This window comes from Rhamphochromis longiceps, linkage group LG17, assembly GCF_057381845.1.
Source record: "Rhamphochromis longiceps isolate RC_006_pf linkage group LG17, R_longiceps_female_GT1.1, whole genome shotgun sequence".
In the NCBI taxonomy this organism is placed as follows: Eukaryota; Metazoa; Chordata; class Actinopteri; order Cichliformes; family Cichlidae; genus Rhamphochromis; species Rhamphochromis longiceps.
In genome coordinates, this window is record NC_140573.1 from 33,950,644 (window position 1) to 34,022,732 (window position 72,089).

Genomic DNA, 72,089 nt, shown 5'->3' on the forward strand with positions numbered 1-72,089 from the left:
CGCTTGCTGGGCGGGCAGACCATCCACGGTGACCCTGGCGGTCTCGCTATCTCCACCAGGATGTTGTGTGTTCGCTGATAGTCGCCAGAAACAGACAAACTATATTTAAAACCTAGGTCAATTAGGTTCTGGCGACTGTAAGAGATGGCGGCGTTGCAAACATTCAAAAATATCCACATTAAAAGTAAAAACGAGCACCAAACTGGAGAGCTAAGAGCCGCTGCACCCGTGCGCGCCGCCATCTTGAGTAAAAAACTGATGAACACCTTAGCGTTTGAGCGTATCTAGATTTTATGTGTTGCTAATAAAACATATCATATAATACAATATGTTTTATTAAATATGGGAATCCAAGAAAATATTAATCAATTTGATGTCAGTGTGGAGATCCAGACCAGAAGTAGCTATGGCAAGTCCTGGACATAAATAATGCAAAGCGGTAAGATGGTCCAAGTACAAACAAACACCGGATAATATGAATGAACAAGAATGATTAATCACTTATTTTTGAAAGTAAACAAAATATTTGCAGTTGCACACATTATAGTTATGGAAAATGTGGAGGGATGCACGAGGCATCAGAGATATGGTCAATTTGTCTTTATTATTGCCTGCTGTAATTCTGACACCTATCTGTCTGCCTCCATCTTTCCACTGATTCATTCTCTTTCTCTTGCTGTGAATGAAAGTTTAAATAAAAACTCACATACGCATCCTCGGGCCTAAGGAGCAGCAAACATTTGCATGCGATGTGAAAAAAGAACAAGAAGTTTTCAGAAGTCTCAAAAGAGCAGTGGTGATGTAGTGATTACAAGCATACTGTCAGCTCTGTCAGTTTTTCCACTGGTAATTTCAGCAATTAAGGAGTCCTCAGGGATTTTTTTCAGACCGATAAAATAAAAAGAGAGAGTTGGTGGGGACCTTTACAGGGTTCAGACATCTTTGGAGGTCAAACTTACAAAGAGCCACCTAATTATTTCAACAAAGGAGCAAGTTAACATTGATTGCAAACTCACTACAAATTACGACAAGTCTTAAGTGGTAATCTCTCAGACAGGCAGGATCGTCCTTATCTTTAAATTCGCTTTTATCTGCTCGCAAGGAGCTTACTTTTCCAAAGTAAAGTTCATCTCAAAGTTAAACTAATCAGACTGATGGCAGGCAGCGAATTAATTTGAGTTTAATTGAGATCCTTCAGATGTAAATACACACATGTCATGCCCACCACAGACCTACACCCAATATATTCTATGAGTCTCTAAATTTTTCCTTGTCATAACACAAGACGTCTTGTATTTGACAGATAGTTACTGAGTGTACAGATGGAGCAAGTCAAACTGTAAGGAAAGGGGGACGGCATGAAAGCGACGCTTATAATCTTCAATGCAGCTTTCATTTCTCCTTGTATTCTCCGAAACAGCACGTACATTCACGTACACACATGCGCGTACACTCCTGTCATTTGTTAAAGTGATTCATGTGGGGAACTGATGACTTGTAGCAGACTCGATGACATCCAAGGATCGTTCCGTTTCCCTGTTCACAGCTCCCCACTCGCACACGGCCTAACCATTCATATCCACATCCATGTCATCTATTTTCATTCGCAAGATTTATAACCTTCCCCATAGTTCTTGGCCTCTTCCTTTAAATCCATAAGTTGATTCACAGCTGATGTGACCCAATATTGCTGTTGTTGTTTTTTTCCTCCTCTTTTCTCTCTCTCATAATGATTGGTGGTTTACAGTTTTATTACTGGGGTTTGACATATTTTCCTCGGGGTCAGTTGGCTTATTACTGGATATACTGTAAATCCTCGCTATGATTGGCAGAGGTTCATGACAACACTCGCTAAGTGCAGAGGAGTGACCAAGCTGCTGCCTACTGTCACAGTAAAATAAATTGCTGTACTGATCTAGTGACTATAAACATACTGGGCTGACAGTTTTTATGTTGGAAGTAGAAGTATGGGTGTTAAATTATAATTTAATTGAAGAATTTGACATTTTGGGTGTATATTTTTGCACTAGGGTGGCACAACGATGTGGTCCTTAAGACTGTTGCCTCATGGCAAGAAGGGCCTGGGTGTGAGTCCACTGGTTAGCTGGGCTGTTTCTATTTTCAGCTCACATGTTCTCCCTGTGCCTTCGTGCATCATCTCCAGATACTCTAGCTTCCTCCCACAGTCTGAAGACTGGTTAGGTTAACAGCTGCTTCTAAATTGTCCATAAGTGTGTTTGCTCTGCAAAAGACTGGACATATGATCTACCTGTATTCTACATTTTGCCACATGACAGCCAGGACAGACTAAATCCCCAACATTACCCCGAATTGGATAAGCGGAAGAAAATAGATCAGTCTCTAAGTATAATGCAGCTAGTGCAGAGATATCTATGCAAAAAAAAAAAAACAGAAGTGTGAGATGGTAGAGAATTTACTCCAGTGTCCTGTTATATTTTAGGGAGCAAAGAGCAGACAGCTGAGTTTATTAAACTCCACTGAGACAATCTGCAAATTTCATTAAAAGTTTACTAAACTATCATCTTGTCTTTATTTTTAGTTAGCACATACCTTAAACACTTAAAGCTCTAAGCTAATGATAGTTATATAAGAGCAGATGCATGCTGGTGCAATAAGCTGTACGTTTTATGTCCAATGGATGCATGATCTGATTAGTCGACTAATCGAAGAAATAATCGGTGACTAGTCAACTATGAAAATAATCGTTTGTGGCAGCCCAACTTGTTACCCATACAGCAACTGCAGGCTAAGTATCACTTTTTATTTTTATGTGATAAAAAATGTCAGTGCTATATAAACGCATTTACGTTCCTCAAGTGCATAACAAGAAGAGAAGCCCAGGCATGTCTGAAAGCAAGAGTCATGTGTCAGCATCTAATGACAAGTTAACACCTTAAAAAAGAAAATACTTGAGCAACTTCAGGCAAAGCACTGCGCCTTACTAAATATGCAGGAAAACTGGGTGGTGGTGGTGGTGGAAACAGGACATGTGTTTTGCCACTTGAGGCAAAAGAACACCACTGAGTACGACCAAGCTACAATGGACAAGATACTAGCAGCTGGTGACTCAGCCAAGCATTACTGGATCACTCAGTAGTTGTGCTGCACATGACAGGAAGAGCAAATGGTGAATGGAAATTACTGATGTGTTTACATGGTGGTAAAGGTTGGCTTTCAACATCTGCTTAAAAAGCTCAACTCAAGATACAAGAGCCCATGTGGAAAATATCTTTCAGTTTTATTGTTAAACAAATGTTTTAAGCAGTTGTGTTATATTTTTACTAACAATTTCCAGGGAAAACACTACCTAGTCTACTTCCTTGCTTACATTTGACTATAATGCCACTGGTGGCACCTTGTTTCAATAGACACTTCAAATTAGGAAGTGAGTCATCAATGACAGTAGCCCATTAGGAAACAAGGCTAGAACATGCCCTTCATTTATAAATGCTGCTGCCTGCAAGCATCAGTAAAGTTTCAGTATTTTTTTCTACACTATACAGATACATCATTATCATAAATGTTGCTTGAAACATCATAATACAATTTTGAGCCATTTTCCCCACCTCTATTGTCAAGTGATGCCTTTTTGTCAGTTGCAGGGTTAATGCTGTGAATGGGCATTTTTGAACCCAAATCTTCATCTTATTCTCAACTACCAGCTGCCCGTCCATTGGATTGTAATGGCAATAAACCAGAAAGAACAAAAGCAATGAAGGAGGCTCTGATCTCTCTTTGACTTGCATATTCTCAAATATTTTTGATCTTGCTCTGGAGTCAGAGTAGGACGAAGCATGTGGCCAGTTAGCAAACTCATTTTGGTGTATTTCCAGACTGTCACAGTTAAAAGTGAGCTGAGCCTGAGGGCGAGGCTTTCAAATTACCTGTCACTCTGGTTTCAATCCTTAAAGTCAGTCTTGAGTGTTAGGTAGTGACCAAGAGAAGGAAACCTTGGATATGTCAGAATTATTTTTCTTCAGGGATATCTTGGCTCATCCTCAGGGAGAGTCTGGGCATCTTCCTTATGAGGGAAGAAGGGAGCAAGACTGTGGCTTCTTTGCATTAAAAGAAGCCAAATTGAGGTGGTACAGTAGCAGATTGGGATGGCTTAAACACCTCCCTCTGGAGATATTCTGGGCACGTTTAACTGGGAAGAGACCTTTTAGGCAGAACCGGAACATGCTGAAGGGATTACATATCCAATCTGGCCTAGGAATGCATTAGGATTTGCTTTTATCCACAGCAAAGAAATGCAATAACATGGTTTCAAACTACTGCCCCGACCACAGTATACATTGGCAGCATTTTTTTTTTTTTTATCACACTTGCAGTTTGTTATTCAATCTATGTCAGAGTAAAAACCAAATTTTATGTTTAAAGTTAATTTTCTACTGCTTTTATACTGTGCACCAATGAAAGTCTAAGCAGGATGTTACCTAATGGGCTCCAATTGGTTGAAGGCAACACATAAAAAAAAATGGAGGGAGAAGAATAGAGGTAATGAGTCAGGCAGCCCTGAGCTCCAGAAGGGGGGACCCATAAAGTCTGAGATTGATAGAGTTTTTTAATGTGTCCAGAGTCACATCTTGTTAAAGGGCCCTGTAATTCCTCCCAGTGCCTGTGGGATAGTATCACATCCTCAAATCAAACTTCAGGTTTATGACATTGGGAGACGGGTCAGGAAAGGACATTATAGCTTTACTGACTCAAAGGCATAGCTTAGGAAATGGCAGCTGTTCTAGAAAGCATTTAGAGTTTTCAACTCAGATTGTGGAATGGAAACGAGCGGCACCAAGTGAGAGAAATCTGTAGTGTTGGGGAATGCACAGAAGCATAAAACATATCCCATGGCGTTATTTTTTTGTTTTTCTAAAAGGGCACCGATTGGATATATGCTAATCTTATGAAATGAACCACAACAGGTGAAACTGGGGTCAACAGAGAACACGGCACTAAAAATAAATTGGACTAAAAACATGTGATGAACAGGCACTGATCTGAAACGGCCCAAGTTCTTGTATTTGCATGGGAGAAAATGCTATTTGCTCTTAATGTATGCATGTTTGTACCACACACACACCCATACACTCATACACATTCACAATAAAATGTCACTGGTAATGGTCTTTTTCAACTTCTTTGACTGTGACATTTAAAAATCTTTGAAAAGGCTAGGCCAGTTTGCTGCAGGGTGGCGCAGAGAACAGTGAAAGCAGGCTCACTATTGTTTGCGATTTTAATTGCTAATCTGATAGCGAGGGACAAGATTAGATTTGTGTTTTAGTTTTTCAAAGGAAATGAAAATCAGTTGTTGCTTGTGCTTCACAGCAAGGAATTCAGCTCTGCCAGTGGTTTCCTAAGCTGCATCGACTGTGGCACAAGAGTAAATGACTCAGCAGAACACACGACATCAAGGGAGTGAAGCAAAAAGGGAGCTGCTACCAAAAGAGGAGCTTCCATTTCAAACTTACATCTGTTTCTCCTATTTTGAATCAATATGAGCTGCAAAGGTCAAAAGAGATAGAGAGGAAAGTGAGTAAGAGAATGACAAAACAACTGGATATCTTGTTGGGAACAAATCCAGAAAAGATTCTGTAGATTCGACACAAACCTCTACTACATCAAAGTTTTCCAATAGACTCCAGTCTTCTTTGTTCTCCCAACAAAGCTCAGGACTTTTGTCTTTGTCTCCCTGTGAGTCAGCGCAGCCAACTAAGCACCAACTATTCACCAACTCGCCAGACTGCAGAGGAAGCATGAAAATGGGTTTTAACAAAATGTTTCCAAGCATCCAGTCATGTCTTCTTCAGCACATAAATCCAGCAGAGCATCAGTTTCAGAAATAATGAGCGCTAACAGGGGAGGATTGGCTATCTCCTGACAGGAGAGAAGAGTAAAAATGCCAAAAAAGAAAGAAAAAGATACAGTGTTAATACATTAATTGGTGTAGAATCACTTCAACAACTGAGAAATGCAAAAATCTGACATTTTAAAAAGGGGATTTTTCACTGATTAAGAAAAGAAATGTATTTTACACAATGTGATCTTTGAAATGTCATTGATTCATTCATTTACTTTTGATCTGCTGTGTTAACCCTTTACTGACAATTATAACTACACAACTAATACGCTGTTATTACAAAAACTGTGTAAAATACAATCTACTGATGAAGTACAACATACTTCAAAATACACAAGAAAAAAATGTGTTACTTGTTATATTTATGAGATGATGAGATAGCCTTTATTTGTCAGTTGCAGGTCTTTTGCCCACAACCGAGATGACAGACCTTGCCGACCGTACATACAATACAAACATCACATTGGGGAGACAGGTCAGGCCAGGTAGCGAGGAAAAAAACATTGAAATGTGCAACACAAAAGGATAATACAGGAATGCACAGATATCAACACACCATAGCACAATAAACACAGACAAGCAACATGGGAAAGAGTTCCAGTGTGTACATCTGATCTGGGACCGCTGCAATCTCCGACTGCGCCTCCAGCTGACCCGATGTCCACATCATGGGGAAGGTAAGCGTTGGAGGTGGCGTTGGATAGGGGGGGTGATGCGTCAGTGAGTGCTTATCAGTATCAGTATATGTATGTGTGTGCGTATCCATAGTTCAGCTGAGACAGTGTCCTTCGCCCCGCCAGGCTAAGTAAACAGTCTTCCAGCCAACCCAGGTGGCCTTGTAGGGAATGGGAAGGAACAGACTCAACACAGTCGTTATCAGGGAGTTTTTGTTCAGCTCCAGCCTTGAGCCCACAGCTGGCGCCGAAAGGGTAGCCGCATTATCCTCTGCCACCTGTCCATCGTCTATCCGGCAGGGAAAGTACCTCCAGGGCACTCGGGTTCTCCCGAGCCCAGACTTCTCGTTAAAGGGTGTCAATAGCATTCAGAGACCGGTTGATCAAATCCATAATTCTCTTTTAGGTTTTAGACACAGACTGTGAGAGAGTGTTCCAGGGACATTAGAACTAGCAGAGAAGATAAGGGAGAGGAGAAAAAGTGCGTCCGCCTCCTACGAGAGCCAAAGATGACAGTTGACAGTTTTAATAGACAGTTGACATAAAAGTGTGTAACCAGGACTTAATTGACTTGTATCTGTTTTACTTAACTGGAATACTTATTGTAAATATAATAGCAGGAGTTCCTCATATTTCCTCAAATGAGCTACAGATTAAGGGATTTTCAAATTTGGTATTGCGCGTTGTGGACAAGCTAACAGTGTTTTTGTTATATTACACTGATTGTTGAACCTTTGTTCATGTTTCATCCATCCATACAGAGCTGCTTATCCGAGGCTGCAGTGTGAGCAGCCTAAGCAGAGATTCCCAGACCTCCCTCTCTCCAGCCACTTCTTCTAGTTCCTCCATTGGAACACCGAAGGGGTTCCAGCTCAGAGATATCATTTCTGCAGCGTAAACTGGGTCTGCCCTAGAGCCCTCCTCTGCCTTAAAATCACTCATAGAAACATGTATTTTTTAATGCAATGATAACTTTAGTTCATCACTAATTAATAAATATCAGCTTTAGTGAAAATAACTAAATGCCTAGTTGTATACGTCAATAGACTGGTACTTAGCACTTTTCTGCTCTGTCTGAGTAGTTAAAGTGCATTTGTTACAGGCCACTTGCACTCATTCACACTTTTCCTTTAAGTCCTACCTAATACACACCCAGAGTCCCATGGTGTATCAGGGGCTTTTGGGGGTACCACAGCTTGCCCCGAAACACTGCAACAAGTATATTAAAGGAAGGAGCCTTAGATCAAACTGCCAGACTTCCCTTTCCGTTAATGACCCACTCTAACTTCTGACCCACAGACAGCAACAAAATAAATAAATCCATCCATCCATCCTATATCTTTTATCCAGGTTTGGGTCACGGGGTAAGCAGTCTGAGCAGAGAACCCCATATTTCCCTGACTCTCCCAGTAGGACATCCCCAAAATACCTCAGCTAGGACAATATTGTCAAAAATGTGCTAATAACAAATAAATTATCATCACTTGTTTTTGCATTAAAAGGTTATTCTATGAAATGTAAAATAAAAAAATATATATTTTAGCTCTCATCTAAAGGGACCTTTTCTGGAGTTCACCACATGAGGTTGGGGAAATGAAGCACAAGTTGACGCCACACATCATGATCAAAGACTGATTACTAGATAATGGAAATTGCTGTAATTGGGGAGGGGGGGGGGGGGGGGGGGTTCATAACAAACCGTAATGAGAGAGCCATTACAAAATCTCATCTCAAATATGAAATCAGAGCATCCTATCAGGAAAGACCAAACTGAATATTTCCCCACTATCTGCAATCCGTTGAAGTAATCTAATTTTGCGAGGAGAAGAAATTGGCAGTCAGATTAATATCTTAAAATTGTAACATTTGGTTGACAGATAAGCATCCGCGTTGTATGAAATATGAACGAATAAAGCTCACAGGGAGCAAAAATGAATACATTGTGGATATTAATTTAGCCTTAGTGACATTTACAAAATGATCATTACTGCTGAATTATTATTTGGTGTTGCACAACTTATAAATTCAGGATTTTGTCCACCTCAACCTCTGACAAATACCCAATTGATAGCATTTTAATTTGCACATCCGTCAGTGGGTTTTTTGTTTGTTTGTTTTTTCTGATGTACTTCATTCTGTCCTACATAATTCCTACTTTTAATGTCCTTTTCACTCTGGTCTCACCAGTTCTTGAGGGAACAACTGACCACTGCCAGGTAGGGAAGCTCTACAGCAGAATGGCTCCATTGTTAATTAGGGAGTAGTTAATGACTACGGTCGCCCAGGCATATCTTACAGAGCAGAACAAGAAAAGAACACAGTGACAGAGATAAGTTAAAAGTAACTTGGAAGTGGGGAAAAAAGTAAAATCCATTCTTTTGACTTGTACTGCTTTCATTAACCCTTGTGTGGTGTTCGTATTTTTGTTACTCAGCCAGTGTTCATGGGTCTGGTGGACCCGCTAGAGTTTTGGCTTTCCAAATTAACACTATCAAACAATTTTATGTTAAATTACTCAACAGATGTTTACTTCATCCCAATTACAAGACATATGAACAGCAAACATGGTTAATTTTTTCCCTTTACCTTTGTTAGATCACATTTATGAATTAATGTGCTTCTCGTTTTTCTTTTATATAAAATGTTATAAATAAATCAGTTATAATCAAGTGGAGTGAGTGGAAAGACACAACACATTTACACGTGAAAAAATAATTAATTGTTTAATTTTTCTTTTGAAAAAAACTGAACACGGGTCTCACAGACCCGAACACCATACAAGGGTTAAAGATGTCACCGTGGTGACTCTTGGGACGGGAGGGTAGAGGGTGAGAGGAGGGCAATTGCTCAGATAAGTTACAAAGTCGGATGTAAGTCGAAGACTGACTACGGTTCAACAGTTGCTTCTAAATTTGCATTAGACTAAATTATCTGGGTCCAGTGCTGATCTGGATCATTCAGCTGCATAGAAGAGAACACAGCCCATACTAGCAGAGCAGACATGGTGCTGCTGTTCAACATCCAGAACAACTGTCTCTGAAGCATTTTTCCTGGATCACTGGCACTTTATGAATAGCAAGCATGGAAGCAGAACTTGAATTATTATAAGAAACAAAAAGCGTCACGGTGTGAGGGAAGACACAGACGCGAGGTGGAAAGAGATTAAGATGGAAGAGTTCTCTAGCTCTGTGATGGAATTCTGGTGCAGTGTTGGGGATGTTTTTGTTCGGCAATGGATATTTATGTACATGGAAAACATTCTTTATGCAGGTTTCTTAACTGGTGTTGCAAAAATATGGCTGTATGTCTATGTACAGTAATATGCAAAAGGCTTGAGTCACACGTTTTTTAAATATTTCACTGGGGAAAAAGTTTGCAATCATGCCAGTATTTAGTATTCCCACCTTTACTCTCCAATACAGCCCAAACTAGGTAGGCTTTCTTGTATTTTCAGGAATAGTTCTCCAGGCTTCTAGAAGGACATTCAAAGCTCTTCTATGGATGTCGGCTGACTTTTGTTCTGTTCTCTGTCATGATGATCCCACACTGCTTCAATAATGTTGAGGTCTGGGCTCCGGGGGAGGAAGTTCATGACTGATAGTGTTCCACTGTGTGTTTTTCACAGGTGTGCTTTTATTTCATTGACAGTATGTTTGGGATCTGTGCTATATTGAAAAAATGAAGTTGTTGCCAATCAGACACTTTCCAGATGGTACTGGATGATGGATCAAACTACGACAGTACTTTCCTTTGTTTATAATTCAATCACTTCTGACAAGATTGTCAACACCACTGTATGAAATGCAGCCCGTCAGAGTCTGCACTGTGTTTTACAAATGGCTGTAGATACTCATTGTTGTACCGCTCTCCTAACCTCCTCCATATATACTAACAATAATATCATATTTGGATAAATCACTCCTTAGGAACTGTTGCCACTGCTTTTTCAGCCTTTTCTCCTTGACAGCCACCCTTCCATGGAGACTATTTCTGATGGATAAACTGAAGGGCCAAATGCATCTCTCAGGTCACGTGTCAAGTTGTTGCTGGAGTTTTTATCCTGTTTTCTGTTAATCTGCTATAGTTAGTTTCTTAGGCCTGCCCTGTTCTTTATGTCCTCCACCCCAGTTTCCTAAAATGCTTTAAGTACACACTGCACACCATACAGCGTACACTTTGCTAAGTTTTAAGCTAATATCACCTTGGTAATGTAAAAAATATTTTTCATGCCTGCCAAAATGTGTTATCTTTGACATTTTTCATACATTTAGGTAGAAAACGGGAACAAATTATATGTTTTTGCAACAGGCTGCTGGGGACACGGTGTCTAAAATTGGTTCTTTGCTAAGCTCTTTGTTAGGTGTAGACACAAGACTGGTCCATCCCTTAAGTTAGACTGTTTCTCTATGCTCATCGAGTGCCTGCCGCCGTTTTGGTGAAGTTTTCAATTTTTTAGCGTGGCACCACAGCCGCCGCAGCTGGACTGAAGGCACGATTATCTGTTCATGTCAGTCTTTGTCAAGATTTGAGTGATATTGCAAGCTCAGATATATACATGGCGAGCTGTTGCAACCGTTTGAAAACTTGAGACTTTGTGGAAAAACTGAAAAACTAAATACTAAAGTCTGTGCTTCAAGTTTTGACTTCTTTGCTTCCTATATCAGCGTTTGGTGGTTGTAGTGTCTGAGTAATCATTCAGGAAGCAGCTACTGTTCAAAGAAAAATTTTGAAAGAGATTTAGAAAGTCTGGAGAAATATTACCCAAGATTACTTTAAAAAATTACAAAGAGTGGTTCTTTGGAAGTGAGGCTTTTGCGCAGTACTGCACTTGACCAGTTACAACACTGAAGCCACCTCTTGATATCGTCTGAACAGCCAGAACAGCTCTAACACATTGTTCTGACCCTGGAGCTCTAAAAGTCTTCTGTGGATGTTCTCAAAGGATTTGTCTTGTTCTCCTTATTCTTCTTTTTCTTTCTGTTGTGGTTTTAATGTTATACATGTTATGTAAGAGAAATGCATTAATTATTAAACTAGACTTATTTACTTAATTGCTTGCTTAATTATTATCTCTGGCTGTCAATTTTCTAATAATGCAAGTGATTTAAATACTTAGGAAAAGCTCAACAATGAAAGGGATATTTGTTATTTTTTCATATTATTGAATTGATCTTTTGCATTTGTCTCTCAGAAAATCTAATTAGCTGTTTAGAGACCAAAGAAAAAAAATAGTTCAATGAAACTGAATTCAACTTTATTCATATAGCATAACAACAGTTGCCTCAAAGCACTTTAAATTGTAAGGCAGAGACCCTACAATAATAAAGAGAAACAATAAATTTATTCTCATTTTACACATTTTTAAAAACAAATTTATTGTGATTATAAACTATAAACTGTTGGCTTTTACTGAAACTGCTCATCATTTCTGAACCCTTTCCTTCACCATTCAGCCTAACTCCTGAACACATTTCAGGCACATAGATTTTGCCAGCTTTAAGCCCTGCAGGAGAAAGATGGAGATAAAGAAAGGACGAAAGTTGCACTTGTCAAAGAATTGAACTTGTTAAAAGTCAAGATGACAGAGATATAGAGCGATTCATTTTAAAAGAGGTTATCTAACCACTGGATGTGGATGGGGATTTAAAAGCTATGTAGGTGAAAATACCACTTTCATTGATATAGCATAATCTAGCCCCAGCCATAGATATGGAAGCAGCAAAACATTAGGCGTGTTCACATTTTGTCTGACTGGAAAAATATAATAGGTAAAATGAGCTATACGACGGAGCAGAGGGAAGCACAGCTGGGTAAGAAAAGAAGTGTAACTGAATAACACAAAGAAAAGAAAAACATCATCCATTTAGTGCTAATGCAAACACTTACTCCAATAACTCCTCTGCCATTGATTTCACAGCCAGAGAGAATTTGTGTTCAATACGCAAGTTATTCAGCACAACCATTCACTGTGACCGTCTCAGCTAGGGTAAATCAATTAAAGTTAAAAATCAAATCTCATTTAATTTTGCCGGTACAAACTCCCTTCAGTGGGATTTTATGTCAAAAAATAATAATATAGGTGTGAAAGACGAGGGAAGAAAGTCAGAAATCAACAAAAGCATTAAGGGAGCTGAGAAGAAATGCAAAAATTGAATAGTAAGAGAATGTGTTGTGGATAGAAACCAAATATCATATCTTCAAAAGGAAGCTTTTTCCTTGAACAACCTGACTATTTTAAGGCAAGACTGAAATGTGACAGGAGAATAATGGCCTGATTCTTATAATTCAAACTGCATGTATTAATGGCTTGTTGGAGGCGTGGATGCCATTGTAAATTTGTATTTGTATTTGGCTATGAATGCCATTTATGCCCTTGTGAATAGCAATTCATTTCTTTTTTGAAGTAAAATCAACACATGGGTTACACCAAGTTTTTTAAATTTGAGGCAACATTTTGCAATCATGTACTGTTCTTTAAAATTAGGCTTGAATACTTTAAATGATGATATCTTAGAGGAACAAAATATTAGCAGCTACCCATTGTACAGTTCTACAGCAGACTTTTCTTATTTACTGAAGTGAGGCTTGAGGCTGATTCCACTGCTTGAGCCCACTCATAACTCATCAGAAGGAATCATGTCACACAGAATTTGGTAGACAGTCCGCATAAAGTTGCATTGCAGTCACACAGAATACGGACAACTTAATATTGGCAAGTGCAAAGACCCAGAGGACTGCTTCGAGTTCAAATCTATAATTTAGTACTATGTAAATGAAAAATACTATAAAGTGCAATTTATCTATTTAAATTTTTAAGATTATGCCTGAATTATTTCAGTGTGCTTCCTCACATTTGGTTATATATCATTAATTACCATCCATTTCCACTTATCCTTATCAGGGTCGCAGGGGGCGCTGGAGCCTATCCCAGCTGCCATAGGGCGAGAGGTACCTCCTGGACAGGTCGCTAGTCTGTCGCATATACACAAAGAGACAGACAATCATTCGCACTCACATTCACTCCAGCATTCACACCTATGGGCAATTTAGATTTTTTAAATTAACCTATCCCCACTAACTGCATGCCTTTGGACGGTGGGAGGAAGCCGGAGGACCCTGGGACAACCCACGCAAACATGGGGAGAACATGCAAACTCCACACAGAAAGACCCCAGCCTGATGGTGGAATTGAACTTAGGACCTTCTTGCTGTGCGGCAACAGTGCTCACAGTGCCTAACCACCGTGCTGCCTTATAATTCCTTTATAATATAATTTATCGGAATAGAATATATATAATATAAAAAAAAATTTAATTAGTTGTTGATAGAATTCTAATGTATTTGTTTTCTTGTTTTCATGACAGGTGTTCTAATACATTTGTTAAGCCCATATATAGATAGTATTTTGTTTAGTTTTTGTAAACCAAACACCAAAAACCAAAACAAAACAGAAAAATCAGCATTTAATATGTCTATATAGACAGCAATCAGGATCATAAGTAAAGTGTTTTAAAATTTGACATAGAATACAGGAGTCCGAGAATTTAAATCCACTTTGAAATTTATTCCAATAATTTGGCATAAAGTTTAGGACCATGACTCCAGATGCACCCATCCAAGCTGTATAATTAAAGCCAATGACAGCCGAATTAAATAACATTCATCATTTCAACACAATGCAACGCTCTACTGGGAAATCTTGTGTACTGGCATTCATGTGGATGTTACTTGACATGTACCACCCACCTGACCAAATACATAATTCCATGTAATGGCACTCCAAAGATCAGCGGCCTTCCGCAGCCTGCCAGCCTGTGAAAACTGTCCAGAAATTGCTTGAGGAACATAACAAAGAACCTAAAAATTGTTGACCTTGCCTCCAAACTCCCCAAATCCCAATCCAATCAAACAGCCGTGGGATGCACCAGAACGAGCCAGAACACAACTGAGCCCCCACGTTGCAACCCACTCAAAGGGTTCACTGCCAACATCCAGCTGCCAGAATGAGGTTCATTCTCCATAACCCGATAGGTTAGAGCAGTTGTGGGGATGCGAAAGGGCCATACCCAAAAATTAAAAAAATAATATTACTTTTGCATCTCTTTTAGTGTCAGGTTGACATTTGGTAGTTTTGATTAATTTAAAAAAAAAAAAAAACTATCAAGTGGGACGGCATGAAATTTGCCTGACGCATTTATTTCTCTCCCAAAATGTACTCCCCTCAAAATAAATCTCTCACTCTATCACTGTCATGTTATCTAGCAGCACCAAATGTTCACAAGCTAACATGCCAAATTAAGAGAGAGAAACCTGTCAAACATTACATCTGCATCACTACTTATGGCTGTCAAGGTGACAATATCATTTACCTCAAAGGCCGGTTGTACCACTTCCCCTGCCAGTGGCAGACGCCCGCAGGCATCGGCGCGTTGGTGGTTCTTTGTGTCTGGGGATGGGCGTCCGGGTACCCACCGGCTCACTCCTTGGTGGCTGCTTGTCGGGGCCTGGAGCCTGGGGCTCGCTCGGGCCACTTCGGGGGTGGGGTGCCCTCGGCCTCCTGGCCTGGGGCTCGGTCACTCTGGCATAGCTGGCTGCCGGCGGAGCTCACGGGCACGTCGCTGCAACCCCCCCTGGCCTCTGCTCCGCGGATACTGAGTGACCCCTCATATGGGGCTCTCCTCAGCTCTTTCTGGGATGGTGGCGCGGCTGCCCCTCTGTTGGTCTTCCTTGGTCTCTTGTGTTCTGAGGGCCTCTGGATGTCTGGAATCTTGATCTCCTCCATACCTGCTTCATGCCCTGGAGGACGGGGCTGCGGCTCCCCACACCCTCTAGCAGATCATTACATAATAATAATAATAATGGATTGGATTTATATAGCGCTTTTCAAGGCACCCAAAGTGCTTTACAATGCCACTATTCATTCACTCTCGCATTCACACACTGGTGAATGCAAGTGTGTGAATGGTGAACATGAAGGAACCTTTTAAATACAAGCGCTCATGCTCACGGGTGTACACACGGGTGCTCACACACACAAACTACACTCTTTTTGGCTCCTACCTCAAATCACACTGTGCGCTGTCGATCTTACATGCTGCACAATAATGTTTAATATTTAGTATTTACTGTTACATTCCCATAGATCATCGTGATGTTGTTTATTATGTTGGTCTTTTTTTTCTTTCTTCTGCTTGTTTTCTCTTTTTTCTTTCTCAACAGGTGATCCAGGTGATTGATATATGTATTTTTTGTCTGCTTATTTTGTTGTTTTTTTGTTTTTTGCCCTTTATCCCCATGCCTCTTCCCTGCTGTTTTTCTTTCCCTCTTTCTTTCTCCCCTTTCTTTTCCCCAGGCAAGTCTGTCCCGTATTTAACAAGTAAAAATAAAATAAACAATAAAAGGTCAATCAAATGGAACAATACGGCAAGGCTGGGATGGTCCATTTGGTAAAGTAAATCCGTTGGGCATCTTTCTTCGCCTTTAGACAATAATTCTGATGGCAAAAGAGCCAAATGGGACAGGCAAAACAAAACAAAACAAAAAAACAAAAAAAAAACAAAGGCCGCTTGTAGTCTTCTGAAACTGTGGTAAAAATGAAACCTTGTAGAGTCCAAATGACTCTTACAAAGTTTTCGTTTTTCTTCGGAGTTTAGAAAAATGCTCCAGCTGAAACACACCTACTTAGCAATTTGCCTAGAAATACGCTGGGAGCTGACTGCATAATCAGCTTTTGTAAGTTGGGTAAATTTGCAACTTGAATGATTTAGGAAATTTTAATGAACTTGTAACTAGTTTAAAAAAAAAAAGTCCTGTGATTTCATGGTAATAAATATTCCCCCTTTTCCCCTCCCCCTTTTGTGCATTTCATCATTTCCTTTACTGTTTCTGTGTATCTATGAGAAACTTAGGTAAGCTGAAAAGGAGAAAAAAGTTATGTGATATTCTAGGAAAGAAAAGAAAGTTGGAAAAAATATATTTATAAATATACAAAGTAGTATTAGTCAACATTATCAACATTTTCCAGATCAATGAAATTATTTCAGGGTTTTTTTTAAGTCAAACTTAAATATTTTTTTCTGGATCATAGTTAAAAACAAATACTGTGTAATGGTTAAAAAAGGTACCATGGATACATACCAGTTGTATAACAATCCATCATTGTAGCTCATTGAATCAATGAAATAGTCAATGATCTAGACAAAAAAATCTGTATTAATTTATAAAAGCTGTCCCTTAAAATGTCCCACCCTCCAGCCTGTTTTGGCAATCATCTCCATGAACAACTTGTTTTTCATCAACATTCAAATGGTGCTAGTCAGTAACAGGCAGCAATGCAGATCAACATACAAAGCACAGTGGAACAATGCCATTATGAGATAACATACAAATTACTGAACCCGACTGAATACACAAATAAGAAATTTGTGATAGCCATAACCTGCAAAACACTGTTTACTGTACCAGGTTTGCATATAATATAATTCCTCAAAAACAGTCATAAAATAGAGAATATGACCGCTGCTATTACATAATGAAATTTCAAAGACATGTGACTGTATAGTGTTGCCAGAAACAATGGCTTTCATGAACTCCTGCATACCCAAATTTGTCGTCTTTACAGCGAGTATCAAGTGAAAAGTAAAATTAAATATAAGTTACTGAAAGCAAAAGGAATCACTTTCATTCACTATGGATAAATAGATGACATGTTGGCTTTGTTTGATTCAAATGATGCATGAATACAAAAAAAGGATGTGAGGAATTCAGCAATATGTCTGTAGTTGGACCAGAAGCTACATAATAAATATTTCAAATTGCCATAAGCCTGGCCACAAAGCAAGGACTGAAATATGTTGGCCTAGGATATCTTTTGGGAAGGTGGGTCGTGTTATTGTTGCAGCGCAGCACGGTCACAGTTGATGTTTTGAAAGAGAAACCAAGGTCATTCAGAGATTCCAGAGTGCATAAAAAAAACAAGACATGAACACCAGCTGGAACATTTTATTTTAGATTAGGAGCAATAATGTACAGTTAGTACCAGGACTGTGCCAGTGGAAACCCCAGATCCATTAGGTTGTAATCTAATTAACTACTAAATTAATACATAAATAATTCATTAAAATACAATTATGACTTAATAACTGGTTATTTGATGCTTATGTTCACCAGTTTTGTTGGGCTAAGTCCTCCTTTGTGGTGGCCAAGCACACAGCCCCACTCCCCCCCATCATCCTGACTGACACCCCCATCACCTCTGTGGACTCATTCCGCTTCCTGGGTACCACCATCACCCAGGACCTGAAGTGGGAGCCCACCATCACCTCCGTCATCAAGAAAGCCCAGCAGAGGATGTACTTCCTGAGGCAGCTGAAGAAATTCAACCTGCCAACACGGACGATGATGCAATTCTACACTGCAATCATCGAGTCCATCCTCACCTCCTCCATCACCGTGTGGTACGCTGGAGCCACTATCAGGGACAAACAGAGACTGCAGCGTGTTGTGCGCTCTGCTGAGAAGGTGATTGGCTGCAGACTCCCATCTCTGCAGGACCTGTACACCTCCAGGACACTGCGGCGTGCAGCCCGGATCTCAGCTGACCCTTCTCACCCTGGACACAGTCTGTTTGACCTGCTCCCCTCAGGCAGGAGGCTCCGGTCCATTCGCACCAGAACCTCTCGCCACAAGAACAGTTTCTTCCCCTCTGCTGTTGGACACATGAACAATAACCACATGACTGTCCCCGCCACTAACACATGACCCTACGCTGTGTCACTGCATCATTTCATGTCTGGCACTGATCACCACCTGCACTCATGTATATATCTTTCTACGTAGCACTCATAATTCTTATTCTCATGTATATATCTCATGTATATCTCATGCACATATCTTTCTTTCTACATAGCACTTTAATTCTTATTGTTTGCACTGAAGCACCGCAGCAATTTCCTAATGTTGTAAACCTCAACATCTGGCAATAAACCCATTCTGATTCTGATTCTGATTCAGTGTTAAAATATTAGTGTTTTGGAGATTATTGTTCGAAAAGTCACAGAAGATGGAAGACAGAGGATAGTTTGTGTATTCAAACCCACCTCTGGTGCCGGTGCCCTACCCTCAATTTTAAATGCATATAGACACTGAGGGTTTTTGGGAGGAGCTTTGCTGCTCTCTGGCAAGAAGCACCATGCCCTCCTGTGTTTTAAATGCACTTTAGAACAACACGCAGCAACACTACATATGAGCGGGCAGAGGGAGGTTTGGGGTCTTCACTCACCCCCGTTCTGTTAAGCGTCAGGGCTGGGGAGCTGGGAGGAGGTGCTGGCCGTCAGATTGGGGTCTGGGATGCGGGGCCTCCCTGCTACTGCAGATAAGGAGGCGGTCTGCTTTCCTCCACCCCAGAGAGAAGGGTTACATCTCCAGGGGCCCCTCTGGGGGCGGGGGTACCTGGACCTGGGATATAGAGTATGTTTGGGGAGTGTGAATGTGTGTACAGTGACTATTTGTGTCTGTCTCCACTGTCTCCATTTATTTTGTGTATATGGGGGTGGGAATGCACGTTTGCGTCTGCGTGCGCCTGTTCGTCTGTGTCTATATGTCAGCTTGAGTCTTAGACTCCACCTCTCTGGGAACATCTCAGGCTCTCCGAGGTATGGAGACCTATTTCCTCTCACCACACTCCCTGCCAGTGGCTGATGCCCTCAGACGTTGATGTGTTGGTGGTTCTTGGTGTCTGGGGATGGGCGCGCGTACCGGCTCACTACTGGTGGCCGGTTGGCGGGGCCTGGCGCCTGTGGCCCGGCTTGGCCCCTTCCGGGGGTGGGGTGCCCTCAGGCCTCTGGGCCTGTGGCCCAGTCCTCTCTGGCACAGCTGGCTGCCGGCAGAGCCCACGGGCACGTCACTGCGACCCCCACTGGCCTCTGCTCCGTGGCTGCTGGGTGACCTCTCGTTTAGGGCTCTCCTCAGCTCTTCCCAGGAGGGTGGCACGGTTGCCCCCCTGGTGGTCCACCTTGGGTCCTTGTATTCTGGGGCCTCTGGATGTCTGGGGCCTGGATCTCCTCCATACCTGCTTCATGACGGGGCTATGACTTCCCAGACTCCCTAGCAGATCGTTACATGGAGAAACCTTTTGAATACAAGCGTGCTGATCCACACAGGTATGCACACAGGTATTCACAGACACAAACTACACCTTTCTTGGCTGCTACCTCAAAGCACATTGTGCGCTGTTAATCTTGCGTACTGCACAATAACATGTAATATTTAGTATCTACTGTTAGCTAGTTTATTGTGATGGTGTTGTATTTGTTATGTTGCTCTTTCTTGTTTGTTTTCTCTTCTGTTTTCTTATCTCCATACAGCTGATCCAGGTGTTTTGTTTGTTATTCTTTTTTTATTCTCTTCCCCCCTTTATCACCATCTCTTCCCTCCTCTAGTTTTCTTTCTCTCCCTCTCTTTCTTTCATTCTTTCTCCCTGTCCCATCCCCCAGTCATGTCTTTCCCGTCTGTAACAACCGAAAATTAAATTAAAAAAAATACATAATTATAATAAAGGTCAATCAAATGGACCAATATGGCAAGCCCATGATGATCCAATTGGTAAAGTAAAGCCGCTTGGCATCTTTCTTGGCCTTCAGACAATGATTCCGATGGCTAAAGAGCCAAACGGGACAGGCAAGGAAAAAAAAAGTCACAGAAGAACAATCTGGACAATATAAGAGTCAAAACAAGGAATTTGAAGCAGTTCAGGAGCAGTGATTTTTCTTTTTCTTTTGTTGTCATCTTCTACAACTCAAAATCAAAGACTTTAAAACTTAAAAAAAAAAAAAAAAAAAAAACCTCCATAACTGGTGTATACTTTTAGTGTGTATACTTTTTAATAAGACAGTAGAAAATCAGACAATGGTTAAAAGAGAAAGAAAGAAAAAAGTAGCATAGTTTGCCATCATCTCTCTTTACAACCAGTGGTTTGAAAAGACTAAAGGAATAACAGGATGATGTCACTATGGAGAAGATAGCCCAACCCTAGTTTGTGCTTCACCTCTGGAAAATAAAAATGAGAAACGACATAAATCAAATCAAAGACTCGAGCAAAACTGGCATCACTGCAGCTGAAAAGTTGATTAAGCTACTCAGACCAATAGCAAGTGTCATCACAATCACATGTGAAGAAGTGCAGTGCACAGTGTCTATCTTTGCATCACTTAAGGCTAAATTGTTAAAGGATTTCTTAAAACTGCACTAGTAATAGAGATGAAGCAGAGGCCAGAGAGCTTGAGCTGCATAAAGCATCTACCTTAGGCTGAAGAAGCTGCCATTTATAAATGGGGGAGAAGGGAGATAAGGTTTTTTCAGTGCCTCCTTAGAGAGCCAGGAGGGCTGTAGGACCAGAAATTAAGATCATATTTTCTTCTTTTTCGTTTGTAGCAGTGTTAACACAGCATCCAGGCACAACTCATGAATACCAGATTTGTTACCTCATACTTTCAATTTAGTTGTGTGTCTGTTTATGTGTGCTTTTGTGCTCTGGTGATTAATCTTAGAGTTAATACAAAAGAAGAAGAAGAGTCTGGACTACAAGGAGTCAAAACCAGGCATCACAGGCAGTTCTGTGGGAGAAAACTTTTGTTGTCATCCAGTCTACTCAATATAAAAGACTGCAGGTAGCCCCTGAAAAACGTTGTCTTTGTGGAGAAATATTAGACAAGAGAGCTGGGTTTAAGTACACGCTTATTAAAAAGGAGTCGAATCTTGGACAAAGGAAAAACACTCTCAGAAGTTTGTCATAATCTCCATTTGCAACCAGTGGTTTGCAAAGCATAAAGCAAGTAAGGTTAATTTCTGTGAAACGATCCAGTCTCCTTTATCTGCTGCCATGAATATAATGAAATTAGTCACAACTTCATGAGTGACTCATAATATATTTTACACTCTCAACAGTAATTATTTTGAAAACTTTTTTTTTTCTCTCAAATCAAAGCCTGTTTCCAGGAGTCAAACTATTGTGCAGATTTTGGTTCTATTGTATTGTAAAAAAAAATAATATAAAGTCAATGTTAGGTTCTTCCATTTCATTCTCTTTACAGCCTGTTCTGGAACCTCTACTATTACTACAGGGAGTGCAGAATTATTAGGCAAATGAGTATTTTTTCCACATCATCCTCTCCATGCATGTTGTCTCACTCCAAGCTGTATAGGCTCGAAAGCCTACTACCAATTAAGCATATTAGGTGATGTGCATCTCTGTAATGAGAAGGGGTGTGGTCTAATGACATCAACACCCTATATCAGGTGTGCATAATTATTAGGCAACGTCCTTTCCTTTGGCAAAATGGGTCAAAAGAAGGACTTGACAGGCTCAGAAAAGTCAAAAATAGTGAGATATCTTGCAGAGGGATGCAGCAGTCTCAAAATTGCAACGCTTCTGAAGCGTGATCATCGAACAATCAAGCGTTTCATTCAAAATAGTCAACAGGGTCGCAAGAAACGTGTGGAAAAACCAAGGCGCAAAATAACTGCCCATGAACTGAGAAGAGTCAAGCGTGCAGCTGCCAAGATGCCGCTTGCCACCAGTTTGGCCATATTTCAGAGCTGCAACATCACTGGAGTGCCCAAAAGCACAAGGTGTGCAATACTCAGAGACATGGCCAAGATAAGAAAGGCTGAAAGACGACCACCACTGAACAAGACACACAAGCTGAAACGTCAAGACTGAGCCAAGAAATATCTCAAGACTGGTTTTTCTAAGGTTTTATGGACTGATGAAATGAGAGTGAGTCTTGATGGGCCAGATGGATGGGCCCGTGGCTGGATTGGTAAAGGGCAGAGAGCTCCAGTCCGACGCCAGCAAGGTGGAGGTGGAGTACTGGTTTGGGCTGGTATCATCAAAGATGAGCTTGTGGGGCCTTTTCGGGTTGAGGATGGAGTCAAGCTCAACTCCCAGTCCTACTGCCAGTTTCTGGAAGACACCTTCTTCAAGCAGTGGTACAGGAAGAAGTCTGCATCCTTCAAGAAAAACACGATTTTCATGCAGGAAAATGCTCCATCACACGCGTCCAAGTACTCCACAGCGTGGCTGGCAAGAAAGGGTATAAAAGAAGAAAAACTAATGACATGGCCTCCTTGTTCACCTGATCTGAAACCCATTGAGAACCTGTGGTCCATCATCAAATGTGAGATTTACAAGGAGGGAAAACAGTACACCTCTCTGAACAGTGTCTGGGAGGCTGTGGTTGCTGCTGCACGCAATGTTGATGGTGAACAGATCAAAACACTGACAGAATCCATGGATGGCAGGCTTTTGAGTGTCCTTGCAAAGAAAGGTGGCTATATTGGTCGCTGATTTGTTTTTGTTTTGTTTTTGAATGTCAGAAATGTATATTTGTGAATGTGGAGATGTTATATTGGTTTCACTGGTAAAAATAAATAATTGAAATGGATATATATTTGTTTTTTGTTAAGTTGCCTAATAATTATGCACAGTAATAGTCACCTGCACACACAGACACCCCCCTAAAATAGCTAAAACTAAAAACTACTTCCAAAAACATTTAGCTTTGATATTAATGAGTTTTTTTTGGGTTCATTGAGAACATGGTCGTTGTTCAATAATAAAATTATCCCTCAAAAGTACAACTTGCCTAATAATTCTGCACTCCCTGTAAATGTGTGTTCATATCAGATAGTTCAGAACTGTTAAACTGGTAAACTTGCACAAGTTTATTCTCCACATCAGTGCTCAATTTAAAAGTACTAGAAAAGGGAAAAAATATTTTAGACTGACAGTAATCAAATCTGCTGCTCTAATACAGCGGTCCCCAACCATTCTTGCACCACGGACAGGTTTATGTCTAACAATATTTTCACTGACCGGCTTTTAAAGTGTTGCAGATAAATCCAAAAAAAAAATAAAACCAGTACCAGTACAAAAAAAGAGAAGATTTATTCATAAGACACAGGAAAAGACCCGGGGAAACTGAGTTAACAATAAAAACGATAAAATAAAATAATGATTAAAAAAAAAAGATAAAAACCCTGAAAAAACATGTCAACCTATCAACAACATCTTTATATGCTTCAAACAATGTAACATGCAAGAATCACTTTTCTGATAAAACAAAGGTTAGGCACAAAAACATTCGTATTGTGCAAAAGTCTTCAGCCACCTCTCAGTTCTTTATATTTTACTAGCCAAAAAAAAAAAAAAGACACTTTTGATAACTGACATGAGATTGAAAGTCAATATTTGGTGTATGAGAACTATAATATTCCTCGCACTTCTTCCGTAATTTCTTTAATATCCCTCAGAACGAATTCTCCAGGCTTCTTGAAGGACATTCAAAGCTCTCCTTTGGATATTTACTGCTTTTTTGTTTCACTATTTGTGAAGATCATCCCACACTGCTTCAATATTGGTGAGGCTGATTAATGACTGATAGCGCTCCTCTAAGTGTTTTCAGTAAATGAAATTAAAATAAAAAGTCATAAAATGACATATAGGTGAACCATAAAAATGCCGACTGTGTAGTTTAAATGATGCCTTTTGTTATCACTGTACTTACCCACCACTACTGAAGATGGCAGAACAAAGACCACTTCTTCTACCCTATTCTTTTGTCTTATATTCAACATTTTTCACATATTTTGACCATTCTTTCTCTTCAACTCTTAACCCTGACAATGCTTCCTTGTATACTTTGTATTTTTTTTTTAACCTCAAAAAATATCAGCTCTTCCTCCTCATTCTCAGCTCTCCCCTTGAATCGCTTCTCTATTTCCCATTTCTGTCTCTTGAATTCCTCCAGTTTTCTCATATTTGCATGTAAATATGCCGTCTGACTTCCTCGTCTCCGTTCTTTTCTTCCCTTCCTACCTCCCTCTATCTTACTTCTGGCGCAGGTTGCCTTTCGTCTTCCATGCTTGTCTCTGACACTTGTTGACTTCCCCTCGACATGTCTCCTCAGGGAAATTCCGCTGCCACCTTAAGTGCCTTTCCATTACTCTGAAAACTCAGGGGAACTTTTGTAAGATCAAGCCTTCAAGGGATGAGGGAGTAAAGGCATCCTCAAGGGGTGTATCTTTCTCAGAATTCATTGTGATCAATCAAGTTCTCAGGCAAATAAGAATAGACACATCCAGCAGTAGTTAATTATGTTATTTTACAGAAAATGTGACATATTTCATGGATTTTGACAATCTGAAGGTGTGAAATTGTAAAGACGAGTGGATGATATTTAACTGTATACTACTACTACTACTACTACTAATAATAATAATAATAATAATACTTAACTGTAGGAGACTTAAAGTCAAGTATTGTAATGCAAATAGATAGCAAAGCTTTCTCTTTTGTAGTTTGTTGGAAAATGAATGTGTTGGCTGCTTAACCTAGTTATACCTCTAGATGGTGCATTCAAGGACACAGAAAAATTTAAGGACCGGGGACGTCCAAAGGCAAAAAATAAAAAATAAGCACGACCAACCCAACCTTTTTTTCCCCAAAATTATATAATTTTTTTGAATTAAGCACATGTAAGGCAGCTCCCCCTCCTCCTCAAAGCTTTGTTCTCCTCCTCCTCTTCTCTTTCTGCCTGTTTAAAAGCACACTGTTTCCATAGAGACACAGTTACTGCCTGACAACTTGTGGTCAAGGAAGTGTTAGAAGAAAAGACATAACAGGGCAGTCAAACATACAGAGGGTGTATTGTTATGCTTCAGAAACTATTAACAGAAGTTTGTAGTTAAAGACTCACTCACCTCCAGATAGGAGATTAAGAAAAAAAATCAGTAAAGTGTTCTTCTTTTTCTTCTGCTCGCTTTAGAGGTTGCTACAGTGGATTCATCCACCCTATGAACCCACCCTCTCTCCAGCATCCTCCTCTGTCACACCAACCCTCTTCATGTTCTCCTTCACCAAATCCTTTCTTTTCTCCACCCGCGTGGCAGCTTCATATTCAACATCCTTTGGCCTATATATCCACTACCATCTCAGGCTTATCTCCAAACTGCTCTGTTATATTTATTTCTTATGCTGCCCATCTTGGTCAGTCCTTTCCAAGCTTGGTTCCACCGCTGATAAAAGACCAAAAAAAGAAAAAAAGACAAAAAAAACCAAAAAAAATAACAACTTTTTTGCCATCCATGAATCAAAAATTCTCTGCCACTTGCAACACCAAACCAAACCATATACTGTATCATAGCAGGTCTCAGTATTGTCTTGTAAACCTATCCTTCTCTCACAAATCAGCCCCAGCACACCTCTCCAGCAGCTCCACCTTGCCTGCACTCTTTGTCTGTTGCTTTGGATGGTTGACCCCAGATATTTAAATGCAACACCTTTATTACCTCTGCTCCTTGAAGTTTCACCATTAGACCTTTCTCCCTCCCATTCACGCACATGTACTCTGACAGGTTTGTACAAACTTTCATTCCTCTTCTCTCCAGAGCATAACTCCACCTCTCCAGTCTCTCCTCCACCTGCCACTACTCTCACTACAAATCACAGAGACTCCTGTCAGCGCCCTGTCATATGTTTTCTCTACATCCACAAAGGCACAGTGCATCTCCTTCTGCATAGACTCTTAAAGCAAACATTGCTTCTGTAGTAAACTTTCTCACTATGATATTTTTCCTGATGCATTTTTCAGTTAAGTGAGTTTGTAACTGTTGAATGTAACACACACACACACACACACACACACACACACACACACCTTGACTTTCTTTGGGCACAGTAATGTGCTCACAACAAAGGGCAAAAAGTGAAACAGTCTTACTTTTGCAGGCGGAGGCAAAGCGTAGAGGGGAGGTGGTCTGAGTCAATACACACAAATCCTGAAATTTCCAGAGTGCAGGGCAGGGAGGCGGGGAGATGAGTGACACAGAGAAACTGCAAGCAGACCAGGGACTGAACAGGAGAAAGCTATAGCGGTTAGGTGAGTAATGTCTGGAGAATTGCTGTGAGAACAGGAGAGAGCACAATGAGTCCACAGTAGCACTATGATTTAAATCTATGAACTATGACGGCCTTCACTAACTAGGGTTAGCAGATGTTCTGGCGAGGAACGATTGTGAGCACTGGTCTTAAATAGCCTAATTACTCACAGGTGCCACTGGTGTTGTGACAAACCATCCTACTTTGGCAAAACGCCCTACCATACGTAGTTTATGCACATTTCTGCAGTCATGCAAGAATTCCACAAATTTAAGTAGGTAGGACCGTTTGCCACCCAACTACACCCTTCAGACTATGCTTCTACCTCACAGTCACAAAGGTAGGACAGTTTGCCACTGTATTTTGTGTTGTTCTTCGCCCAGGGGTGGAAACGCCAACAACACAGAAAAAAAAAAAAAGAAAAAAAAAAAAAAAGGAAGAACTACCCAGACCATGACAATCAGCCAATTATTGTATGGCATGCTCTACCTTACCTTCTGAGCCACAGTCTTAAATAAATACACAGTACTGTTGATACCAACGTCACAACAATCTGGTCATAAAGACAACTGTTTGACAAAGTTGAGCTTTGACCTGATGATAACTAAAAAGAAAGGTTCAGGCATTTTCAGGTGTACTGAAGGAAACCGTAGATTTAGTGCCAGATTCAGAGTCAGTCTTTAATAAAGTAGTGGACTAGCTAACACAACCAACTCAAGCCCAAATAGACACATATGAAAAAGCAGTGTTTTCACTTCTTGATTGCTGTTGCTTCTGGTAACTTAATAAGTCAAGTTTTAACAGCCATCGATCTTTACAGTAATGTACTACACTTATACTAAATTAAGGACATCACACAGGAAGCCAAGTGGATGGCTTTCGCATACATTTGAAAACACTTACACTGTCTCCTATTTTAGTGCCAGAACTCACTGGCCGGCAATCAGCAACTCTGTGCAATTCCTGCCTTATAGAGCAGTACACATAGGTACACACACAAATATACACGCAGGGCTTAAAAGCAAAGTCTTGGGCAAATGTCTCACAGCACTTACGTGGGCAAAACTGCTTCACCTGCTTTCTCCCTTTACCAGCTTTCCCCACTATTGCATCAGTTCCCAGGGTCACTGCGGCCTCACGCCTACAGAGGGGGAGGTTCGACAGCAGAGCAAACTGCGTGCATGCGTATCAAAGTTTTACTTGCACACACTTGAAGAGAGCATGAGTACTCCAAGCGCATTTGACCTCACTTCAAGCACACAATCCGTGGGTGCATACGCATCAATACTCGCCAAGAATCTGATTTAGACCTTGGCTAAAGTGCCAAGCATGCACCTTGCTGCACTGCTCACAGGTACGTGGAATCTGTTCAGTAATAATGAAGCATTTGACCTGGTTTCATGACCCTCAAAGCTTTGCACCTTTTGTGCTGCCTTTATATCAACTTCGATCAAAACATGAATATAATCACGTCCAAAGATTGCACTGATAAACGCTGAGTGTCTCTGAGAGTTCCTGTGGTGTTTTATGGAGATAGTTTTGCTTTTCTGTTTCAAGAATTGCCCTCTTAGAATCGATGAAACTATGGATTTCTTAACAGTGTTGTGTAACAACATTATAGTTAAAAAGCCATTTTTTAAATTGTAGGAGCTACTCACACTGGGCATGGTTTCCTTGGAGCGTGCCTGAGTCCTCATTTACCGAGTTGGCCTGAGTATGCTTCAGTTTGTCTCGGCATTTCGACACCTCTCTCTTGTGCTCGCTCTCTATCTTTCTCTCTTTTATGCACACACGCATTCTTGAAAAGTGCTCATGCACAACACAAAGACGTTCATGTTTTTAAGATTTTTGTGGCTTAATTGCGGAACCAATTTACATACTTGTTAATTACTTAATAAAGGAGGTAGCTGTCACTGTGGAAGCACTGGATCCTCCTGAGTCCAGCTGAAACAACCAAACAGGTCAGTGCACAGTTAGCACCTGAGCACATGGAGTGCGCAGTAATGACACTATGGAGGTTAAATGTGCTCAAATCCTAATATTTTATAATGCTCTTAAATTACCAGTGACATCTTTCAATAGTTTCTTCTTTTAAAAGAAAGCCTTCTTTTCAGTTCAGTTAATAAACTGAAAACAAGTATTTCTTACACAGCGCTGTAGAACCAGATTTATTCTCCTTCTCAGTGGGCCTCTCTACCAGTGTTGCATTGCTGAGCTTATCTAACAGGTGCTTTTTCATATTTAGAGTTCTGATAGAAACGTAGCAGCCAACATTTGCATTTCATTATGATGCTGTTCTTGTTCCTTTCACCCACAAGTCAGAAATATGCAAATATGTTCATGATGTCAGTGCTGACTTAAACATCTGCACTGATACAACCACAGGATTTCACTTCCTTCTACTACTGCTCAGCTATGTGCCAAGCAGTGCTAGAGAGGCACAAATGTTTGTGATTATGACAGGCTGTCAAATTACTGAATTACAACATTAATCCCATTTCTTCTAACACCACCATGTTAGTGTGGCATTGTGAGGCTGTATGATGCACAGCATGAAAGCTGAAAAAAAATGTGAGCTAGGGCTTGAATCCTTGAGGAATGCTGTCCATTGAAGCAATTTACTGTATATTACAGAGCTGCTATTGTAGTGATGTGAGGCGACGCGTGCCCTTTTAATCGTGAAACTTTGTTTTGTCAGCAATGCAGGGATTCAGCTATGGTGTGACGTGAGAATCCATCTGATCTCTTAAACTTGATTTCTGCCTGTTCCTGGGGTACTTCCAATGTGGACAAAGGTGTTTCAGTTTATTGTGCTTCCAGCTACAATCGCTTTTTGTGAGCTGCCTTACTGCTAGCAGTAAATCGGACCGAGCGAGACATATTTGCAAGATTACAGATCTTATTTGAAATTCAGATGCGAGGCTACATGCAGATGCATGTGATGGGTGTAGCTCTGTTCCATTCCCTTGTGTATGTGGATGTTAAAGAGATTTGCAACATCAGGTGATCCACATACTTTATTTCAGAGTTCAGTGGCTAAGATCAGCCAAGTAAAGCAATTTCTGTATGTTCTTCTTTGCCCAGATGAAAAATTATTTTATTGTTTAAATGGCACCATACTGCAAACTTCATATTCTGTTTCTAGGCGTCTCCAAATTACACGTTTTACACTGTAAATGCAAAATGTAATTCATATGGCACAAGCATCTATTGGTTGAGTTAGCTTTCTTTTCAAGTTAATACTGCTACAGTAACCCTAAACTGCTTTACATAACAGGCTATTGCCATTGTATGCTGTACATCTTAAGATTTGAATCACATCTAAAACACTTGTTTAAAAGATCACAGAACATAAGTCTGCAGAGTTTGTAACCTATTGACAAGTCTGCACATGGTGAAGTTTGGGGTTTGCGATATGATGTGAAATTATATGTGAAAATAATTTGCAGAGCTCAGAAAAATTTCTATACTTGACGTTTTAAACCCCTCAACAAGTCCAGAGTTAAATATTCACCAAAACCTGCAACCCGATTTGCATTTCTTCTCCTGACACACAGGGCTATTCATAGACACCTACAGTAAATTGCTGCCGACTCTACTCCCAGTCTCATGATTTGAATAATAAACAAATGTAGCTCTCGTGTACTGTGTAACTATATTGCCGAGTTCAGGAACAACAGGAAGCAAATGCAAAACATGCAAGGAAGTTTCGATGAGTAGAAGGTGAGCTTTATTAACCAAGCTAATAAAAAAGTGAGGAAATTGATGTTAGCAAAAACTTGAAAGATAATTTAGGAAAAATGCTTCAAAAGCTGAAGAAGGCAGAAATGCTGAAGGCATGAAACAAGAAACATGAGCGAAAAACACAGGTGGCGGACACTGCAGTGGAAAATAGATGAACTGGTAACTAACTGTGAAACAAGATGCAATGCATGACCCACAACAGAAAATATGCTGCACAATACACAGGAAGTAACAAAAACAAATGCCTTCAAGAAAGGGAGAGTAAAGCCCAGTGACTGGGAAAACAACGGTCCCTTGTGACAGATTACATTTGATTCAAGTAATTTGATATTTGAAGTTATAAACTCCAAATGTGATGTTTAAAAACATAATTAATCTGATGGGAAATTTATAGAAGAGAAAGAAAAGGGGGGGGGGGGGGGGGGGGGGGAAGGGCCATAACATGTTTACCAACTTTACAAAAATTCCTCTGTTCCCTATTGCTCATAGAATAATGCTTATTCAGATGAGACAGTGCAGTGGCTCAATGCTTAGCACTGTTGAATTATAACTATGAGGTCCCAGGTTCAAACTCAAGCAGGAGTTAGGAAAATCTAGGTTAATGCTGCTTTCCTGGACCTATAGGACACTCTTAAGAAAGAGATTCTTAATGTGAGGAGTTTGACTTTGTGGCTGAATCAAAGCTAAGATGGAAAAATGTGAGTTACGCATTTAGATAGAACGAAGAAGGTCAGATGTGGTTAAAGATAGCTAGTAATGATCAAAGTTCCATATGATGATGGGTTTGTGTAGATTATTTGTATAAATTAAATTCAGAGGAATGTGTAGCTGTAGCACAGATTATTATCCAGGACTAAAATTAGTTAAAATTGTATCCTTTTGAATACAAGGGGTTTATCAATAGCTTACAAGTATTTAATGACTATAACAATCCAGGAATAGTCTGTCTTCTACTGTTAAAATATATCAGTTTTGTGTTTCTTGTTTTCAGGAGTTGTTAAGATTGATATACGGAAATATAATATTTCTATAACAATTGTGACTGCCATTCAGCCCCACAGGACAGGCTTTGGTTAACTATTAATCTCTAGGCGTCACTGTTTTTCCTATGTACACATTCAGTTACCTTCCATCGCTCTTAAATATGAACCCAGTGAGTTCCTAACACAAAACACTGACTGCAGTGGGCCTCTGACCAAAGCAGGTAAGAGACTTTATGCAATTTGGATTAATTTATTGAACAAACAAAGTCTGAACAAAGTCTGGTTACAGATAAGTTATTGTAAATAATCAGGGAATCAAACTTTTATTAATTCTTGAGCCACAGAGAATAATTGCCCTTTGACTTGGACTCCACTTTGTTTTTTAAATGATCTTTGTGCTTTTTTTCTAAGCCAGTCATTTTACAATATGAGCCTATCCCTAAGCGTGCTGATGATGACCTCTGTGTTGTTGGTGCTGTCATTAGGTAGGTTTCCCCATCGTGGTCTTGATTTGGCTTGCATGTTGTGTGTGTGTGTGTGTGTGTGTGTGTGTGTGTGTGTGTGTGTGTGTGTGTGTGTGTGTGTGTGTGTGTGTGTGTGTGTGGACATAAAAGATGAATTTTAGGAGCAGTGCCTTCAAATAGTTCTATTAAAAGAAAGCCACTTTTAATGTTTTTCCCTGAATGTGATGTGTCACTGTTCTTATTTTACATGTAACAGCTTGTAAATTAATGAAATATTCCTTAGAGATGTAATAGGCAAAAGGTTATTATTTTATAGCTGGGAAATATATTTGTCATATTTTGAACCTAAATTACTTAATTTAACAGTCATGCTGTTCATAATGTTTGTTATTTCTATCATTATATATGTTGGGCAAATGAAAAATATGATCCTGTTCTGTTTTCATTTTTATAGGACTTTTTGACTTTACAGTTGGAAGTCATCTGCGAAGGGTTTCGTTTTTTTTAAGTAAAGATGACGACAAAATGAACTGGATGGATTCACTGAACAAGTGTAAAAGCAATGACAGTTCATTGGTAACTGTGTATCATCAAGAGGACTTAGGTGCTCTTTTAAAGAATGTGCCTGGAGAGGAGGGGGTTCAGTTTTGGTCAGGGCTGCGTAAGAATCAAAGCAGTGTCACGACTTGGTCAGATGGAAACTCACTTGCATTTAATAACTCACAAGTAACTAGTATTGGTGATGACCAAATCTGTGAAGCTATGACAAACATAACATGGAAAGCTTTCAACTGTTCGGACAGGAAGCCTTTCATGTGCTACAAAGGTAAATCAAGCAAGTGATATTTGCTTGCATTTTGGTGATTTCCCTTTTTTTCTAATTCAAAAACAACACTTTGTAAGATGCCTCTTAAATGTTTGCAACACAGCACAGCTGCATTCATATTCAAGGCCTTCTTCTTTTTGTCAGATACATTGTTTTTGTGTACATTTTCTACTCATGCATTTGTGAGCAATTAATTGTGAACAGTGATGAGGTCCCAAAATGTTAATCTGCATGCTCAGTACAACAATCATACCAAAACCATGCAAGGTGTTTCCCTGAATGATGACAGGCACAATGTTTTTTGTACAAACCAAAATATATGAATTTATCATGTGACTACTCTGACAGCACACCTTACCAGAGATATATTCCATTTAGGTTTTGTCTGATTTGAGTCACTTGAGTATGCAGTTTAAACATAGTCTGGGTTTGCTTTAAGCCAGAACCACCTTAAAACTTGTGATGAAAATGCAGTTATTTTAATTAAATGAATGACAAAAAAATAAAACAAAATAAATGTTGTGCTTCTTTTGTTTGCAGATAATAATTATATACTGATTGATAAGGAAAAGGACTGGTGCCAGGCACTGCAGTACTGTAGAAGACATTACACTGATTTAGTGAGCATCAGTAATGAGACCCAAAACAATGACGTGTCTGAAAAAGGAAAAAACAAAACCTTTTGGATTGGGCTTCAACACGATCAGTGGACATGGGTAGATGGAAGTTGCTCTACATACAGAAACTGGCCGAAGAATAATAATAATAATAATAATCCAGAGTGTGCTACCTTTGATTTGAATAATCTGCATAAAGTGGAGTGTGTCATAGACGGAGGAATATTTTGCACTAAAGGTAAGTAACTATTTATTTCAACAAACTAATTTGACAGTAACTATGACAGGAGCTATTACCGATAATTTTGCTGTGAAATATGAATATTTTAAGTTAAAGTAACTATAGGAGGAGTCTTTAAAACAAAACTTAGCCAGTCACCAATTCAGTCTGAACTGATTAGCTCTAGTGTTGCCTAAATTACACAATTCTATTAGGGGTTTTTTATACTATTGTATTAACACAAGCACTTTTCCCCATATTTCCTTTAAGTAAAAGCAAGACTGAAAAGACAAATTAAAGGTCCACTAAAACCTCAAATGTGTATTTATATAAATAATTGACTTAGTAGAACAAACTGAATCTATCCAAGTATTATTTGCAACATAAGAGTAGTAATTATTTCGGCGTAGAAGGTTTGCATGCAGAATATTCATGATGTGACTGAAATTATATTATCTTACTTATATTTTTTGCGTGGTTTTCAGGCAACATGAGAATCAAAGTTATCAAAAATAAATCTACTTGGGAAGGAGCCCTTGACTACTGTGAGGAAAACCACAACGGCCTGCTGTGGATTGAGGATGAGGAAGATCAGAAGGCTGTTGAACAATGGCTAAATCACACTGAGGTTGAAGGTCCATTCTGGATTGGTCTCAGGCAGAGTACTCTCTTTGGGTTCTGGATTTGGAAAGACAGAACAGTGGGCTACAGCAAATGGAAGAATGGCAAAATACCAGCGATGCCCATGTCCAACCACTGTGGTGTCATTGATAAGACAAGCGCCCTTGGGCAGTGGAGTGATGAAGATTGTTGGCGTGAGCATCATTTTCTCTGTGAGGAGGAGATTGCATTTATGAACAAAAAATAGTTCATAGTCATCAATCTTTACTGATAGACTGGATTAGCATGTAGAAACAATGTGGGGGTGATCAGGGAGTTTAAATTTAACACATCCTAAGAGCTCATTTGTGCTTAGTTCCTCAATAGATGTTTTTATTTGTTCAGGTTAGTAAGTAATCTAAGATTATGATACTTTATGATGTAGTATAAGATATATAAAACATTAATGACTATAGTTGTAATAAATCTCAATTATTAGAAAAAACAATAGTTTTACAGAAGAGAAAAGATGAAATGTTAGAAATGATTATTAAGGCTTGCTGTGTTTTGGTTTTTGTTGTTTGTTTTTTGGGGACGGGGCGGAGGGGGGGGGGGGGGGGGGGTGATTAGTGTTTACATTTGCAAAATAATATGCCACATTAAACCATGTTTCGTAAGTGAACAGTATGATGGCAACGTTTTTAAGTTATGAAAGTCATATACTGAGTGGCATTTCATATAGACAGAGCATTTTTTTTTAATCATGTTTGTTGTGTGCATTGAGATTCTTTGAGAATTTCATGCTTTCATGTGAGCTTTGTCCAAAGTAAAACAAGAAAATGCTTCTGTAAATTTAACTCCACATGATTTGTTATTTTAACATAAATGGCAGAAATAGTTTTACTCCAATAATTTAACTCACTGAAGAAAAAAATTATAACGTGTGCTACCTGATGCACTGATTAATATATCCCACAGATAATGAAAACTGAGTGTTTTTTGTTTTGTTTGTAGTCCTGACTGGGAAATGAATAGTGTTTTTTTCTTAACACATTTACTTAATCATGTTTTAGTCTTTGTTTTTAATAACTTAACATTAGTAATTTGTCAAGTTCATATTATTGAAGTAAAAGTTTCTTAATCAGGATTACTGGAAGTTAATGCAAATAAAATTAATCTAGCACTTCATAACAAAGTTGTAATGTTGTGTGCTCAAACCCACCGACAAAATAAACAAAAGAAAACAAAAAGCACACAAACACACACACACATAATACAGAGTCAATAGAAGAGAAAATAAACGTCATTGAAACTGAACTGGACACTGGAAAAATGATACTGAATATGGAGGTAGAAGACAGAATGAAAAGAGGAAAACAGCAGACAAGATTTATGGATGTAGTGAAGGAGAATACAAAGAGAGTTGGTGTGACAGAGGAGGATGTTAGGGATAGGGTAAGATGGAGGCAGATGGGCCACTGTGGCGGACCCTAAAGAAAGCATCCAACAAAAGAGGACAAAGACTAGAATAGGTCTGGAAAATGTACTTCATCGTTTACAATGTAAAGCATAAGTAACCCACCCCTAACATAAACACTATGCTAACAAATAAAAGGCCATAAATACAAAGAAAGACTGAGACAACATTTTTCCATGTGCTCAAAACTTGAGTAAAAAGTCTCAGTTCTGGTGTTTTCTAAAGCATTTTTCATGCAGTTTGTCCAAAGGCAAAAAGAGAAGACAAATGAGAAAGTAAGTGAAACAAAGTGAAAAAATGAAAGGGAGAGCCATAGGAAGGGGGGGAGAAAAAGAGGAGCAGATGGAGGGAGGGGAGGAGAGACGAGCAGTGGGGCCTGACTATTAACGTCATGGTGTGAGCCTGGGGCTCCTCGTGACACAAGAGATGAGTGGACATATGTAGCATAAATGCCAGACAACTCCGTAGCAACTAGCCAACCCATTACGCCCTATAATCGCAGGTCTGAACTCCCACTATTAAGTGCTCACATACAAAAATGAAGCCCTAATTACCTGCACTGGTTGGCAGCGATATTGTTGACAGGTTGGTGGGCTTCAGTATGTAATTGTTGGACTGTTGGCTAGCCTTCATCTTGACCATCTTCAGACTTAACATGCAATAACAGTTACTCAGTTGAAAGCAATACATCAGTTAGGGGATCATTTGATTTTAATCTCAATCACACAATTGGCATCCTATAATTAAACAAACATAATCTGGTGATATTTTAAATGTGTGCTCCACCGATAAAATTCAAAGCAAAAGCAAATCAACCCCATGCCTGTATGAGCCAATCACACCTGCTCCATGCAGCACGTACCACTACTGGACAAGTAACACTACATTAAATGACAGATAAGAACCTGTCCGGGAAAGTTGGAGGTAAAATGAACACATTCAAAGACTTGTCTGCAAAGATACATTTATGAAGAGTAATGGACAAGGATGAAAATGTGACAGCAGCGTTTAAATGTTTTTACCAGCAAAATCAACAAATAATTGTGGCAAATAATTAGGATCTTAATGATTTAAAAAAATCCTTATAAACATCCCGCCCTATTATTTGTCATCAGTCCAGTGGTGCAGTGTTTCCAATTTATTGCCATTTTCGCTTTACGGGAAATATTTCAAAATTGTCATTGTTTAGTTTTTTGAAAATTCTATTTAACATATAATCGACTTACTTTCATCAATTAACTGATCAAACAGTAAATAAAGTACTTCTTTAATCTTTTTTATATAACAGAATATATCAGTAATAACCCAGTAATAACACTGTATAGTAATAGATGAACAGTATAACAAGACTCAACCTAAATATTAAATTATTTTATTTTAAATTAAGGACATTTTTGTTAATGTTCATGGAACTGTATTTACATGCAATTCAGTGTTTTCTTTTTAATAAATAATTTACATTTTTTGAGACATTTTCCACTGCCATATATGTTGTTTTTTTTATTAATTAGTACTATTGACAGTGCTAAACACATTTATTAGACAACTACCCAATATAACATTCATTTATGCCAAAGCCGCCCTAAAGTAACAGCATTTTTCTGTATCTGTAATGGTTAATCCACCACTATGCACAAACTCTTTAATCAAAGTGATATGTTATATGCTAAAATATAATTATCATTGTTATTTAATTGCATTCCTCACCAAACATTTTGATTTTGTGGTCAAATGTAACTAATTAATTTAATTATTTTTTGACATCTCTCTCTGTCGCAAACCCTTTAGACTAAGGCTACGTTCACACTGCAGGTCTTAATGTTAAATTCAGATGTTTTGATCAAATCCGATTTTTTTGTCAGCTTGTTCACACTACAAATAAAATGCGACAGCAAACGCGCTCTAGTGCATGTGCAAAAGAAGACGTCACACACAACGCGCTCCGTTTAGACCCAGAGCAAACAATATTGTTTGACTGATGGCCCTTAATATAAAGACTTATTTCGGACTTTATTTTTCCCAATTTTTTCTTTAAGTTATTTTGTTATTTACATAATAATGTAAATAACCTAATAATTATCCTTATTGCTGTTTTAGAGAGGAGCGGTGCTTCAAAGGATAGTTGCAGATTTCTGTCAGAATCTGCAGATTATACAGTACAAATAAAATGTTCACGTTTCTCCAACGTTGTCTTCCCAACAGTTTCACTAACATCTACACTGGATGGCCAGGAAGCGTTCACGATGTATTCTCGGGCTCTTCTCCGGCGCTGATAATTGGTGTCTGTCTTGTGTCAGTGACGTAAAAGACGGATTTAATGCGACATGACCATTCAAACAGCAGTCGCTTTCTGAAACATCAGATATGTATCGGATTCAGTACCACATATGAAAGTGACCCAGATCGGATTTGAAAATATTGGATTTGTTCCGTTCACACTGTCATACCATGATTGGATATGGGTCGCATAGGGTCAAAAAAATCGGATTTGATGCACTTTCGCCTGCAGTATGAACGAAGCCTTAGACTCACAAACCAAATCCTATCCGGTCTTTAAGTCTTACATCATTAGCCGTGTCTGGGTCCAAACTCCGCTGCAGGTCCATAACTCAAACGATCATTGCGGGATCACTGAGAGTTGAAAAACTGTCTGAATTCTTTCATCTGTAATAAACTGATCAGTGTGCCTCCTCTACCAGGTCCATCCAGGGCATCCAGGCATCAATGGAAACGGAATTTATGACATTTAACGGAGTTAGAAGTTAGCAGGGAGTTAGCTCACTAGTTTCTATCTAAATATAATATACCATGTTCTAACTGAGGGATTTCTGAAACAAATTAAAAGGTACAGCTCTGCTATCACTTCAGACATAAATGAAGACAGAAAACTAAACAGCAGTCACGTTTGTGGGGTTACTGAAGTTGGGCTAGCTGGTCTATAATGATGAGCTATGTGATCGCTAGCGACACAGCTATGTTAGCATAATATAAACACTGAAACTGGAGGATGAACGCTAACTTTTTTCCACTCGATAAAAGTTAACTTGAGGTTTCCCGATGGTTAGGGACAAATGTAATCACATGGCAGAATGCTGTAAACAGACCGAACGTCAGTCAGGAGAACAACTGAGATAATCCATCCACAATATGAGGTTAGTCATTAATATACTGCTGCATGGGCTGGGCTGTAGTTACATCATATGGTTTTAAATACTGAGCTTTAAAATGAATAGCAGTAATAAAAACCGAGAGAGGCCGACAGTGATCACTGACTGTTTTTAGGGGCTTTTTGAGATTAAATAGAACAAGAGAAAAATCTTTAAAACATGTTAAAAACACAAAAGCCTTATTAAACGCAGAGTAGTTTGGGCCTGGAAGCAGGTTTCATCACTTCATCACTTAAAGACCGGATAGCTGTACACACCTTAATTCTCTTAAAATTATTTTCCGTCTACATTTCTTGTACATTTTCCATTCCAAACTAAACAAACCACTTACAAAACATTATTTTCTGTGGAGGTGGCTTCAACAATGCATCCTTACGCCAACTGGGTTTAAATGTGTGCGTACCCTGAAAGCGCGCGCCGAACAGGCAGGCATCGAGTATAATGATTTGAATGGATTCAAGATGTTTATTATAATTACTAGTTGGCCACCACTGGCTGCTGAAGTCCCTGCCCCCTGCTTCAGCAGTGAAGCTCTTTCATAATTAGTATTCCAGTCCAGACCCTAGCAACCTTTCATGAGGTTTCTGTCGCTAATGGTTGATTTCACAATATCTGCATGAGTAATGGCATTTCAGACATGTTCAGTGTAGAGATGACTAATTTACATTGGAAATTGGCCATCAGAGCTGCCTAAGGGTCATAGTAGTTGAGCTGATGCAGAGGTAGGCATATGTGTGTGTGCCTGTATTAATATCTCTCTGTGTGTGGAGCTGGCCTTCATAGTCTGTTTCTTCACTAAACCTCTGGCCAGTGAGAAGTTCAAACTAGTCCCAGCTGACCAGTATTCACCTTCACTGTCATATCCATTCATGTGCATTTATGTGTGATTTTCTTCACATTAAAATGTGAAAATGCAGAGCAAAAGCAAAAGGTGCAGAAGGTTGTATAGTAATGTCACATCTTAGATGGCCCTTCAAAGTACCATTTAATAATATAAACACTTTGGGACAAAACAGTTCAAGTGACTGCTTGAGGGGTCACTAAACTAAGATGAGCTTCCCGAAGAACTACACACCCCAAAGGGCCTTTCTTTCTTTTTTTTTCTAAAAGCTGAAATAATAAAATGATCTAACAGCCATTTTTTAGTGCTAACATGGCTAACATTATATGAAAGCTTACCCTTTATTTTATTATTGTTATCCAATTCAACCAGTGACTGTATTTTAGCCACTGAAGGTTCCTGTTTTGCTGGAAGAGTACCAATCTTTATGGTGGAGGAAAAAGAGACCCTTGATACAGCACTCTCAAAAACTATATTTAGTTGACCAAAAAAGGAAGCAATGTCATGGTCTGAGTGAGCGGCTGCAAATTTTCCTGAGCATCCTTGGATCTGCCCATTGGTAGGGCCACCACAGCTTCACACATCTGGAGCAAATTGGGACAATTAGGCCAAAGAGCATTTAGGCTCGGCGCTGTCATCTCTTCCACGGCAGTTTGTCATCTACCTGATGTTGGCAACCGTCTCGCACATTCATGTTTCTGCTCGCAAATAGGTTGACTTAGGTTGTTTCTTGTGCTCCAGGACTTTCTCCAGTGCTGACTGCCACTCACTTCTTGGATCTCGGTTTGTACCCGCTCATTGGGAAATATCTCCAGACCTCACCTGTCTGCCCTCCTGCCCGCTCACGACTTTAGATCCAACAGACCCCAGGTCAGCCGTTTCACCTTCTCAAACCCCGAGGAATTACATCACCTCCCCCTCAACACCTCACCTCCACATCCTGCAAGTAAGGTGGAAAGACTGTTATACTCACCCTCTCTAGTAGTCCATTTTAACCAAGCTCTAACTCTGCTCTCCTCTCTCCCCAGTGTGACCATTACTTACCTAACCAGATCCAGTTGTCCTTATGGTCCTGCCACTCTGACAGTTTCACGGCCACGTTTCCATGCCACAGTTAGCCACGCCTCTGTGTATTCACCTTTTTCGCATGTATTGTACGTTCACCAATAAATTGTTTTGAAACGGTACCTTGCCTCCGCTTTGGGTTTATGCACTTCGGTTCTGTTCAAGTTGCTGGCCTCCCCCCAGCGTGACATGAATTTCCTCCTGGAGTTGCCAGAACCATGTGAACTTTCACCAAAAGTGGATTATATTTTCATTATTATATAGGAACATTAGGTATGGCTTGCTAATCCTTAGTTGGCCCGTCTTTTGCCTTGAGAACTGCCTTTGTTTTTCATGGCATAGCTTCATTGAGTTGTTAGAAGCATTTTTTAGGTCTGTAGTGACATGACAGCATCACACAGGTGCTGCAGATTTGTCGGCTGCACATCCATGGTGCAAATTTGCAACATCCCAAATGTGCACTATTGGCTTGAGATCTGGTGACTGGGGAGTCTGTTTGTGTAGGCCCTCTGCAGTAATAAAGAGATGGCCTTATGATTGGATGGTTAGATATTTGCATGAATAAACCGTTGAACGGATGTACCTAATGAAATAATTGGTGTGTTTATATTACTTTAGCATGTGGTTGTGCTGTCAGACCATTACACTTGACTGAAGGTATGCAAATATAGAAAACACAAGCCAATCAAGAGAATGTCTTCGCTAATTTGAGAACACAAGCATGGCATCAGAAAAATAAAGAAGCACAGATACTCTATAAATAGAAAAGGCTACAAAAAAGGGGCGGGGGGGGGGGGGGGGGGGCTCTAAGAGGCAAAGGACTAAGACACACTTGTTGCTACCATGGTGACTCCTGAAGTTAGTAAAGTTGAATTTTGGTCAGTGGTATTGAGAAATAAAAACTTTTTTTATGTTTTACTGTTTGAAAGACTTCACATTTGATCAAACCAAGGCCAAAAGTCCAGATCTGCCACTTGTGGAGCAAATACATTTAAAGTTTCATTAGTTTTGCTTTGACATAAACAAATATTTGTGTTTAATCACACGTCCAATTGCATGAGTATTTAAGCTTGGGAAATAGGTTGCTGTGAGCAAATTATATTGTAGCTCAGTTTTGAAACTGTTAAGCTTTATTACTGTTTAGCTTCATTCATTTATTTATTTAGTGCTTTACTTGGACTAGTAAATCAATGAACTATATATGCCCGACCCTCATATGTTATTATATTGTTAACTAGTAGACAAATAAAGCACAGTTTGTTTTAGACAGATAGATAAATATTGTACAAAAAATATGAACAAAATACTAATAAAGTTATTCGTCAAATTAGTCTTTGTTTATTTGAGCATATGCCTCCTTTTGAGAAATGGTGTTTTAATAATGGCGAGTTTTTGTTTTATTTTTTCTAGATAGCTTCCTACTCTCATAAAAAACATAAAAAATATGCTTTATTTTTAGGCTCATGCAGCATAAGTAGAACTAGAACAAGGTCTATGTAGACAACCAGATTGATTTAAACAGAAGGGTAACTGTTCTGTCACATGCATGTGAGACAGATGACTAAATGAGTCTTTCCGAAGGCATGCCATCGGTCACAGCAAAGGTAAGACTTATTAAAATAGACAAAGATTATGCATGACTATACATATAAGTTGTCCCATTTGGATTTATTTCTTCAGTGAAGACACTGTGACACTTTGAACTCAATTCAGTCATGTAAAACTGCCAAAGTGGTGGGGTTCTGTTGACATATGTGAATGTTAAGTGCCTCTTTTTGTTCTTATAGCAAGAAACTACTGTAAAGTGCTCAGCTCAGGTCAAAGTAGGTTAAAGTAGTTGCAGATGACACCGTACGCCATGACACAACACACAATATACAGCACTGTTAGTATGAATCTTTTTTGAGAAACTAAAATGTTCATCTTTTTTTAGCTATCATTTTTTTGCCATAGTAAAAAAAAAAGTAAAAAACAAATAAATATTTAAACACAAACATGAGTTTCCAAATGTACTGTTCTTTTACCACAAACGTAAGGATAAAGCTCCTTAGAATTATGACCCACAATCGGCTGACTGTCGACTGTATACAAGTCAGTTCCCAGCAAACAGAAGTTCTCCCTCCTTTTGTTACAGGGAAATCTAATTTCCACTATGAACACACTCCTTTCAGTCAGTTGCAGAATGTCAACAAGAGGTGACAAATTTTGACTTGTGTGGTTTCTTTCATGATAAAATATTTTCAACCACTGAAATACATTCATCACACAGAGTTGATCAAGTTTAGTAAACTTTAAAAATCAATTTTAACTATTCCTTTAGTGTAGCAGTGTAGCAATCAGAATTGTTTCTTGAAGGCCAAAACAGCCAAAGTGGAGCATTATGCTGTTCGCTATAATGGTCCACTTGATAGTCAAGTTTTATTAGAATTTTATTATTATTCATTTTATTTTGAGTTAATACAACCAAACGGACAAGACCAGTGGTAAGAAAAAGAAGAAAGAAAGTGGTGGAGAAAGTTAACAGAAGGACAGGGAGAGAAAATAGAGGAGAAGAAGAGGGATACAGAGAGAAAGGGAGAGAGAGAAAAACACTGAAAATCTGCATCAACACCTGCTGAGAGAGGATGAAAAGTTCAGGGTTTTCAACAGAATCAACTTATAATGTCTCTAAAAGGGTTGGTAATGTGGAAATATATAAAAACTTTCCTTATTCAGTTTTACGAATATTAATAAGACACTTTTTTTGTTGTAAATCTTGTACTGATTGTCTTAGCCTTATTAAATATCAGCTGATCAAACACACACTACCAAGCTCTGTCTATATTGAAAAGATCAAGGTTTAAAAAAGTGACAAGTCAGTAGAAAATTCAACAAGTATAAACTTGTGAAAATGAAAACAGCAGGGCAATACAATTGTTTTTTACAACAGCTGAGCAACAGAACAAAAAATAATATCTAAAGACCACATTTGACTTCAGTAAACAGAACTAGTCAGTGAGAAATGAAATTGGGGGTCGTTAATATGTCCAGTGAGATATGAATACAAGAAAGTAAATACAGATATAGCAGGTGCACAAACATATCTTGTTAAGGCTTCCAGACTTTGACTGGATGATGCTGAACATGAAAGTGTCCACAGTCCCAAAACATCCAGTCTATTACAGCACTCCTGATTTCTGCCAAACACTAACAAAGCATGGATACTTAAGATGCTCTGATGAAATGGCAATTAAAAAGGTTTGCAATGTTGCCCAGTCTGTTAACACAATTGAGTAACATAGACAGAATTGCAGAGGATTTTGAGAGGCAATTGCCTGAGAGGCTTAGAGAGTGCCCATTCAAGTGGATAGGCCACGGATGCCAAAAACCAGGTGATTTGACTCATCTGCATGTGATGCATCTAGCACAGTGACTTCCAGGAGGATTTACTCTCATATTTATTGCTGCCAACTAACACAGCAGGAAATAGTTTTTCAGTAAAGTGAGCTGGACATTTTGCGTGGTTGTGCCAGACAATAATCTTGAATGTCTTAGACTGAATAAAAATCTCGAAAGCAGCTCTTCCACATTTGAAAACACTGGTCGTTGAAAGGCAACAAAAGATTTAGGAGTTTTGGCACAGTAGAATAGTGATGGGATTTCCGGCTCTTTTTAGAGAACCAGCTCTTTCGGCTTGGCTCACAAAAAAAGCCGGCTCTTTCGGCTCCCAACCGGCTCTTCAGGTTATTTTGTTGCTTTAATTAATTTATTATTAACAACAATATAAAATTATGCACAAAATGAATTGCTAATGTAAAAAAAAACTGTGGTTTTATTTATATATGTTTATATATAAACATATGCGGTGGCCCCTAGAGACAAAGCACGTACAAACTCCAAAAAGCACGTACAAATTCCAAAGGCGTCAAAGTTAAGGCGTCTGGGGAGGGACACATCCACTCACGTCCACTCACATCCTGGGCCATCTTACCTCAGGATGTGGCATGATAAGGTGGGGCCAGGTTTCACAATGAGCTCACCCGAAACCCTGGCTGATTGGGACCCACACCCAGTTTCACACCTTGGCTCAGGGGGTCCTTTTGTCCCTCTGTGGGGAGACACTCCCACTAGGTTTAAATTTGGGACTCCCCACCATTTGACCTTAGAACTGAAGAAGCTTCTTGGATGAGAGGTGAAACGTCTTCAAGCAACTTAAAGAAGTCCAGATGCTTTTCTTTGCAAGCTCCTTTGACTACAATGACCTGGATGACTGAGAACCTTCACAGACAGATGATCACTATACCTTCCTAATGTGACGTTGTTATCCCTGGCTCTCTTTCTCTCCCTTTCCCTCCGGTTCTGTTCCTGTTCTACTGCGAGTGTAACTACCGCCCCTCTTCCCAGCGCAAAGCACAAGTGTCACGTGCGGAGTGAAGCGGAAAAAAAGTGCGAGAGAGAGGGTGAGAGAAAGAAAAAAAAAACCACGGCACCCAATACAGAGCCGGCTCGCGTCATTCACTTCAAAGAGTCAGCTCTAAGAGCCGTTTCGTTCGTGACCGACACATCACTACAGTAGATATATAAAGTATTTCAACACCACGCTCGAAATTCATGTACTGTTTTTTGCCTATAGTTTTTAAACCTTTATCTATGTATTATATGTTAACATTGTACAGTGTATATTTTTATTAAGTGAATGCGTGTTGATTACTCTTCAAGTCGCCATCGCCTTTCAGAGAGCTGATGTTTATTGTTTTTTTTCCTTCAAAGCTCAACTGAAATCTTGAGCGCTTCAGTGAGTTGAAAGTTTGCCTCATGCTGTAGGGGCCCATATGCATTACATGGGAGAAAGAGACTGCCAGCAGCTGTCAAGTCATCATCCGGCTACACTACAAGTAGGGTTTCGTCTGTTATTTTCCATTTGCTAGACTCTAAACAGAAAGAAAAACCTTTTATGACATAATCAAGCAGCAACCTTTGTGACTGAAAAATGAACTTGTGACTGGCTCCAAAAGTGAAACAATCCTCATAAGTATCCCCATGGTTGACTTAAAGGTGTCCAGGCTGAGAAACATCCAAATCAAAGGAGTCTTACATTTATTTCAGAACTTTGCAGACCTAACATGTTTTTTAGAAAGAAGATGCTTTCTCCTGGATGAAATGAGCCTTATCTGTTTGGTTTTCTTTTAGTTGTACTGTCATGGTGCTTGGTATGTGATGAGCCCTAACTTCAGTTAAACATATCCAAGACAAAAGGTATGATGACTGACTTCAGAACATGTACTCATATGCAAAAGGTCAGATCCATTAAGGGTCAGATGGTGGAATGTGTTCAATGTTATAAATATCCTGGAACAGTTATTGATTTAAAGCAAACTGTGAGGCTGGTGCGCAAAAGGGCGACTACCAAGTTTGTGAAGGCTTTCTCGTTTCTCGTGGATTACATGCTGCTAAAAAAATTATTATTATTATTACTTTTGTTTTTATTATTTTGTACAATGCATACTGTATATGTTGTCTGTTGTGTTGGAGTGTGCATGTAAGACTGAATGATTCATGATTGCAGATCAAATCTAGCTAGGGGTAGCTAAAGTAATGTGAACCTAAAGTTGAATGAAGTTTAACATTTAACATGCTAACTGATCCCTGTGGAGGTCTGAAATATATATTTTGGGTTGTTTTGTAGTTTTTCTAAATTGCATTGCACTGTCTAACCTTGGAGTGAATTGGCTGGGATGTGCAGTCCTGAAAAGATTGTGCACATACTACAGTTAGAAAATACTGGGGGGAAAAAAATTAATAAAACACTTAATCAACATTTCTTTTTTGTGCTCCAATGGATTAAAGTCTGCTCAGAATACCTGTGTTCTGATATCAAAAGTTTTTAAGGTAGACTGTTTTCTTGGATTTGGTAAATGTTTAAATATGCAATTGTAACTCTCTGGTGCCACCTTAAAACCTGTAGTCTGTAATAGGACATGATGTCATTGGTAAACAGGAAGTAAGTCTGTGAATTAAGGAGAAGGCATGTGCAGCATGGTGGCCTTAGCCAGATAAATCCAGTGGCATCCACATACATCCTATGCCTTTGGTAGCATTGTGGGTATGTATAGACTTGTTTTATATTTTATGTGCATGTATAGACCACTTTCTTTCAAGTAAGTTCATTTTTCTGTAAGTTTAATGATAAAACCAATCTTATGCAGTTTAAGCTAGCAATCGCTTATGGAGCTAGTTAAAGGGGAATGACAAACGAATTGGAGGCATTCATTATAGTAAGACTTGTTAAAATCATAATTTGATGTTTGTATTTGACTTAAAAAGGGAAGTAATTCATATGAACATTGCATGTTGACATATTAAAAAACTGGGTTAATATATTTTCATCGTTATATATGTACATGGTGAATAAGTACAGTGATTATGCCTTGTACTGTTTGTTACAGTTTCACCTTTCCCTGTGTCAATAAACCTGTGAACCGGGAATCGTGTCGTCAGAGTCTTGATGTGGGGAAGGAGTTTAGCTGACTGCCCAACCATAGCAGAGGCAGTACAACCTGAGATAGCTACAGTCGCAGTTAAGACCATATTACCTTTTAAATTCAAATACTTTTATAAATCTTTCAGGCGCTATTGAAATGGTACTCCAGAATAGAATAGATGCTACGTAATGCAACTCACGAAAGCTTGGCACACAGCTCACGTAAACAGTGAAGTTATGATAGATCATTTAGCCTAGCATAACCTAGAGCCCATTTATTAGTTTTATAAAATCTTCTATTGATACATTAACCTAAGTCGTATTTCTGTTTGTTATGGTTCTCTAGCTCTGCTGCTTTTCAGCATTTTATATCTACCTACACCCTCCGTTCCTTTGTCCACTCCTACCTCTGCTGCATCCTCATACCAGCATGATTTAACAATGCGGGCAAGCATGCATGCTGCACAAGTATAGATCTCAATAGGTTCCTCTCCCCTCTCACACACATATGTGTTGCATTCTGATTTCTGCTTCAGTGTGGGAGGATCATGCCAACTAGCCTCATGTGAATTATTAATTCAGTCTGTCACATGTCATGATGTGCTAACAACACTCTGCATCGGCACTCATTTAGACAACACACATTCTATCCAACACCATACACACACACACAGGCATGCCATGCTGTAATTGTTGAGCCACTGGTACAGAGATCATGACGAATGATTGCAGATAATCTAGAGGGGAAAAAAGTAAGGTTGGCATCAAAGAGCTCCCCTCAAAGGGATTTTTGGCCTGACTCTTCTTTTGACTGCTCCTTTATACAGTGGTAGGACACTGAGGCAGTTGCTTCTAAAAAAAAAAAAAAAACAATAACACTAAATGACGGTTTCTTTTTTCTTTTTTGGCAGGAAGCATATTCCCTAGGTCAACCCATTTTTTTCCTTCATCAGACGTCTTTTTCCTCCATGGTTTCTCTCTGCATTTCTTTACTTTCATGGCTTTTTCTGTGCATATCTCTGAATTTACTATCTCCTCCCTTATTACCGGTCTTTTTCTTCCTTTGTCCCTGCTACTGTATACCTCCTCTCTAAAGTTCCCCTCCTCTCCTCTTTCTTTCATATCTCTTTGCTACTTTCTCTTTTATCTATGAAATCTTTTTGAATATGGTTTCACGTTCATTTTCTAGTACCTTCTTCCTTTTTCGTCCTCCTTTTTTCTGCTATGTCGTCTTCTTAAACTTACTTATTATCTTGCTCTCTAGTTTGTCTTGTCTGTTAAACTGGCTCATTTATTTTACCCCCTTGGCACTAAAGGCAAAAAAAGTAAATATAAAATAAGCCATTAAAGCAAATGTACAAAAAATATTGTCTGTATCAGATACTAATAATAAATTGGTATTTTAAAATAAAACTATTGGCAAGAATTTCTCAAGCAGTGCATTCTTAAGCTAGTGCTGGTCCAATCAAGAATAGAGCCCAGTGACTTTATGAGGGGGCCGATATTTTCAGCCTATATTAGATATTTGCCGATCTATTGGTATCAGTATTTACAATGCTCAATAAATGAAAAAGTAACAAGTGAAGGAAGAAAAGAGGAGAGACATCCTTCATCCATGTTATGAGTTTTGACATTGGATTTGTGAAATTAAAAAATTACAAATTACTACAATATATCCTGCATTATTAACAATATAATCTACAGCATTGACACTGCATTACGATGTTCATTTAAACCTGCTGGCCTCACATTAACCTTTTTATTACAGGTGCAGCCATAATCATTGTATACACACATTGCATTAAGGTATACACGCTTACAAAACACATATAATACATACAATCTAGAAACAGGCCTGAGCAAAAGCCTGAATGTATTCAGCTTCTTGTTGCAACCTGTTGCATTTGAGTTTGCTTAGTAACAGGTGACAGAAGATGGGCCAAAAGGAGGACAAGTCCTGAAGGGTGTGAAATCATCGCCATATTTGGAAAGAAAGAGGAACTTCTGTGTCTGACTTTAGATCTAAAAATTGCTCATTGTCTGTACAAGATGCAAATGATGTTCTTAAAATACAAATTATGTTCTTAGAACGCGAGAAGGGGCGTTTAACCCTGACGTTATAAGAGCAACTCTTTGTGTATTTTTGGGAGAAGAAGTCTGCAGATGTGATGCTGTGTGCTTCTTCCCACGCGTGTGTTTTTAATAAACTCTATCTGATTTCACTCTACTGGGCCTCCATTGGTTTGTCTTGTGCCACATTTTCGAGTTCGGGACAGTTTTTGGGGGCTCGTCTGGTCTTGGGGGTACAATAGAGGTGATTTTTGGAGGTTGCCGAGGCCAGGGAGTGGTCGTACGGACAGACATTTCCGGTGATTCTTTGACTACACAGGGCGCCCGTCTAAAAAGGTAAGGCACAAACCTCTTAAACTGAAATTTTGCTGTATTGGAGTATTATTCTATGTTACATCCCCTGGCTAGTCTAGGGGGTTGAAGGGACGAACATAAAGGTGGATAGAGAAGGAGGAGCCAAGATGGTAATTTTAGAAGGTTTATTTAATACTGGTGATGGGATCAGACTGAGGTATAATGTCAGGGAGAGCCAAGGCCAACATAACAAACAAAACATCCCTGATGTTGAAATAAAAGAAACTTACCTAACTCCAAAGAAACAAAATATACAACCTATAACCATAACCTACCTAACAACACATAAACAGGAGAAAACAGGGTGTCAAAACAAAAGGCAGCTCTCCCCTACAAGCAGTCTGAACATGAAACAACAATGCTCACACAAAATACAAAGGCATGCAAGCCTGCACAAGTATGGCAACCAAAATGACCAGAGGGCCCAGAAGCACAGCTCCACAGGCCTTAAATAGTGCTCTGCTGATTACCAATTAGCCGGACTCTGCGCAACATCCAATCAGGACAGAGGAGGTGGAGCCTGGACAAAACAAAGGGTTAATAGGGAGAAGAGACATCCTCCTGGGGGATGTAACATCTAAAATTGTAGTAACTGAATTACTGGTTGATTTCTGTTTGGAGTTTTATCAGTAATAATGAGAAAACTTTGAAGTAATGAGAAACTTTGAAGTAAGGATAATGAAACTTTGAGAAAGGCAGTACTGAGTTAAAAGTAACAGGACATTTCATGGGAAAATAGATCAATGTGTGATCAAGAAGTATAAATAGAAGTGTCAAGTCACGAGTTGGAAAACTCCCACTTACTGAAGACGTTCGGTAAGGACCCGGCGTGGTCATATTCCAGGTGGCGCTGCTGAGAGTTGTGGCCTCAGTTAAAAATAGCTAATGATCAAGAGGATCATTTTGGGATACACTTATTTGTCAGTAAAAAGAGTAATTTCGGACATGGAAGTCTGACAGAAGAATACCTGGTGTTGTCAAGGTGTTCAAGTGGCTCAGAATCTCAGACAACCGAGTCACTTATGATTTTGAGTTCCTTGGGTAATTGATTTTGAAGGAAAATCAATAAATATACTGTTAAGAAGACTTTCAGTATTGTGACATAAGTGAAGAATCAACTGTGCAGTTCTGGGAATATAACTGTGTTGACATTATCGGACCCAGCGTGGTCTGAAAGAGACAAATTAATAGATCAGTGACGGTATTAATATATTTCTTTGAAGATTGGTGGATCTACTGAGATCCAGAAGAATAATCAATGCTGACTGAGTTGGTTTGAATGTTGATTGAGGGCGATCGTGGCTCAAGAGTTGGGAGTTCGCCTTGTAATCGGAAGGTTGCTGGTTCGAGCCCCGGCTTGGACAGTCTCGGTCGTTGTGTCCTTGGGCAAGACACTTCACCCGTTGCCTACTGGTGGTGGTCAGAGGGCCCGGTGGCGCCAGTGTCCGGCAGCCTTGCCTCTGTCAGTGCGCCCCAGGGTGGCTGTGGCTACAATGTAGCTTGCCATCACCTATGGGTGGATGACTGGATATGTAAAGCGCTTTGGGGTCCTTAGGGACTAGTAAACCGCTATATAAATACAGACCATTTACCATTTTGATTAATGATCCTCAACCATCACAGAGCAGTCTACAACTTCACTGTTGCCAGTGCACATGTTTGGAATCCCACATACACAATAAACAGCTGGGCAGAGTAGAGCTGGATAAATAAGTTATTAAATAACTATACATAGCAAATGTTATGACATTCTGGCATTTATGTGTCTGAAAGAAAAAATATCAGCTGACATATCAAATTTTTAAATAACTTAATATCAGTCTTTTAATCCTGTATCATTTGGTTTGCATTTCATCCAAAGATCCATCATAACTGTGATTATGTCAGCTATAAAATATAAAACAGATTACAGACAGTTTAAGGCTAAATTTAAAAACGAAGCTGATACAACTGGTTCCTGATCTGTTAAGTCTCCTTCCTCTTCCATCCTCCAATCCTGTTCTCTTTACCCCTTTTCCCCCAGCTTCATTTTAGCTGTAACATTCCCTTGATGGCTCAGCCTAGCTCATATTCTCCACCTCCTGAGTATCAGCTAATCATAGCCTCAGGTAGATTGCTGTCATGGACTTCACACAACAAAAAGGACAAAGTCAACTATGTTTGATCCCAGAGGGAAACACTTTGTCTACATGCCATGGTTACTTTCAAACACACACACACACACACACCTCGGGACCAGAGGGGAACAGGGAGCTCTAGTATAAAGGTCATTTTTTGCAAAAGAAATAAAATCTAGGAAAGAAATTTAAAACAGAACTGAAGAACTGAAAATATACTAAAGTTCAACCTGAATTCTTTAGTCAGTAAGCACTCACTGATTTTCATGCATTTGCAGAAAGTTAAGAAGTCTGAAAACTCATAAATGCTGTATGCACACAGATACACACGTTTTGTTTCAACAGACATAAACTGTGAGACTTTTCAATCTATATCTACAGCCTATTTTAATTTAACATGATGATTTTATATCACTTATACCTAGTAAGTAGGCTGTTTTAATTGTTTCTTAGTAAACAAGAGGCCTGTGGAGGCAATTCAGAACAGCTTTTTTTTTTTTTACATAATGTTTACCTGTGATGGTGCCTTTAAATCCCAATGACATCACTTGTTGGCTAGAGGAAACTTGTTTTAAACCAAGAGTAGGGCATTTTTATTGTTGGTATTATTTTTTTAAGCTGACATTTGTGCCCAAAGACACATTTTGTCTTTTTATGCCACCACCCATCTGTCAGCTTATCCAGGGGTTAAATTGAGATTTGGCATGTGGAAGAACCATAAGATCAAGTAACGGTGCACCAGTGCAGAATTACTTAGTATTAGAATTACTAGTCACGTACCATATTTTTTGGAATATAAGGCGCAATTAAAATCCTTTAATTTTCTCAAAAATCAACACTGTAATTTTATTTTATTTTATTTTATTTAATATCGGTACAGTACTCTGTTTTTGGTAACCATTGTCCTTGATGTAAATATGTAAAAATTGTGTATGTTTCTGCTCTGTGTCTTGTGTACTGTTTGTTTGTATATGTGTCTTTCTTGCTGCTGTTACACCCAAATTTCCCCTTGTGGGACAAGTAAAGGATTATTCTATTCTATTCTCATTGCACCTTATGTATGAATTCTGGTTGTGCTTACTGACCTCAAACTGATTTTATGTGTTCCACGGCGCTCAAAAATCTGTCAAAAAATCTTCTAGTACAACTTTGGTAAGCTACAAAGCCGCACCGCTTGATGGATTGTCGGAGCATTACAGCTGCCGTAGTCAGGAGCCTTGCGGCGTAATCTGGGTCCAAACTCTGTCCGCTTCAGGTGCCGAAGTCTAACGAACACTGCAAAATTACTGAGAGTTAAAAACTGTCTAAATTCTTTCATCTTTAATAAAATGATCAGTGTTGCTGCTTACCAGGTGTAACAATTAAGTTTAACATCCAGGCAGCCATGAAAACTGAATGTATTAAATTTAACAGAGTTAGAAGTTAGCAGGAAGTTAGCTCGGTAGTTTCCACCTATGTTCTGGCATGTTCTGACTGAGAGATTTCAAAGGTACAGCTCTGCTATCACTTCAAACATAAATGAAGACAGAAAACTAAACAGCAGTCACGTTTGTAGGGTTACTGAAGTTGGGCTAGCTGGTCTATAAGGATGAGCTACGTGATCGCTAGCGACACAGCTATGTCAGCATAACATAAACACAGTGAAGCTGGAGGATGAATGCTAACTTTTTCCACTCTATAAAAGTTAACATGAGGGCTCCCAATGGTTAGGGACAAATGCAAACGGACTGAACTTCAGTAAGGAGAACAACTGAGATAATCCGTCCACAATATGAGGTTAGTCATTAATATACTGCACATGGGAATAGAGCAGTTGTGAGACAATTCAACATTAACAAATTAATGGTGCGGAAGTGGAGAAAGCAAGAAGAATGAGTTGAGTAAAGTTTGACTTATTGGACTGTTTTGTTTTGCTTAATGCGCCTTATAACCCAGTGCACCTTATATATGAAAACAGACCCGTTCATCGACAGTGCATCTTATGGTCCGAAAATACAGTACTTAAATACGCTGCTCTGTGGGGTTTAGCCTATGGAATTCAACAAGCAGATGTTTTAAGAGCTGTTTGGCCCTTAGATATTCTGAAGGTGTTCGAATGTCTTTGACCACTAAGCTTATCAGAAACAAAAATATATGGTGTCTGTGTGGGTGACCAGTATTAACAGATTCAAACACCATTCCTGTTCATGCAGGCACTCTTTGTTTTGCTCCTTCCTCCATGCCCTACTATTTAGTAGGCTTGGGTGGATCAATCCAAATATCGATAGTATCGACACCAAAGCTGGTATTGGTATCAGATTGATACTAGTGTAATAGGTTCTGTACTTTATTTCTCTTCTCGAAGAACATGAAAAAGAGATCTTTGTGAGTAGCAAAAGAAATGATGAGAGGAGGAAGTAAATCAGACAGAACCTGGTCCTAAACACAGAAAAAGAGGTCACTGTCACAGTCCTTTCAGAGAGTCAGCAACCAACCAGATAGCTGACACAGTGGTGAAAGTAATGTGTAATAACTCAGGTCGGTTCTTCAGCATTACTTAATGTTAAATTGTTATTGGTCATCATAGTTGTTAGTGGTCATCACATTTGATTCGTGTCATAAATTAAAGACACACCACTCTCCCCTACATAAGCTGCCTTTGTAAGTTTAAAGCATCTGTATTGGTATTAATATCAGCAGTACCGGCCCTGTATTTACTTTGTATTGTATCAATACCAAAAAATTGTGCTATCACAAAAAACTAGTGACCAGTGATCCTAATTCATGGACTCAGACAGCTGCAGATATCAAAGGCAAGTTGTCATTCCTGTTGGAGTATAGTTGAAATCCACTTATGCTCACCATGCAATGACAAAATATTTGTCATTGGTGGATTCAAGCACCCCTCAGCGGACTCGCAGACACGTCCTTGTCTAAATGTTAAACCCACAGGACCACGAGTAACTACGAGCAGCAGTGAATGACTGTATTTTGTTTCCCCTTCTGAGCAGAGGCAATGCTGTGAGGATTAGTTCAGGTTTTAGTCCTGCCTCACCACCTGCTGTGTGGTAAGCATAATGATTTCACTCATCATAATCACTGTAGCATTTACTCTGATTTTGTAATGCAGTGCTGGCATGGAGCAGAGTATTGTGTATGAGCGGTGTCTCCAGGGGGGTTATGAATAGAAATGTAAAGCTCCTGGTCTAACATGGTGTTATCAAATTGCTCTTCCTGCCCTTTTGCAAATCTACACACTCACACACGCAGACTTTCTAATCACATTGCAGCAACAGCAGCAGCAGGGGTTGGAAGTGTACAAGTCCTGATAGATGTTGCCCTCTAACTCAGCATCTAAGTTGGTCAGAAGGAGGAGAGCAGTATTATCACTTTTTGGCTCCATCCAATATTGATTGGAGAGGGAGATTGTGAAGAGATTGTGTGTGTGTGTGTGTGTGTGTGTGTGTGTGTGTGTGTGTGTGTGTGTGTGTGTGTGTGTGTGTGTGTGTGTGTGTGTGTAAGAATGAACATGAGGAGCAAAACATAAGAGATTTTGAAACAAAGGAATGAATACGATGTAGCAACAGTATGAGAACAATTAGACAGGGGACAGAGGAGAAAAGAGTAAGAAATGAGTGGAAATTTCATACTTTATGTATTTTTCATATTATTAAAGGAACACTCACCTTGACGACAAAATCCAGGCAACTTTCTTCTACTATCTATAGACTAACTATATAGTATATAGTTAGGTCCATATATATTAGGACACTGACACAAGTCTTTAGGTTTTTTTTACCTGTTTTAATGACACATATTCCATTTATAGTTATATAATGGACATGGGCATAATGTGCAGACTCTCAGCTTTTGTTTGAGGGTATCCACACTTAAAATAGATGAAGGGTTTAGGAGTTTCAGCTCCTGAGCAAGTGTGGGCATTTCCTTATGTCATTATCAATTAACCCTTTAAGACCTACCATAGAACCAAGTCCGCCAGAGTTTATATTATATTTTTACATGCTGTAGTGCCATTTTTAGGAGCTTTTCAAGTTGCTATACATCAATACAACCATTACAGCCTAAATTTTAATAATATGCATGCATTAAGTGCATAGTAATTACATAAATTGCAAAAAAGTGCAATAAACTACAAAAAAATTGAAAATCGTTTTTGTTTTTTAACATATATTTCTAGTTAGAGAAATTTAAGAGGCTTATCCCTCAAAACTGTAAATACAAAAAAGTTGCACAAAATAGTTTCCCACCACAGGAAATTTATTTTGAGTGTCTTCATAGTTTTATTTTTGAAATACACCAATTTCTATACACTGCAGGAAAAACGAAAATAAATATAGTGCAAATTTGCAAAAAAGCAGCATATGCATCAAAATAAACTATTTCCAGCAGTGCAATATTAGTCCTAAGCATCCCAGAAACGACACAGAAAGTCATAAAGTCAAACACCAGTATAAGCTCATGGGGCCTTGATGGTAAAAAACTACATTTCCGCGAAGATGACGTCACTTCCGGTTTCGGGCAGGTCATGGCGGACATGCGATAGTTCACGCTGATGGACATAGGAAGTGTTATGAAAAGCTGATCGGATCGGCAAAGCGTGTTTCTGGAATATTATGTTTTTGTTGCTGCAAGGGCTTTTTATGCAGTTTTTGCAAAGCTATATGGAAGGAAACTGTGACCTAGGACAAGCTGATGGCATAAGAAGTAAGTAGAATTCCTCTGGTTTCATATGCAAAAAAAATTATTGCGCTAGCTTACGTGGTTGCAGTGCTACCGGGATTTAAAAATAGTTACGCAAAATGGAGCGTGCCCGCTCCGACCGATTTTAAAGGGTTAAGCAGATAGAAAGGCCTGAAGTTGAGGTTTGGTGCTTGTATTTGGAAGATGTTGCTGTGAACAGACAACATGTGGTTAAAGGAGCTCCCCATTCAGGTGAAACAAGCCATCCTTAAGCTCCAAAAACAGAAAAAGACCATCTGAGAAATTGCTACAATATCAGGAGTAGTAAAATCTACAGTTTGGTACATCCTGAGAAAGAAAGCAAGCACTGGTGAACTCAACAATGCAAAAAAGGCCTGGAGGTCCACAGAAGAAAATAGTGGTGGATAATCACAGAATCATTTCCATGATTAAGAGAAACCCCTCCACAAAAGCCAACCAAGTAAACAAAACTCTCCAGGAGGTAGGTGTATCGATATCCAAGTCTGTCATAAAGAGAAGACTGAAACTAAACAAAGAGGGTTCACTGAAAGTTGTTAGCTGCTCAGAAGCCTCAAGAATAGAAAGGCTAGATTGGACTTTGCTAAAAACATCTACAAAAGCCAGCACAGTTCTAGAAGAAACGTTCTTTGGACAGATAAAACCAAGATCAACCTCTACCAAAATGATGGCAAGAAAAAAGTATGGAGAAAGTGTGGAACAGCTCATGACCCAAAGCATACCACATCATCTGGAAACCTTGGCAGAAGCAGTGTGATGGTTTGGCTGTGCATGACTGCCAGTGGCACTGGGACACTTGTGCTTATTGATGATGTGACAGAGGACAGAAGCAGCCAAATGAATTCTGATGTGTTCAGAGAGATGCTGGGTGGCATTTTATAATAAAGATGGACAAAGACGCAAAACATACAGCCAACACAACCCAGGAATTTACTGAAGCAAAGTAGTGGAGTATTCGTGGATGGCCAAAATCAGTCACCTGATCTTAACCCAACTGAGCATTTCACTTGTTAACGACTAAACTTCAGACAGAAAAGCCCACAAACAAACAGCAACTGAAAGCTGCTGCAGTAAAGGCCTGGCAGACCATTAAAAAGGAGGAAACTCCGAATCTGGTCATGTCCATGAATTCAAGACTTCAGGCTGTCATTGCCAGCAAAGAAGAAATGAACATTTTATTTTCAGTTGTTTAATTTGTCCAATTACTTTTGAGCACCTGAAATTGAGTAATTATGTTAAAAAAAATTCTTCCTTACAAATGAAAGCTGAAAGTCTGCACTTCAGCGGCATTTGAGCGGTTTCATTTAAAATTCATTGTGGTAATGTAGAGAACCAAAATTTGGAAAAGAAAACCCTGTAGATTAAGCTTGCTGTAGCATGGCTTGCAGACACACTCCTTCTAACACAAAATGAGTGCAATAATGAGAGCACACCATATCATCCTTCTGTGCAGAAAGTGAATAGCAGGCAGCGACTTCAAGCAACTACGGGTGAAAGTAACACTTGCAGTGCAAAGTGGGCAGGACTCAAAATAAACATATTCTCTACATCCGGGAGCACGATTAAAGAGACTACCAGTGAGCGCACAGGATTTGGTTGATTGACAGATGCTCTCATAGTAAATACGTTAGAGGGTTACCTAGGCAACTGAAGTCTGGAACATCTGTGAGCGACCAGCTGTTAGTTTCAGAGCGATGCAGCACTGGTGAATGGCGTTCAGTGTGGACACAGCTTAAAGCAAAAGGGCCTTCAGAGGAAGATATCAACAAACACCAAAAGTGATTATATCCAGCACCAACCTAAAGAAATGAAGGATAGATATCAATTATGAATTGCAGCACTTATTAACATTTTTGCCAGAGGTTAAATAAGAAGATTGATGCAATATTCATATGCAGGATTTTCAACATGCCTATTAAAAGTGTGACACCCCACAACATTCTCCCGTGTTGTGTTTGTCCGTCTGCACAAAAAGCGTTTAGTGTTATAGTTGGATGGATAGCAGTACATGAATCAGTTCACAAACACACACAGTAGCAGTCAACAGAAAAAGTCAACAGAAAAAATCTGCAAAAAAACACTTCCAAACTCCATTATAAAGTCTTGAGTCTTGAATCTCAGATGTTGTCCACCAGCTACGCAAAACACATTTTTAAAATTTAGTTTATTCATGGATTAAATAAAATACACATTAACTAAAAATAACATATTACTTGGTAACATTTAAAGGTGCTGGATATTATTTTTATCCCACTGAAATGCTGACAAACATGGCCAGAGGTGCTGTATATTTTGGATGTCCAACCACAAGATACATCTTGAGAACATCTTTAGATAATTTCTTTAAAGTTTTTGCACAAAACCTTCAAGTCAACAAATTGCCTTTTAGTGGTCACTGTGGCCTTGGGTCTGTCCCTATCTTGATCTTTCAGGAATTTTTTGAGGGAATTTTTACAAATCCGACACAAACATTCACTTGGATTGAAAAGTAAAGAAATTATAATTTTGTGGTCAAAGGCAAAGGGTCACCGTAACCTCACAAAAGATTGCCGAGGCCATAACCTCTTTGAATATAGGATTTAAGATTATGATATGAGAATTTTTTTAACCCCCCCCCAAAATTAAAATGATTTTTAATTAATTTATTATTATTAAAATAAAATAATGAAGTAATGATGATGATGTCCTCATGGACTTCCTCCATATACTCCCAGCAATTAGGAAATTAACTGTATTTGCCAACAAATAAACTATTAAAGTAAGTTAAATATGTTATTGATAAGATGCACTGAGGAAGAAAGGTTGCAGTGAAGGAACTGCCAGTTAATTGCTTGAAGAAAAAAAAAAGTGGTACCTGACATTGTAGATTATGAAAAGCACGCCACTGAGGCTGGTAGAGGCAGCCAAGTCTCTCAGCACTTCTCATAGTTTGTTTATGATAATCAAGCTAATATGTCAAAATAATTGGGCAATGATTTATTCATATTACCTTTTACTTTGACCCATCAGCATACCATGTGACTTCCTGCCTCAGGAAGCATTATTCTAAGCATCATGACTTCATGGCTGAATGCAGATAATAAAATAAAATTAAAAAAAATAAAAAACTTTTTATGATTCTCATTTGAGTGATCAGGCATACAGAACCATGGCTGTAGAGGAGGCACTTAAGTAGCACAATAAGACAAAGAGGAGGATTTTTGGTGCTGTGCACTTGCACAAATGCTCAACAGAACTTATTATGGATGATGCAGACTTTAGCTTTTGTCCTTTTTTTATGAAGTGCATTAAACCATTTTTTTTTCAGTGCAATAAATGTTGTGCTCTGACACAATCAGTTTTTGCATAAAAAGGTATGCTGGAACGCTATAAAAACATCTATAAGCAAAATACCAAACAAAATCTTGATCTATGAGCTGCTTGAACAAAGTGTATGATGACTGAGAAAGTAATAGGAGCTGACATATCCACCTTTCTCGCTTAAGTTCAGTGACGCCTGCAAAATAACATCAGAATGCTTTGTAATGCCCTGAGGTGCCATGTGTGACTGTGAAGATTTGCTCCAAAGAAATTATTGGTGTCACAGCAAATCTACAATATATTTTCCCCCTTTTTAGCAGCTGTTTTCACTTGTTTGTGTCATACTAGAACATGCAAAATTAGTTTTTACCAGATGTTCCTTTAATTGTCACAGACCAAAAACATCACTTGTCAATAATAAGTCCTGTACCTAAATAAGTGTTATCTTCTATTTATTAAAACAATATTTTATCGAGTTTGATATTTTTTCTACAACGTGATAGCAATAGAACACCACAAAACATCAGTTAAGTGAAAGTCTAATGATCTAATGTCAATAAAGGAAAAAACAACAATTGGCCATGATGAATAATTGAAAAGAACAAAGTTAAATAGAAATTTACATATGCAAAAACAAATGTGTAAACATGTACACAGGAGTTTACTTGTTCACTCAATATGAACCTGTATAAATATTGTCTACATGTCGTATAGAAAACGATAAATTGCATTTAAATAACTAATAGCAAATGAGAATATTAACAGCAAATATTGTTTTTTTTCCTTTTGCTTGAACAGCAGGACTGTTTCTTTGCAGCATTCAAAAATAATGCTGTAAAGAAATTAACTTTTTTCTGTTTTAATACAAAGATCTATTTGTTTGACAGCATGAAAGAATTTGCTCTTTCTTTGTGTGTCTTAACAAATTAGGTCATATTCATAATGCCTTTTCTCTTTTCTCTTTCCTGTTTCAGCTGTTGACAATAAAGTATTCAAAATAATACTTTTTGGTTTAAGAAGATAATATAACATGAGTTTCATGTGCATATACTATACATTCACCCCCTACTTTGTTAGTTACACAGCTGAACACATTTTTTTCCTCATAACTGCCTTCATTTCTAATGATAGACCAAGATTCAACATTGTCAGTGTTGGGAAGGTTACTTTTAAAATGTATTCCACTACAGATTACAGAATACACGCCCAAAAATGTATTTTGTAATGTATTCCGTTACGTTACTCAATGAGAGTAACGTATTCTGATTACTTTGTATTACTTAATATATTATCAAGCTTTGTACAACTACATGAATGTACTATTGCTGTGTGATTTATTACTATTACTGAAGGTTATTCGCCATACTAATACCAACTAATACCAACTAGATTTTCTTAATATAATAAATATATAAATCTTTAGATATAAATCTTAATATAAAATGAGTAACAGTAGGGTGGACATTAGGTAAGACTGCACTTTTTGCAGCGATCTCATATAGAAAACTATTCCATGACGTGTATATAAAACAGGTCCGCGCCTCCTAACCGTAAAGCCGTAAAACTGTAAAGGGGCCTCTGGCTAATACATCGGGTTCCGTGTCGGGCTTGTAGCCAAAGTAGCAACACTAGTAACAGTACATTTGCATAATGACTGAAACAAGCCCACTGAAGGAACAATGGGCTGGGAGGTTAGTTCCATAATTCTCATGACCATTGATCAACAACCACTGACCAAAACCCACTGATCAAAGGGGTGCTTTTTTGAACTGCAGGTCCTTGAAGGGTAATACAGTTTGAAGCTGGAGGATCTCTATGTAAATATCCGATAGAAGCTAGGTCCCCTAACTTTCAGTAGCTGTTTCCACAATACTGATGAAGGAAAACGCTGGGCTGGCATGTAAAAGGGCATTTATTCCATTCAAGGACCTGAAGCTCCATAAAGCACCCCTCCAATAGCCAAACCCACCTGTTCTCTGATTGGATAGTTAAATTTGTGATTGACATGACACTTGCCAATCAGATGAAAGGAAGAAAAACGGGGTCAAAATTCGTACTTGTAACTTGAAACTTGAGTGCAGAGTTTCACACGCATTTTTTGGCTAAGTCCACACACAAATCTTTTTTACGCACACACAAATTCTTTTTATACAAATTCTTTTTACACATACAAATCCTGATTTACAAGTACAAAATATTTATGTCCACAATTTGAGCCCATACTATTATTGCTTTCTCAAATTGTTTGGATGTCTGCTTCAGAAATAGATGATATCTTCACACTCAGTATTCACATGTAGACAAAACAAACACAGGAAACCGAACCTTTCTGTTTTCCACTGTGTCCAGACTTAAAAACTTAACAGCTAAGTCACTGACACAACCTACAGGCATTAAAAGATTTGTCCAATCATTAGCAGTGCATTCCAATGCTATTTGGTACTTTCTGAATAGGTCCCCTGAAAAAGATTGAAAGAGTGCCATTTCAACCATTACATAAAATGCCTTGACATGGCGGGGGTGAAGGGAAGGAGCTTGAATGTTTAAAATTGTGTCCTCACAATGGAACATTCTTCAGGGGCATGCATTTTTTCAGAATCAAACACCATTACGATAATAGGTTGGGGCTTTTAAAGATACAACCCATCTGATGGCTAAAATGCTTTTTGTATTTTCTTTCTCTTTTTGACCCAATCTCTGACCCTGTGGGTGTGTAGGAGGATAAAAGTGGTTTAAGATGCGGATAAGGATCCACTGTTTGTGCTTACAATGCCTGAATTCCCCAAAATGGATATATGTATGATCTATGTGTAGACACATGTTCACACAGAGCTGTAAGCTTCCAGGTTTAACCAAAGTTCATTGCCAACCTTTGGACTCGAAGCACAGCTGCATGGCATCATGAGGGAAGTTTGTGCATTTTTACAAAAAGAGGAACTTGACAAAGGAAAATCCACTGCTGTTCTTTTCAACTTAGCCTTTGAGCAACCAAGGTGCATTACAGAAAGGAGGGAAACCACACAGTCCAATTGATTACTGTGAAATACAAAGAGACACCGCACTTTTATCAGTGGCTACTCCCCTTCTCTCTTTGGAGTTTAAAAAGCGTGGCATTCCCTTAAACCTCTGTGAAGCTGTGACACAGATTTAAGATCAATAGCTACAGATATCACCAGAAGGTCACTATTTATTATTTCTGCAGCTTCCGAAATAAGCACACGCACAAAAACTCCCATATGAATTACATTTATTACTACACCAAGTGGTCTCATTTCAGCTTTAATAGGTAGCTCTCCTTTAGATTCTGATACCATTATGACCATCTGAAGTGAACTGTAAGTGTTGGCTGTCATTGTGTTGACTTTACTACTAATTTACATAAAAAGCCAAACATTAAACCTTTCCTTTCTTGCAGTAGTACACAGAATGATTCTCTTCTCTTTTATGAATACTGCACAATCCCCAGTAGGGGAAATAATGATCACTTCAACACCAGCTGCCTGAGTTATTTTTGTTGACCCTGGACCATCCCAGCAGTAAGCAGCATCTTTTAGCTATTTTAAGTTCACTGATTTTATGCGCCTTGGTGAAGTCTCCATTTACATTTATTTATATCACTAAGGTAACAGAGCACGATGGTGATGTACAAATAATGTGTGAATATAATACTAGGGGATGCCATTTACAGAGCAAGATTCCCCAAACCGTAAAGTTTAAAAACCGTAACAACTGCTCTTTGTAAGGCGTCAGTGCAATCAAATAGTTTGATTTTCCTGTCTGTAGAAGAATTTGGTTTTATGCCAGCACCATGCTCACATTGTGTTTGAATAGCCTGTAATTATTTTGAATTGGTTGTATTGAAGGTCTATTAACAACAAAAGGGCCATTTGCCTCTCTGATAATGGTCTCTAAATGATGCCCATCGCGCTTTTATTCTCATGTCCTAAGTGGCAGTTACAATAGTAGATAATCTTCAAAGAGTACAGCATGCTCTGTCCTTTTTCCAGGAATTGAGCCGCACACTGGGGGAATTGTTTTAAACTCAGTAGGATTCCACCCCGCTTTCAACCTGCATGGGGATTTTTTTATTTTCATTTTTCTGGGCCATATGAATTGGTTTTGGCATTAAAGAAATGCCTTTTTTTAGCAATACCACAGCCAGAATGAGAAACAAAAATGTCTCTGCCAAACTAGAAAGTGGCTTAATATTGTCATATGGTTTTTTGCCTTTTAGAAATGTGTCTTTTCTCAAAATGTATTTTGTGTTGAGTGTAAGATGATTAAATAATATGCTTTGAATAAATTAAGCCAAATGCATTTTGCCTTTAAAAAATGCAGTAACTGAAAAACCTCTAGAGCATAAGTCTTGAGCCTCCTCCATTTATTTATATTTTGCTTCCAAAGAGCTAGACTTTCGTGTCATTTTTTTAAGTGATAATTTTCAGTCCAGTCCTTTTACCGGACCACTTAACATAGATACACATGAAATCGACAAGTGGAGGGCAACAGAAGAAATGACAGGCCTAAAAAACTATCTGCAACAGCAGATGTCCTTAGAGACTAAGAAAAACTCCAGTCAAAAAACTGACACAGGATCTGAGAGATGCATGTGATTCTTCAGTTGATCCATCTGCTGTAAGCCTTATTAGAAATGGTTTCTCTAAATTGGAAATTTTCAGTTCGAATCATCATCATTTCCATGTAAGAAGCCAGTGTAGAGGTACAACAGAGCAATCCGTAAAACATGGTGGTGATTCTATAACTGTCAGCCAGAACAGTCCCGTCAGATTTTGATCCACGATGCAATACCATCTGGAAACAGACAGAAGAGTCTGAGGTATGTTTGACTGACAATGGCTTAATTTTTCAGCATAACAATGATCCCAAACACATTGCCAATGCAGTAAAAGCATGCCTGGACAGAAAAAAACACAATGGAATGGTACCAGCCATGGACTGCCTCCCACAGAGGCCGGACATCAATATATGGGACGACCTTGACAGAATGGAACAAAAGGCAGCCAACATCCAAAGAAGAGCTTTGAATGTTCTTCAAGAAGCCTGAGAAATGTTCTGAACACTATTTAAAGAAATGAGAAGAAAGCTTGCCTGAGAGAGTTCAATCTGTGTTGAAGAATAAAGTGGCTATAGAAAATATTGACTTTCAAGTTCATTATTATTGCTTTATATAACATATTTCATTTAGGTTTGCACATGTTTAAATAAATCACTTCACCTATTTCCCATTTTCCTAGGAAAATATAAAGAAATAAGGGATGGCTCAAACATTTTCCGCAGTATTGTATGCCATGATTTTGTCATTTGTGTTGACTCTGAAAAAAATATTTCTTGCCCTCCCCTTCCATCTTGTCACTCAATTCCGTCTTTCTCCTTTTCCACTTTATTTAATCTCTTTCCTCACATAAAATAGACTTCCTATCACAAAGACAAGTTGGTTTAATATTCTACCTCATTCCACCACATTCAGCGGATGCATTTAAGTCAGTCACTCACTTTCTCATCCAGTTTTAGTTGTTTGCCAACTTCACTTCTTTTTCATTTGTGTGTTCATTTTCAACGAGATGAGTTGGGAAACAGTTGTATCCATCATCCCTGTGAATCTTTTCTCCTTCTCAGCATGCTCTCATTCAATGTGCACAGAAATGAAGCCTAAAGTTATGAACTCAGTGGTCGATGTACTTTTATAGGCAAATGCTGACATTTTGAAGTACGGTTTTGTGTTAATGTTTAGTGCCATTTGATTTGAACTATTTGTATGCCCCAAAGAAACCCAGGTTTCCTGAAGAATTTCATGGTTGGTTGAGAGGAAAAGATTGTGAAGCAGCGTGTGGACCATGGATTAATGGTCTCCTAAGAAAATGAGTACTATTGAATTTTTTTATTGATCCAAGAGCTCTTGAAGGCCAGACTCAAATTTCAGGTGGTTTAGCTATATTTATCTCACCCATTCTGACAATCATTATTGATATTTGGGACAAAATATCTAGTAATGTGAGAATTTTGGTTTTTTTTTTAACAGGAGACAAAAAGAGGAGAACTCTCACCAGGTTAATAAAAGAAGTTAAATATTTAATAACATGTCTCCCCATGTGTCCAAGACAACTGTGATCTTTGTGGAAAACTAACACTAATCTGTAGCGTTGCTGAGTCTCTATGAGGTTGTACATAAGCACAGCTTTGAGCTAAATTCAACCAGTTCTTAATGTCAGCATGCCAACATACAATTCCAATTTCCTTGATGTATGCTCAATCATTCAGGAAATCCAAAAAAGTTGTTCCTGTTCATCTGGACGTAGCATTTTCAGTGGGAGAAATGTTTTGTCAATCTTCCAAGTGACTTCTTCAGTCTCAGTTGACTGCAGGTTTCCCCAACCTTATAAAAAAAAACATTTGCATAATGACTGACACGAGCACCACTGACTAACAATGGGCCATGAGTCCAGTTTCAGGATCGCTATTATGCAAATTGTCTTGACCATTAATCAATGACCACTGATCAGTGACCATGAGTAGCATTCACAGAGAGTTGTGGAATGGCTGCAATTACAGCATTGTAAGATGGTAACAGACGTGTACATCCTCATAATTGAAAGAGCAGCCATTGGCCTGCAGGTGTAAATAGACTGCGGAGTCCTGACAAGTTAGTGCTTCTATGTTGTGCCATCTACGTAGTCAGAGGTTGTTTGGTATCCCTGATCTATAAATCACAGCATTCTTCCCCACATTTATCAGCGTACACTATATTACTCTTTATGTCACTGTGGACCCGATCCTTGGTGTGCACCAGTTTTTGGTGCGACACTGAAAACGCTACAACCACATGAACGGAATAAACTTTTGAGGTTTTACTTAGAAAGCAAATAATCTCTTGATTCTGATTTACATTGGACTTAGCAAGGAGTTGGCAAGTGTCAGTGTCTTTCATGCAAACTACAGGTGACTGCAGCAATCTGCTATCAACCAGAGCTATTACAAGGTCTTTGGTTCAGCACCCTCTTTGTGACTGTTTTTACCTAGCAACAGCCATCAACCACACGCCAACCTTTTAGCAAATGACCCAGCAACCAGAGATTGCCAGGGGTAGGTCAACTGGTCTCTATGGTTGTGTTTTTGCAGGTATTAGTTAGAATTATGTAAATAATGGTACTGAATAAAAACTCTAGACCATAAAAATTATTACAATTTATCTGACTGGTTTTATGCAAATATCTCAAAAAAGCAATAAGGCAAAAATCTCGCAACCTGCAAGAGACACAAGGTTTAGTCATAGGACCATCAACCATCTTGTGGTTGTTGAGGGAGTTAAGGCTAAACTAAAGTCAATCAAAAACAAAAACATATACACAGTCACTAATATAGTCACCCCCCTGTGTGGCTTTGCTGATCTACTCTTCTCTGATAGGGTTCAGTTCTCCAAAACTACAAGGAGAAAGATCAGGTCAGCACCACTAACAACAGCAAAGTCACCCATTGTTCACAGACAAAGGACTGTGACAAATCCCTGACAAAACCTTGTGTGTATTGCTCCCCAAAGTACAATAGAAGACAAGATTGTGTGTCAGCTTCATTTCCACTGTCAAAGCTCTCACTGGCAAAGTGCAGTCTGAAAAGCAATTACGTTCATCGGGGAGACGTAGGCATGATTCAAAATTAATTCCTATTGTCAAGCAAATGGGGGGAAAGGAGCGTTCTTCTTGTCTGCTTGACTCATTGAGATATGGAGTCAGCAGACATATTCAAATCAGTCATGTTTTTAGGAAATTCCTCACAGTTCTTCATAATCTGTTTTTCTATGCGCTTTCTTTTTTTTCTTTAAGTATCACTTTTATGCTTTCAAAGATTTTATACTTATATAAGTTACACTAAACTTGATAAAGAGATGGTCAAGTCATTATATGAGCGGGAACTTTTATGAGGTGTTTTGAAGTGTTACATGTATCTAACACATCTGCTATGTTCACTATTAATGGCATCTACTAACAGAGATAAGTCATCCCTGTCCTAGTAGCAGACCCCAAAGGTGTTTAACACACTTCAGTTCAGTAGGATTTGTATGTCTGTCATGTCAGGCATACACTTAGTATTAACATATAATATATTTCCAGATAAGTTATTTGAAAAAAGGGTTAATGACAGAAGTATTAGCCCATGGTTAAAATTTTCAGTTCGGACAGACAGTACTTTTTTATGTTAAAAACCAAATGAATTAAATCACAATGTTTTCAAAACCACAATCACTATATGAGGATTAATTGAAATGCGGTCACTGTTCTGTCAGACTAATCCAGTCACCATTGGACAATGTAGTCATCCAGCCATTTAACCCAGACGAGAATATTACATGTGTAACATGTACAAATCAATATCTGACTATGATCCCATCAGCCAGACCACACTTGAAGGTTTTCAGGCAGAAACTGTGATCAGATCTCACCCAGGTGTAAATCCAATGCTTGCAGGGTGACAGTCCACGCTGCGAAGAAAAAAACATCAGCTAAGTCTGAGCAATTGAAAGGTCACCTAACTCTGCCCCTTCCTGCTAACTCAAACAAGCTTAAGAAAAGCTCCTGGTTGCAGCAGTAATGCTAGAATCGTGTAGGAAAAAATAGCTCTTCTTCCTTCAGTGTAGGAAAGAAGGATGCTTCTTCACCTAATTCAATAACAAGTACATGTAAATACCAGCTGTGAATGCAATGGATGGATCACAAGACCAGATTACAGGTTAACATCAGGTGCATATGGCTATCTAATATCACTATCCAACTTTATTGATTATGTGTCTTCACATTTTTTTTGCCAGTTGTAAATATTATGCAGTTTTTAACAAAAAAAAAAAATACTGACAAACACAACAAAACAGTGCAACAACAATGCAGCCCCAAACCCAGGCAGAGCCACCTGTGATTTTACTGATGGCTGTAGTCACTCACTGTTGTGCCTCTCTCATGACAGAGACAGCATTGATGACATGTTGAACCAACATTTTCAAATTTTGATGTATTGCTCTGTAAGACCTCTTGCTACTGATTTTCAATCCAGTTCTTGTTTAATTTCACACATCTCAACTCTGGCATACCTCTCTCATGGTTTCCCTTCCTTTAGAACAATTTCTTACAGCAGTTCTTCCACTGAAACATTTTCCGAGCTTCAGTAAATAGAAGTTGGATCAACTGAAGGATCAGATGGGCATTTGAGGGTAGTAAACATCAAATATTTGGAAGCAGTGCATACAGTGCAGAGCTATGCAAACCTCTTTGAGTCGGTTGTTGCACAATTGGTGTAAAAGTACTAGTAGATTGAATTAAGGAAATGGGGAAAAATTTTTGTATTTATGCAATAGACCACTCAGGCTCATTGGAAGCAAAATATAAAGAAATGAGAGATGATTCAAGAGTTTAGAAAAGTACTATATTCTTACAGGAAATTTGTAAAGTCTAAATCTAAAACCCAAGAAAGCCCATTAAAGGCTACGATGCACATATTGTGTGTTTCATACACATAAATCAGACTGCCACTAAGAGCTGGATGTGCCCATAAAACACCTCCTCCTTTACCATTCCGTCTTCACAGCTTAGTTTTCCAGCTAATATTTATACAGACACATGCTTGAGCAGATGTAGTGAGCTCTAATCACTTGCTAAGCATGCTACCGTGTAGCAAGCCATAAACCACGAGGAGGTCTTTCCTTTTTTCCCTTCCTCTACCATCACCTCTTTTTTTTTTTATCCTCTGTTAGGGAGCGTTAAGCCACATGTTGCCTGCTATAAAAAGAGGGATGTCACAGTAACAGATGTATGTTTTTAGTGTATCTTTGTATTTTGAAATCCCTTTAATGTTTTATCCAGTCTGTCTTTACCTTTCATCCGCTTTCCAGTTATTTTTTTTCCACAACAACCCCCTCACCTTGTTCTGAAAATATATTTCCCTTTTATTCTGCTTCTCTTCAAAAGATTTAGGGTATCTATTTTCTCTTCAAGCATATGCCAGATGCTAACACTATGCAGTCAGCACAGTAGCTATCAACAGCTGTGAATCAACTCAGCAGCTGCTTCTTAAGGTGTTAGCCACAGACTTGTCACCCTTGCACCTCATAATCTTGTCAGTGTATGACCTTAGAGTTGTGTTGCTAATCTGCCTCTCAGCGACAGATGTCCTGTTATGATACCACAAGAGAAGGACAGTGAATTATGATGCTATCTCTTGCTCCTCTATTAGTCAAATTAGGCATTTAGAGGTCTTTCACCTTTATTTAGAAGGCACCACATCACTATACTAATTGAGTTGAGAAGCAGACATGTTACATCTTCCAAGATCAGGTGAAATGCTTTGCTTATTTCAAGAGCATATTGATATAATAAAGACTGCAAGCTACTAATGCTGCACATGATATTTCAAACACACTCTACCTAAGCTGCTAAATTTGCTATCTACGACTTTGAAATGTCAGTGTAACTTTGCTGCCTGCTATTTTGACCACCACACCAGCATCTACCTGTAGACTTTAGTGGATTCCATATTAATCACTTCCTGATTTCTACATGCATACTATTTTTTGAGAATGATGACATCAGAGTACAAATGCTAATCAGTATTCTGCTGCAGTGATAAATCATTTCAAATATGGGTTTCTTGAGTCAAACACACAGTGTTACAAGGATTGAGCTGAACTATATTGGACTATGTCTTTAAATACCCTGTCTAAGTAAGTGTTACTAAAAAGAAACAGCTGGGATAACATTGTGCAACTAATTAAGTTAACTTTGGGTATAGAAAAAGTCAAGTGAAGTCGAAGTTTTTTCCTATAGCACATTTAATAATAAACAACCTCAGTGCAAAGTGCAGGTTACACAAAATATAAACTATACATAAGACTAAATATACCTCTGAGATCTCTAAAATGCCCCAAAAAAAAAAAAAAAGATTCACCAGTTTGCAAATATTCTAGATCAATTTTAGAATAATATACATATAATATAATGTACCTCAAGGTAAAATTGCAAAGAATTGGAATATCTCACCATGTACAGTCTACAATATTATCAATAGATTCAAAGATCTGGTGAAATCTCTCTTCTCACTGAACAAGGAAGAAAATCAGTACTGGAAGCCTGCGATGTCTTTAAATTATTACTAAAAACATGAACAAATATCCACACTTTAGAAGAAAATTACAACAGCAATGTAAAAACAAAGCAGGTGAGCATGAATTTTCACATGCACATGATCCTTTTGGGGTTTACAAATGCACATATGTTAGCCACACAAACGCACACACCTGACAATGACCTCACCTTATCTTATCCTGTCTAAAGTATGAAAAACAAGTTGTGTACTCTGCAGATAATGTCCTCTGTGTATGAGCATGTGGCACTGTTCAGTTATTTTGTGTTCTTTTTCATATTTAATGGAGCATATTTGCACTATGCATCACTGTGAGCCTTATGTTCAACATTTGGTTTCTCTGAGAGTTCCCAATTTATCTATTTTAATTCTGCATCACTAATCAGACGTAGAAAACTGGAAAAGTGCCCACACCGACGCCAGCCAGCTGTATCTTCAACAGGCATGCAAACATCTGTAAGAACCAGGATCTGTATCACTGGTGAGTCTATTTAAGGTAATAGCTTCCCCTGGCACAAGCCATCTGACAGAGCTAATTACGATAAAGTCTCGGCTGGGAGGTTTCACGCGCTGCCTGAGAAACCTTAAACACAGAAACTGGCTGTTTTTCACTGTTTTTCTTTCTTTGTTTTCCCTCTCAAATCACTGTTCCATTGCTTAAGCACTCGTAACTCCCAAATGGAGACCTTGCTCATTAAGAGGATGGAAGCATTTCAGATTTCTCCTCTTCCTCCTCCTCCTCCTCCTCCTCCTCCTCCTCCTCAGCACAACAGTATGAGGAGCATTTGATTGACAGGTGGGACATTTCTGTTGGTGGCATCTCTCCCAGGTGTCCCGTTTCCTCACCGGGGTATGTTTTTATGGGTACACACATGCATGGAGGACTGACAGAAACAATTCTGCTCACATACTCACAAATCGGGATAAATAGAAGTGAACACAATGCTGCAGACACTGCCAGAGAGAGACTGATGGATTTCTGTCCCAAAAGACAATAAGTGAAAATTAGGAGCACAGGGTCTGATATTGCTAAGGATAAACAGAGTTTCCACTATTTACTCGGTTTAATTTAGTAGTTTGCACTCGCCGCTTTAGAATATGGAAGGTTTTAAATTAAGTTTGTTATTCCCTCAGTAACTCAGATCAGTGTGTGTACATACACACCAATACCCAAATCCTTACATATTCACACAGTTTTATACTCAATTTAAAACTGAACTTGAAATAAGCAAATAAAGAGTATGATTTGGCATTCGCTGGAAACCAGTAAATCCCATTAGTAAAGGAGATAGAGAAGAAAACCAAGCAAAACAACAGTAAACACAAGATTTAAACAAATAGATAAATTCAATTTAAAAATAATATCAAACAGTTCTTCATTTAAACTCTTTAAAATATGGATGATGGTTTTATGGAAGATCTGCAAAAACCA

At 38.9% G+C, this 72,089-nt stretch overlaps 1 protein-coding gene and 1 long non-coding RNA gene across 2 annotated transcripts; both read left to right on the top strand.

Moving 5' to 3' along the window:
• The first annotated feature begins 31,645 nt into the window (after positions 1-31,645).
• On the top strand, positions 31,646-34,213 carry LOC146650035 (macrophage mannose receptor 1-like). Its single transcript, XM_085385977.1, has 4 exons — positions 31,646-31,703; positions 32,137-32,508; positions 33,049-33,363; positions 33,831-34,213. The coding sequence occupies exons 1-4, from the start codon at positions 31,646-31,648 to the stop codon at positions 34,211-34,213; spliced, it is 1,128 nt and encodes a 375-aa protein (XP_085242103.1).
• A 12,144-nt stretch (positions 34,214-46,357) lies between these two features.
• LOC146650036 (uncharacterized) lies at positions 46,358-56,766 on the top strand. Its single transcript, XR_014908085.1, has 2 exons — positions 46,358-46,577; positions 46,921-56,766. It is a non-coding gene; the product is annotated as an uncharacterized LOC146650036 (long non-coding RNA).
• Positions 56,767-72,089: the final 15,323 nt, after the last annotated feature.

Coding starts and splice junctions, on each gene's coding strand:
- LOC146650035 (XM_085385977.1), top strand. CDS start 31,646: ATGAGCCTATCCCTAAGCGTGCTGATGATGACCTCTGTGTTGTTGGTG. Junction 31,704..32,136: donor GTTGTTGGTGCTGTCATTAG/GTAGGTTTCCCC, acceptor TCATTTTTATAG/GACTTTTTGACTTTACAGTT. Junction 33,364..33,830: donor AGGAATATTTTGCACTAAAG/GTAAGTAACTAT, acceptor CGTGGTTTTCAG/GCAACATGAGAATCAAAGTT.